Source organism: Erinaceus europaeus, chromosome 7 (genome assembly GCF_950295315.1).
Source record: "Erinaceus europaeus chromosome 7, mEriEur2.1, whole genome shotgun sequence".
Lineage (NCBI taxonomy): Eukaryota > Metazoa > Chordata > Mammalia > Eulipotyphla > Erinaceidae > Erinaceus > Erinaceus europaeus.
This window is the reverse complement of record NC_080168.1, coordinates 96,428,969-96,501,057: the sequence shown is the minus strand read 5'-3', so window position 1 is coordinate 96,501,057 and position 72,089 is coordinate 96,428,969.

The window sequence follows — 72,089 nt, the reverse complement described above, 5'->3', positions numbered from 1 at the left end:
AAAAAATTCCTTCAGTATACTTTAATAGTTTTTCTTTTTTGATATTTATTTATTTATTCCCTTTTGTTGCCCTTGTTGTTTTATTGTTGTAGTTATTACTGTTGTCATCGTTGTTGGATAGGACAGAGAGAAATGGAGAGAGGAGGGGAAGACAGAAAGGAAGAGAGGAAGATAGACACCTGCAGACTGGCTTCACGGTTTATGGAGCGACTCCCCTGCAGGTGGGGAGCCAGGGGCTCAAACTGGGATCCTTAAGCCAGTCCTTGTGCTTCACACCACGTGCGCTTAACCCGCTGTGCTATTGCCTGATTCTCTAATAGTTTTCTTTATAAAGGTCCTATATAATATATTTACTTGTTTGCTTCATGGTTGCTATGGCTGTTGTGGATTAAAATTCTTTCTTTGAAAATTATATTATTATTTTTTTGCCTCCAGGGTTATTGCTGGGGGCTTGGTGCTTGTACTGTGAATCCACTGCTCCTAGAGGCCATTTTTCCCATTTTATTGCCCTTGTTGTAGTTGTTATTGTTATCATAGCTGTTGTTGCTGATAGAACAGAGAGAAATCGAGAGAGGAGGGGAAGACAGAGAGGAGGAGAGAAAGATATAGACACCTGCAGACCTGCTTCACCACTTGTGAAGGACACCCTGCAGGTGGGTAGGTGGGGGTCGAACCAAGATCCTTAAGTTGGCCATTGTGCTTTGTGCCATAGGCGCTTAACCTGCTGTGCTACTGCCCAACCCCTGCCTTTTTTTTTAATTGGGAGGTTAATGGTTTACAGTAGAGCTGTTGGCACATGGGTATACTTTCCCATATAGCCATGATAGGTATTGACAGAACACTCTCCCCCTCAGCCTAGGTCCTTTCTTTCTTTCCTTTTTAAAAATTATCTTTATTTACTTGTTGAATAGACACAGCCAGAAATTGATAGGGGACAGAATGACAGAGAGAAGGAGAGGGACAGAGAAACACCTGCAGCACTGCTTCACCACTTGCAAAGTTTCACCCCTGCAGGTGGAGATGGAGGACTTGAACCCAGGTCTTTATGCATTGTAATATGTGAACTCCACCAGGTGCACCAGCACCCAGCTACAGTCCTTTTCCATTATAAAATACCAGGACTTCAAACTCCCCTTCCTCACACCCTTCTCTTGTCCTGCTTCTGCATAGACCTTTGCCTACAATTTTTACTACTGTGAATATAGGAATACATGGATCTATTTGGGTGGGTATATTTGATTCTTTAGGATATATCCCCAGGAAAGAATTGCAGTGTCATAGGGTATGTCCAATTAACTTCTGAGAGTTCTCCAGAGTGCTCTCCACAGGGATTAGACCAAGTTACATTTCTACCAGCAGTGTAAAGTGTTATTTTTTTCATTGATTAATCTTTGCTCTTTATACAAATCAATGACCTTTGAAAAAGAGAAAAAATACATCATCACTTTTCTCACAACTCAATAAATCATACTTTAAATACACAAGTAGATACATACATACAAAGATAAGAAAAATAGCCTAGGCTGGGTGGAGGCACACCTGGTGGAGTGCACATGTTACAGTGTGCCAGGACAGGGTTTTGAGCCCTAGTTCCCACCAGCAGAGGGAAAATTTTGTGAGAGGTGAAACAGTAATGCAGGTATCTTTCTCTCTATCTCTCTCTACCCTCTCAATTTCTGGCTGTCTCTATCCAATTAAGATAATTAAAATAATAATTTAAAAATCAGGAACCCGGGAGAATGGCTGTAGCATAGCAGGTTAAGCTCATGTGGCACCAAGCACAAGGACTGGAGGAAGGATCCTGGTTCAAGCCCTGGCTCCCCCCCTGCAGGGCAGTCGCTTTACAAGTGGTAAAGCCCATCTGCAGATGTCTATCTTTCTCTCCCCCTCCTCTATCCATTTCTCTCTGACCTATCCAACAACAATGACATCAATAATAACTACAACAATAAAAAACAAGGGCAACAAAAGGGAATAAATAAATAAACATAAGAAAAACCACACAGGAACCCATAGGGGGTAGGGCTACGGAGCAGTAGCACCTATGTTTCTCTCCTCTTCTCTCTGGGGTCAACTAGTAATACCAGAGGAGACCATCTGGGACCACAAAAATATAGGACTAGAACAACTTCAGGAACCCAATAAAACACCAGTGAGTGCAAACATGTGTGGCTCCTGGACAAGAGGAGCCTAAAAAAAGATTGATTGGCTGGTAACAGTCTGGCAGCTTACCAATTGAGGCACCACCTCTAGTCTGTTTTACCAATAAAGTCTGCTGAGGGAGGAGAGGACTCCCCTCAGATTCACTAAAGGCAACTGTGAGTCTCCACTGCTAATGCCCTCAAAGGCTGGAGCAGCTGGGGTGGGGGAGGTCCTGTGCTAACATCTGGTAACAGAGAACTGACCAGGAAATTCAGGAGAAGAGCTACACCTCAGTGGCCTAACAGTGGGGCTTTATAGTGGGAACATTTCCACATTGTTCTCCTGATGAGAACATGGTGAATAGTTGCCTCAGACCTACAGACTATAAATGGGACTTGTTTAGAAACTCACAGAGCCCAGCAGTGCTGCCTGGCTTGGCAAAGAAGATGAATTAATCCTGGAGCTTTGGATCCTTGGGGTGTGAGAATCTCTTTGCATAACCACTGTGCTATCTCTCCTCCACCCTGTTTTATCTCTTGGTTAGGAGTGAGTGATTAAGCTAAGAATCCTACTTTTAGTTTAAAAGCCCTCAGGCTCCCATAGCCTACAGGGAAGAAAAAGAGCTAAAGAGGCTTTTTACAGTCTCTGTGCTCCAACTCAGGGACTGAAATAATATTAAAACAACTGTTAATTTCCACAATTGTGAACTCTTTAAGTACCTTACTTAGACACAAGTCAATCCAGGCAAGAGTGATCAGTAATTTGAAAAATACTGAGAGAGGGAACTCATAACATACTATATAGAATGGTTAAACCAACAAGAAGAAATATTGGAGAAATGAACCAGGACAACAGTCCAGCTAAACCCCACCACAAGGTTGAGCCACAAAATAGTGATGTCAACATCCAAACACTAGTTAAGGAAATAATCACATGAGTGAGTAAAGAGTTTGAAGGAACTATTATCAGAAATGCAGAAACAACAAATGAGACTTTGAAAGAAAACACTAATTATTTCAAGATTATTAGAGAGCTGAAAGCTAAAAACACAACTAGCTGAACAAGCTAAAACAGTATCAGAACAGGATAACAAAATAGATGAACTCCAGAAAACAGTAGAGGGGAGAGAGAATAGAATAATGAGGCTGAAGAAAGAATTAGCAAAATCAAGGACGAATTAGAGGAAACTAAAAAAGAGGTAAGAGATCTCAAAAAGAGATTAAGAGATACTGAAAACAACAACAGAGACATATGGAATAACTTGAAAAGAAATAATATACACATTATTGGCTGACCAGAGGAAGAAAGAGAGGGAGGGGAAGAAAGAATTCTTCAGGACATAATAGCTGTGAACTTCTCTAGTCTAGACAACCTCAATGATATAAAGGTTCAAGAAGCTCAGAGGGTCCCAAACAGAATTAACCCAGACTTAAAGACACCAAGACACATCCTGTTTAGAATGGAAAGGAATAAGGATAAAGAAAGGATCCTGAAGGCTGCAAGAGAAAAACAAAGAGTCACCTACAGAGGAAAACCCATAAGATTAACAGCACACTTCTCCAGACAAACACTACAGGCCAGAAGAGAATGGCAAGATATCTATTGAGTGCTCAATGAGAATGGCTTTCAATCCAGACTACTGTATCCTGCTAAACTGTCATTCAGACTAGATGGAGGCATCAAAACCTTCTCAGACAAGCAACAGTTGGAAGAATCAACTATCACCAAGAAGTTCTATGCCCTACAAGAAGTTCTGAAAGGTCTCCTATAAACAGTCAGAACACCATAAATGCGCCATATATCAGGACACACTAAGTATCTACAATAATGGCATTAAAATACCTGCAATCTGTGATATCAATAAATATCAGTGACCTGAATTCACTCATTAAAAGACACAGAATAGGAAGATGGATCAGAAAACACAACCCAGCAATATGCTGTCTACAGAAAACCCACCTAACTCAACAAGACAAACACAGACTCAAAGTGAAAGGATGGAAATTTATCATACAAGCCAATGACCCACAACAAAGGTCAGGAATAGCTATTCTCATATCTGACACAATAGACTTTAAAATAAATAAAATTTAAGAAGTTTGGGATGGGGGCCAGTTGGTGGCACACCTGGTTGAGCACACGTATTCCAATGCGCAAGGTCCCAGGTTCGAGCCTCTGGTCCCTACCTGTAGGGAGAAAGCTTTAGGAGTGGTGAATCAGGGTTGCTGGTGTCTTTCTGTCTCTTTTTCTCTTTGTCTAACCCATCCTCTCAATTTCTGACTATCTCTATCCAATAAATAAATAAAGATAATAAAAAAAGAAAGGAGAAAACATTAAAATAAATATAAAAGAAAGAGTGGGGTGGACATTACTTAATGCTCAGAGAATCAATCAAGATTATTAATATCTATGCACCCAATGAGAAGCCATTGAAATACATCAAACATCTACGAAATAGCTACAGCAATATATTAACAGCAATACAGTCATAGTAGTGGACTTCAACACCCCACTCTCTCAGCTGGACAGATCATCCAGGGAGAAAGTCAATAAAGAAATGAGGGAGCTGGAGTCGGGTGGTAGAGCAGCTGGTTAAGCACATGTGGTGCAAAGCATAGGGACAGGCATAAGGATCCTGGTTCAAGCCCCCAGTTCCCCACCTGCATGGGAGTCACTTTACAGGTGGTGAAGCAGGTCTGCAGGTGTCTATCTTTCTCTCCCCCTCTCTGTCTTCCCCTCCTCTCTCCATTTCTCTTTGTCCTATCCAATAATGATGACACCAATAACTACAAATTAAAACAACAAGGGCAACAAAAGAGAATAAATAAATATTTTTAAAAAAAGAAATGAAGGAGCTAAATGAGGAGATAGATAAACTAAAACTATTGGACATTTTCAGAGTCATTCACCCCAAGAAACTGGAATACACATTCTAGTCAAGTCCATGTGGGTCATTCTCAAGGGTTAACCATATGCTAGGCCACAAAGAAAACATCATCAAATTCAAGAGCGTTGAAATCATCCCAAGCATCTCCTCAGACCACAGTAGAATGAAACTAACACTTCACTATCAACAAAACATTAGTAATAGTCCCAAAATGTGGAAGCTCAACACTACACTACTTAACAACTACTGGGTCAAAGTGGAAATAAAGGAAGAAATCAAAATATTTTGAGATTCAATGAAAATGAGATAGAAGCTATCAAAATATTTGGGACACAGGTAAGGCAGTACTGAGAGGGAAATTCATAGCCATACAAGCACATATTAGGAAGCAAGAAAAAACACAAATAAACAACCTGATTGCACACCTTAAAGACCTAGCAGAAGAAGAACAAAGGAACTTCAAAGCAACCAGAAGGACAGAAATCACTAAAGTTAGGGAAATAAATAAATAAATAAAATTGAAATAAATAAAATTGAAAATAAGAAAACCATAGGAAAGATCAACGAAAGTAAATGTTGGTTCCTTGAAAGAGTGAAAAAAATCAACAAACCTTTAGCCAGACTCACAAAACATAAAAGGGAGAAGACCCAAATAAATCAAATTATAAATCAAAGAGGAGATATCACAACAGACATGGCAAAAATTCAACATGTTGTGAAAGGATTCTATGAACAACTATATGCTGCCAAGCTAGAGAACCTGGAAGAAATAAATGATTTCCTAGATCCCTGTGAACTTCCAAAATTAAATAAAGAGGAACTTGATAATATGAACAGGCCCGTCACAGCCAATGAAATTGAAACAGTTATCAAAAACTTCCCCAAGAATAAAAGTCCTGGACCACATGGTTTTACAGATGAATTCTACAAAACCTTCAAGAAAGAGTTAATACCTCTACTTTTAAAATGGAGAGAGGAGGGAAAAACAGAGAGGGGGAGAGAAAGAGAGACACCTGCAGAATTGCTTCACTGCCTATGAAGCAACTCCCCTACAGGTGGGGAGCCAGGGGCTGGAACCAGTCTTTTTACTCTGTCCCTTATGCTTTGCACCATGTGCACTTAACCGGCTGCTCTACCACCCAACTCCCTCATGAACATTTTCTAACTTCAGCTTGGAAGACTGACATGTCAAAGAGCAGATGGGATTCGGAAATAATTTTTAGATGATCTCACAATTTTGAACTTTACCATACACACCAGAACAATAAAGCATTTTATTATTAGTAGTAGTATTTTATTTATTTATTATTTATTTATGTTTTTTGAGAGAGATGCAGAGAGAGAAAGAAACAGAGAGAAACACTAGAGCACTGCTCAGCTCTAGCTGATGATGGTGCAGGGATTATACCTGGGACTTTGGAGCCTCAGGCATGAGAATCTCTGTGTATAACCATAATGCTATCTACCCCTACCCAATAAGGCATTTTATAAATCAACCTGAGCTGCTCCTATATATGTATTTATTCAGTTCCCAATTAGAACTTTTTAGCTTTTGAAGAATCAACTTCAAATTTGTCTTGAGGGTGTCTGAGCATCTCCAGGTTGCCAAGATGCAATGCATGTTTTGATCTTGTTTTGCTATTTTCCTTTTCCCAGTCTCCTCCTGCTTAGTCTCTCTCTCTCTCTCTTTCCCTCTCCCTCTCTCTCTCTGTGTCCATGTGTATATATGCTTGGCTAGCATATACCTGATCATTAACTTACCCTATAATTGTAGCAAATTACCTAATAGTAAATTAGAGCTCGGAGTATCTAAGTTAAACATGTAATTCCATAAAATGTTATTTCCACTATATCTTTCTGAATTTGGCAATGGACACCATGGCCACATTTTCTCTTGAAATTCTCAGTTGTTTTCAGTTGATCAAACAGACAACATGACTTTGTAAGGTGTTTTCACACTTTCCTAAGGCACAGCTAAGCCTTATCCAATCAGTCAATATTCACCATGTGCCAGATTTCACTAAATGTCCAAATAATAATCTTTTGCCATCCAATTGGCTTTACTGCAGGCTAAACAAATTTTTACTGAGATATTTTCATGAACCATGTTTCAATACCAAAAGTTGTATATTCTCTCAATTTAGAAGGGATTGGTTTGGTATTAAAATCCCAAATGACCCCAACTGGATGTCTCTTTAAATAAGAATTTCACCAGCTAACATAGGTCAAGAGAATAGATTGCTCAGTAATGAAACATTAATAGAATTTCTCCCCTATATGAATGTTGAAAAAGGTGATAATGCTGAATGAAGATTTTCCCATATTAATTACTTCCATAAATTTTCCCTCTCTATAATTGTGGATTACATCATGAGAAAGCTAGTTTCATGAGTCCTTTGAAATAGTTGTGGGCTTAGCAGGGAAATTCAATTAATTTAATAGTTAAAAGCACAATGGTAAAGAAACAATATATGAAAGTTCTTTGTGAACATTAAAATGTCATATGGTTGTAAAATATTACTATATAGTATATTTCCTTAGACTTTGAGCTTATTCAAGGAAAGATCCATGCCTTTTATAATTTTTTATATCATTGCCAGGCTAGCGTCGCCAGAGAGGGAAGAGACCAGGAACTCATGGCTGAGCAGGAATGCAATGCAGTGCCTTTATTGATCAGAGAAAACACCTTTAAATCTTTTGAAACAGAGGTGGCAGGTCAGAAAAGGAAATGGCTAGGAGAAGGGGTGGAGAAAAAAAAGTGTGAAGGTAGCAAGCTTCCATATTAGCTGTTGTGAAGGTTCTAACCAGTGGGGATTAAACCAGTACCCTGCAGGCAGGCCGGGTCTCAGGCAAAACAATGATTATGTAAATAGACCACAGCATCAAGCAATGCAAGGGACCTGGCATAATAACCAGCATACCAGCTTTAACTCCTGGCACAATATAGAAACCATAAATGTTTTTGAATGAACAAATAAATATTGCAAGTGGCAAGGTGATATCTAACACTGCACCTAAACTTTAGAAATAACAGTTTAAGCAAAGCAAGCATTTGTGTCTTAGAGTCCTGGTCTTTGAAACTGAGGTATGTTGGATGGGACTATGAGTCAGATAGAATCTGACTTAGAGCGCAGTAGGCTTTACTGTACTAGAAAAGAGAATTACACAGATTCAATTAGACCACAGGTGGAGGTTCTAAAGACAGACTGTGGAGGTTCAGTCAGGTGATTTGCGTTAGAGGGAAATTCCCCAGCTCTCAAATAAATAGGAGAGCAAAAGTAGATCCCACTCCCAAAAGAATCCCACACCTAAAAGTAAAGGTCATCCATCATATGGGTACATGCACAGAGACACAAGATAGGAAACCAGCTGTTGGAATTACAACCGTTGGGGAAGACTTAATATAAACCCGGGTAGAAGTTTATTACGAATATGCCCCTAAGTAATGGCACAAATAGTATTCCTTCACTATGGAAAAAGTCATGAGACTGTTTGGTTGGAATTCCATGAACTACCAAAGACCCAAGTAGTAAGAACAGAAGCAACTTGTTTGGTTCTAGGTTTTGCAATGTATGCATATTATCTGTATCATCAGAGTCATCTAGATAAAGGGAAATAGAGATACTGGTGCATTTCTGTCTATTGCTGTTTTGTTACAAAGTACTGTATGAAGGGTTTACAATCCTTTGTCTTTTATTTATGTACTATTAAAAATGCTTGCTTTTGGGAGTCGGTGATAGCGCAGCAGGTTAAGCGCACGGGGCACAAAGTGCAAGGACTGGAGTAAGGATACTAGTTCGAGGCCCCAGCTCCCCACCTGCAGGGGAGTTGCTTCATAGGCGGTGAAGCAGGTCTGCAGGTGTCTGTGTTTCCCCCCTCTGTCTTCCCTTCCTCTCTCCATTTCTCTCTGTCCTATCCAACAACAACGACATCAATAGTAACTACAACGATAAAACAACAAGGACAACAAAAGGGAATAAATAAATAAATAAATATAAAAAAATATGCTTGCTTTTTCTGGAATTCCACATCTCTCAGCAATCACATTCAAATGACATAGCTTTTCTTAACACCATCAGCATCTTAAAAAGTGCTGATAGTTTCATTTTTAATTGAAGCCAATACTTGGCCTCCTGCTACAACTGAACTTACTCCGGGACTATTTATAAAATGACTTTCCCATGTCATTTGATTTATGATACATCCAAAAGAAAGCAGTTCCCTGAGCCAGTTGAGGTAGGGATTACAAATGGCGTATGTAACAACTGCTCAGTGCTTTTTATTTTCTACATGCATCCAATAGATGGCGGGCAGCTACAACATTTGTCATGTGCTATCAAAAGAAAGAACTCTTTCTCTCTCCCTCCTTGTCTTCCCCTCCTCTCTCTATTTCTCTCTGTCCTGTCCAACAATGATGACATCAATAACAACAACAATAATAACTACAACAGTAAAACAAGGGCAACAAAATAAACAAATAAGTATAAAAAAACATTTTAAAAGAGCTGTCTTGAAAAGACCTCTTTGACTGATACTTAAGCTTAAACTTGAGTAATAAAAACCAAGAGCCCAACATAGAACCCAACATAGGGACATTCTAGTTAGAGCATTTTCAGTAGCAGATACAGCTTGTGCAAAATCCTTGAGGCAGGCAGAAGATGGTCACAGATGAGGAAAATGAAAGACTGTAGACCTGTAACAGGGAATTCTCATAGAAGTAGAATGATAATGCTAAAGAAGTAGAAGGGAATTCAGTCAACAAGACTTTGTAAACTAGTAAGCATTATCTATGAAGTGTCAGGAAACAACTTCACTGCACAGCAGGCTTTTATTCTGAGGTTGTGTTTTTAACACTCTTCTGACTTTGTAATTATTTCTTATTTCTGTCAATAATCCAGAGAATTGTTGTTCTTGTTGTTGCTGTTTAGGGGAAGGATGTTCATTGTAGAAAGAAAAAATTGGACTCTTCAATGCTTCCCCTTGAATTAAGATTAGAATTAATCAACCATCTTTTAACAGGTTATTCCTCTATTCAATCTAGTATCTGAATCCTCAATACAGTTGATCAGGACCATCAATACATACCTGAAGGCCAATAGTGTAAAGCTTTCCTCAAGGTCACATCAACTTGACTCAGGAAAAAGATGACCAGACCTCATGGCAGGTCAACTGAGTGAGAGCGCCAGGTCTCTACCAGTCACTATTACCAGAGTTTTTCAAATAAAAATAAGAGAGGAGAAAGGACCAAGAGAACAATAATTCTTTTATTTTATTTTATTTTATTAGTTATTTAATAATGGTCAACAAGATTGTGGTATAAGAGGGGTACAATTCCATATAATTCCCACTAAACAGAGTTCTATATCCCATCCTCTCCATTGGAAAGTTCCTAGTCTTTATCCCTCAGGGAGTATGGACCAAAGATATTTATGGGGTACAGAAGGTGGGAAGTCTGGCTTCTATAATTGCTTCTCCACTAGACATAGGTGTTTCCAGGTCAATCCATACCCCCAGCCTGCTTCTACCTGGACACAGTCTGAAGTGAAGCATGCTGAGGTGGTACTCATTGCCTTGATTAGGTTGGGATTGGCGGATGTAATATCATTTGGTATGAATTAAGAGAAGCAGGCAGGAAAGTGAGCCCATCCTAGAGGTTCCAGGACTGGGGAAATATAGGTTCTATAGAGGAAGTGGGAGGTTCCTGCTGTCTTAGGGTTAAGAAGACAATAGACAGTTATTGCTATAATCACATTATTTGGCAATTAGGTTAACTTTGAAAAATCCCTTTGTTAGAATCTGCTGTATCATACACAACATCACCATAATTTATGTCCTATAACATTATTTGTATACAGCTATGCCAACGGTTGCTTCTGTTCTCCCTGGTCTAGGCTTTTAAGAGTCAACATATCAAAGACTTGGCCTATGTATTAAAAAAAAACTCAGTCTGTGCTTTAAAAAGTGAGACATACAATCAATTTTCCCCTTTAGTATTAATTAAATAGTGATTTATATGACTACAGATTAACAGGAGTGTACATAAATACCATTCCCACCACCAAAAGACTGTGTCCTATCCACATCTCCCCTCCCCCTGCTGCCCCAGGAAGCTGAACATCCACCCTCTCACCCTCACCCTCACCTCAGGGTTTTTACTTTGGTGCCCTACTCCAGATTCAGCCAAATCCTGCTTTGAGTTTCCCTTTCTGTTCTTCTTTCTCAACTTCTGTTGATGTGTGGGATTATCTCATACTCATCTTTATCTTTCTGACTTAGCTCACTTAACATAATTCTTTCTAGCTCTGTCCAAGATGGGTCAGAGAAGGTGAGTTCACAGCTGCATAGTATGCCACTGTGTACATATACCACAGCTTTCTCAGCCACTCATCTGTTGTTGGACACCTGGGTTGCTTCCAGGTTTTAGCTATTATGAATTGTGCTGCTATGAACATAGGTGTGTGCATATCTTTTTGGTTGGATGTTATGGAGTCCTTGGGGTATATCCCCAGGAGAGGAATTACTGGGTCATATGGAAGGTCCATGTCTAGCTTTGTGAGAGTTCTCCAGACTGCTCTCCAGAGAGTCTGGACCAATTTACATTCCCACCAGCAGTGTAGAAGGGTTTCTCTGTCCCCACAGCCTCTCCAGCATTTGTTGCTGCTGCCCTTTTTGATGTATGCCATTCTCACAGGAGTGAGATGGTATCTCAATATTGTCTTTATTTGCATTTCTCTGACAATCAGCAACCTGGAGCAATTTTTCATGTGTTTGTTAGCCTTTTGGATCTCTTCTGTAGTGAATGTTCTGTTCATATCCTCTGCCCATTTTTGGATGGGGTCATTTGCTTTTTTGTTGCTAAGTTTGCTGAGCTCTTTGTATATTTTGGTTATTAGTCTCTTGTGTGATGTATGGCATGTGAAGATCTTCTCCCATTCTGTGAGGGGTCTCTTTGTTTGTGTGATAGTTTCTTCTGTGCAGACGTTTTTCAGTTTGATGTAGTCCCATTGATTTGTTTCTGCTTTAGTCTTCCTTGCAATTGGGTTTATATCATCAAAGATGTCCTTGAGGTTTAGGTGGGAAAGTGTTCCACCAATGCTTTCCTCTAAGTATTTGATAGTTTCTGGTCTGTTTCTACCTCTCTATAGGGGGGTAGGGCTCTGGGCCAGAAGGGGTTCCAGGACACACTGGTGAGGTCATCTGCCCAGGGAAGTGAAGTTGACATCATGGTAGCATCTGCAATTTGGTGGCTGAAAAGCATTAAGATATAAAGCAGAATAAACTGTTTCATAGTCAGGAACCAGAAGGTAAGAGTGTAGCAGATGAAATTTGGGGTCTTCATTGGAAGAAGCTAGGAAGTCTATTTTTAGGTATGTCTGGATAGCTGATGGGTTCATGACTTTACTCATTTTTGCCTGGCCCAACATGCAGGTGGGCTAAATGTATTGTCTGAGAAGACTGTGTCAGAACTGGGAATAGAACCAGAAAGCTGGATCAGAGCAGGTCAGAAAAGCTGGATCAGAGAGTAGCTCCCAAATATGGGAAAAGCATATAAATACTGCTAACGGTAAACCCCATCGATTTGACCTAGGGCCCCATGTCTATTCATATTTAGTACAGAAGCCTGTGTAACCTCTGCATACCTGTCAGTCTGAGCTCACTTTCCATGATCATAGCTAAGGACATACTAGACTGCACTCATTTCAATACCAGCCTTCTTTGAGTGGCAGAGTATGTTGACCCAGCCTCCCTTCAGAGAGTGGGACAGTTTCTACCATTGTTGTTCTACATTGAGGGGAACATCCTATCGATGTCTTCAAAAGGGTTTATGATGTTCCTGATGGAGATGACAAGTGATGATATGTGTACACCTATGTACACATTATGTGTACACCTATGCACATATTATTTGTCTCTATCTTACTCATTTTTAAAATGAAAGCTAAGAAAATGTGCACCTTCATCCTTGTTCCTTCTGAAATGATGTTATTTATTTATTTACTTGGATACAAACAAAGAGAAATCAAGAAGGAAGGGGAGATAGAGGAGGAGAGGAGGGCAGTGGCACACCTGGGTTAAACATATGTAGTAGTCGGAAGTGCAAGGACCTGCGCAAGGATCCCAGTTCGAGCCCCCAGCTCCCTCCCTGGTCACTTTACAAGCCAAGCGGTGAAGAAGAAAGTCTGCAGGTGTTTATCTTTCTCTCTCCCTCTTCCTCTCCCCTTTCTCTTTAAATTTCTCTTTGTCCTATCCAGTAAAAAAGAAATAAAGAGAGAAAGAAAGAAGTAGCAAAAGAAAGAAAGAGAAAAAACATGGCCACCAGGAGCAGTGGATTCGTAGTGCAGGCACCCTGGAGGCAAAAAAAAAAAAAAAAAAAAGAGGACAGAGGCACCCACAGTACTGTTTCATCATACATGATGGGAGCCAGGGCCTTGAACCTAGGTCCATGTGCACTGTAACATGTGTGCTAAACTAGGTATGCCACTGTTCAATCCCACCTATTCGTTTCTCTCAAAAATATTTATTTATTTATTTATTTGATAGGACACAGAGAAATTGAGAAGGGAGAGAGAGATAAAAATGGAGAGAGAAAGAGAGGCACATGTAGCACTGCCTTACTGCTTATGAAGTTCCCCCCACCTCCTGCAGGTGGGGAATGGAGACTTGAACCCAGGTCCTGCCACATGGAAATGTGATCACTCTACTGTGTGTTCCACCACCTAGACCTATGATCATGTTTCATATGAATTTTTGATTAGTCATAATTGAGATAGTGGCATATAACTGTGGTTCTATAATGGACTTGTGGAGGAGGCACTCAGTTGATGTGATCCAAAGGTTTTCACAGTAGCTGACCTGAAGAGGATCAGCTACACAAGTATTTTCTTTTGCATTTTTTTAAAAAAAATTTTTATTATCTTTATTTATTGAATGGAGACAGCCAGAAATCGAGAGGGTAGGGGAGATAGAGAGGAGAGAAAAAGAGAGGCACCTGCAACCCTGCTTCACCACTTGCAAAGCTTTCCCTCTGCAGGTGGGGACCGGGGGTTTGAACCCTGGTCCTTGAGCACTGTAACATGTGCGCTCAACCAGGTGCACCACCACCTGGTCCCTCTTTTGCACTTTTAAAAAATATTTATTTATTTATTCCCTTTTGTTGCTCTTGTTTTGTTGTAGCTACTGATGTCATCGTTGTTGGATAGGACAGCGAGAAATGGAGAGAGGAGGGGAAGACAGAGAGGAAGAGAGAAAGACAGACACCTGCAGACCTGCTTCACTGTTTGTGAAGCGACCCCCCCTGCAGGTGGGGAGTTGGGCCCGAACCGGGATCCTTACACTGGTCCTTGTGCTTTGTGCCAGGAGTGCTTAACCCGCTGACCTGCTGCCGCTGACAACCATGCACTTTGTAAATACAACTCATTTTTTTTTTTTTTGACTCCAGGGTTATTGCCTGCACTATGAATCCACTGCTCCTGGAGGCGATTTTTTCCCCTTTTATTGCCCTTGTTGTTTATCGTTGTTGTTATTGTTCTTCCTGTCATTGTTGGATAGGACAGAGAGAAATCAAGAGAGGAAGAGAAGACGGGTGGGGGGGGATAGACACCTGCAGACCTGCTTCACTACTTGTGAAGCAATCTCCCTGCAGGTGGGGGAGCTGCGGGCGTGGGGGGCTTGAACCAGTATCTTTACACCGGTCCTTGTGCTTTGCACCATGTGTGCTTAACCCACTGCGCTACCGCCAGGCCCCCAATATCATTCATTTTTATCAAGGCTTTAATAGTAAGTTAAGTTTGGAACTTCTGAAAAATACCCTAAGTACAGATGGTTCAGCCTATTTGAAAAGAGATCTGTAAGATTTTTAAGAGACCAAATGAGTAAGTCACATCTAAAAATACAATGTTCCACTCTACCATCTCACAGTGATCTTTCTCAACAACAGCCTTCCTTATGGATGCATTTTGTGAGACTGTAGAGAGTTGATGCCCTTAGTGACCTCTGTTAACACTGGCACACTACTCCCCACTCAGTTCCTCCCAACAAAATTCTGGTTACTTTAAGTCTCTGAGCAGTAACCCTAGCCCGTGTTCTTCAGTCAGTATCTATGTCATTGCTTTAACAATGCTGCCTGGTATCATCTTCTTTTTTCCTGTTAAAACCATGACATTACCAAGACGGGGGAAAAAAAAAAGGAGGGCTTAACAATAAAACCTATAACAGAAAATCTGTCTTGGAGGATCTTGTGAGGAAGAGAGAGAGAGAGAGAGAGATGATGTGTAATAATTTGGAAATGCTAAATCAAGCACAGGAAATGTGATATAGTCATTTTTAGAAAAAGTTACCTGACAAAGATTTATTATTATTATTTTTTTTTTACATCATTGTGACCATCATCAGAATTTTTTAAAAATTTCTTTATTGGGGAATTAACGTTTTACATTCAACAGTAAATACAATAGTTTGTACATGCATAACATTCCCCAGTTTTCCATATAACAATACAACCCTCACCAGTTCCTCTGTCATCCTTCTTGGATCTGTATTCTCCCCACCCACCCACCCCACAGTCTTTTACTTTGGTGCAGTACACCAATTCCAGTTCAGGTAGTACTTGTGTTTTCTCTTCTGATCTTGTTTTTCAACTTCTGCCTAAGAGTGAGATCATCCCATATTCATCCTTCTGTTTCTGATCATAATTTTTTTATTGTGAAAATGGCACCAAAAGGAGAGACTCACTTGGCATTGTTCTACTCTGACATTTTAAAATGCGTGGATTAATGTGCTTGAGGCTCAATTATGTGTCCACTAAGTTCTGTCTCTGTTTCCTCATTAATTCCAGCCTTCTAATTTCAAGCTCACACCTTTAGCTCAGTTTTAGCTATCACAACTTTCAAATGTACAAGCTTTGCTTTTGTAAGTAACTAGACAGAATGCAACACTCACACCTCCATCACTGCCACTAATCTTTGAGATGTTTTTCATCAGAACTTCAGCTTTAAAACTACAAGCATAACTTGCAAACAAAACAAATTCACTTCCAACCATTTGAAATGAGATTGATTTAATGTTTTAGGAGTTTTGCAGGGAACTTGACCAGACTGCTGATGGCTTCCTCCTGGAGAGCAAAGGCATCTACAGAATTCAGATGGATGTACTTGACAGCAGCCCTTACAGTCTATGGTGTTTCTGGAAACAGGTTAATTTTTCAGGTGGGATACAGGACAGACAGGCACTGACTAGCAAAAGAAGTTAGTTTCCTCTTCTTCTAGCGTTTGCTCTTCTTCCGTAGCCAGTCAACAGCGTCAGGTTGAGCCTGATGTAAAGTTTCGAGACCTCCTTTGAATCTGGAGAGGTGGCAGTCGTTGACTCTGTGGGTCATAGTCTGTCTGTAGCCGCAGGGGCAGTTTGGGTCGTCTCTGGCTCCCCAGCGATGGAACATAGCGGCGCACCGGCCATGGCTTGTTCCATAGCGATTGAGGAGGGCCCAATCATAATGTGCTAGGTCAAAGCCGGGTTGACACTTGCAGGGGTCTGTGATGAGGTGTTTGTTCTTTACCTCAGCTGACTGCCAACTCTGTTTCCAAGAGTCTGGAACAGAGAAGTTCAGTGTAGGCATAGGGGACCAGATTGGGTGACGAGACATCAAGCGTTGGACAGGGTGGGCGAAGATATCCGCGTATATTGGCAGGTCCGGTCGAGCGTAGACTTGGGAAATGAACTTAGATGATGCCGCATCCCGACGAATATCTGGCGGGGCGATGTTGCTAAGAACTGGCAGCCATGGAACCGGGGTGGAACGGATGGTTCCAGAAATTATCTTCATGGAGGAATATAATTTGGAATCGACCAAGTGGACATGGGGGCTACGGAACCATACTGGGGCACAGTATTCTGCAGTGGAATAGCATAATGCCAGAGATGATGATCGTAGTATGGAAGCGCTCGAGCCACATGAGGAGCTGGCCAGTCTTGCAATGATGTTATTCCTCGCGCCCACCTTTGCTGCAGTTTTTATGAGATGTCTGTGAAATGACAGGGTGCGATCGAGAGTAACGCCAAGATAGACTGGCTGGGCTTCATGCCAGATTCTCGTATCGCCAAGCTGCACATTAAGCTCACGCGAGGCCGAGGCATAGTGTAGATGGAAAACAGATGATACCGTTTTTGCAGTGCTAGGGATTAGTCGCCATTTTTTACAGTAATCAGATATCAGAGACATGTCTTTTGTGAGTGTTTCCTCGAGGATGTCGAACTTGGATGCCTGAGTTGCACAGCAGATGTCATCGGCATAGATGAACTTCCTTGAAGAAGTTTCTGGGAGGTCATTGATGTAAATATTAAATAGCGTGGGAGCCAGAACAGAGCCCTGGGGGAGGCCACTTGAGACAAGTCTCCATCTGCTAGACTTGTCACCCAGATGCACCCGGAAGTTAGTAATAAGCAAATAATAATAATAAAGCAAATAATAATAAAGCAAGTAATAAGAAGTTAGTAATAAGCGAAGTCACAAATACCCTTTCTTCTATTGTTCCAACGGCAGGGGCCACAGCATCAGGGCACAGATAGCTGGAGGAAGCTGGTGTGGGAGTGGGCACTGTGGTCTCAGGCTTTCAACCCCCATAAAATGACTCTCACTATTTCTGAGCCCTTCACTGCATTAATTGCTCAGGACTTTGCACTTAGCAGGCTAGAATACCATTCACCTAGTGCCTTTCCATAGCAGCTTATAAAGTTAGGTGACATGAAGTTGGATATAGTCTAATTTACAGGAGGCTAGAGTCTCTTGTTTTCTCTGTCTACCCTTCTCCTCACCCATACACATCCACAATTTGTCCTAACAGAATATATCACTTGACGATTACTAAGTGAAGATCCTTTTTTTTAATAATTTTTTATTTAAGAAAGGATTAATGAACAAAAACATAAGGTAGGAGGGGTACAACTCCACACAATTCCCACAACCCAATCTCCATAACCCACCCCCTCCCATGATAGCTTTCCCATTCTCTAGCCCTCTGGGAGCATGGACCCAGGGTCATTGAGGGTTGCAGAAGGTAGAAGGTCTGGCTTCTGTAATTGCTTCCCTGCTGAACATGGGCATTGACTGGTCGGTCCATACTCCCAGTCTGCCTCTCTCTTTCCCTAGTAAGGTGTGTCTCTAGGGAAGCAGAGCTCCAGGACACATTAGTGGGGTCTTCAATCCAGGGAAGCCTGGCCAGCATCCTGGTGGCATCTGGAACCTGGTGATTGAAAAGAGAGTTAACATACGAAGCCAAACAATTTGTTGAGCAATCATGGATCCCAAGCTTGGAATAGTGGAGAGGAAGTGTTAGGGAGGTACTCACTGCAAACTCTAATGTACTTCTGCTTTCCGGTATATATTTTGCAGTAGTTTATGGATACGTGTGCACATAAGCTCTCTCTCACAGAAACTGGTGTATATCTAGGTTATGGGACTTTGTTAGAAAGTGAACTACCTGAGATGAAATTAGAGTGTACTATAAAAGGAAAGGTCTCACCCGAGTAATGAAGCCGAAGGGTTGTCATTCCACATGTGAAGTCTCTGGATGCAGTCTGAGGTGAAGCATGTTGAGGTGGCAATCGTTGCGTTGGTTAGGTTGTGATCGGCGGATGCAATATTATTTGTTTTGGATTGGGAGACGCATATGGGAAAGTGGGCCCTGTCCAAGGGTTCCAGGACTGGGGGAAGTAGGGGCTCTATAGTGGAGATGTGAGGTTCCTGCTGTCTTAGGGTTCAAAAAGACAATCGATAGTTAATGTTATCATCACATTATTTGTTAATTGGGTTAACTTTGAAAAGTCCTTTTGTTATGGTTTGGGTACAGTACCCAGTATCTTGTATATAACTGTGCTATTGGATGCTTCTAATCTACTTGGTCTAGGCTTTTGAGAGAGTCCACATATCAAATACACAGCCTATATATTAAAAAGATTCATTTTGTGTTTTGAGAAACTTTGAGACATACAACTGATTTTCCCCCTCTCATATTAATTAACTAGTGATTTATGTCTACATTTTGCTAGGAGTGTACATAAACACTATTCCCACTACCAAAAGACTGTGACCCATCCCTCCCACCCACTCCCACCCCCCACTGGCCCAGGAAGCTGCATGTCTACCCCTCACCACTGGGTTTTTACTTTGGTGCCCTACTTAAAATTTGATCAGGTCCTGCTTTTAGTTTCTCTTTCAGATCTTCTTACTCAACTTCTGTTGATGAGTGGGATCATCCCATACTCATCTTTATCTTTCTGACTTAGCTCACTTAACATAATTCCTTCTAGCTCTGTCCAAGATGGGTCAGAGAAGGTGGGTTCATTGTTCTTGATAGCTGCATAGTATTCCATTGTGTATATATACCACAGCTTCCTCAGCCACTCATCTGTTGTTGGGCACCTGGGTTGCTTCCAGGTTTTAGCTATTATGAATTGTGCTGCTATGGACATAGGAGTACACACCTCTTTTTGGTTGGGTGTTATGGAGTCCTTGGGGTATAACCCCAGCAAAGGAATTACTGGATCATATGGAAGGTCCATGTCTAGTCTTGTGAGAGTTTTCCAGACTGCTCTCCACAGAGGCTGTACCAATTTACATTCCCACCAGCAATGTAAAAGGGTTCCTCTGTCCCCACATCCTCTCCAGCATTTGTTGCTGCTGTCCTTTTTGATGTATGCCATTCTTACAGGAGTGAGGTGGTATCTTAGTGTTGTCTTAATTTGCATTTCTCTGACAATCATTGACCTAGAGCAGTTTTTCATATGTTTGTTAGCCTTTTGGATCTCCTCTGAGGTGAATGTTTTGTTCATATCCTCTGCCCATTTTTGGATGGGTCATTTGCTTTTTTGGTGCTAAGTTTGCTGAGCTCTTTATATATTTTGGTGATTAGTTTCTTGTCTGATGTCTGGCATGTGAAGATCTTCTCCCATTCTGTGAGGGGTCTCTCTGTTTGTTTAATAGTTTCTTTGGATGTGCAGAAGCTTTTCAATTTGATGTAGTCCCATTGGTTTGTTTCTGCTTTAGTCTTCCTTGCAATTGGGTTTGATTCATCAAAGATGTCCTTGAGGTGTATGTGGGAAAGTGTTTTACCAATGTTTTCCTCTAAGTATTTGATTGTTTTTGGTCTGACATCTAGGTCTTTGATCCATTTGGAGTTGATTTTTGTTTCTGGTGAGATAAAGTGATTCAATTTAATTCTTCTGCATGTTTCAACCCAGTTTTCCCAGCACCATTTATTGAAAAGAGCCTCATTTTTCCATTTAATCCTTTGGTCCCCTTATCAAAGATTAGACGTCCATAGGTGTGGGGATTTATTTCTGGGCTTTCAATTCTGTTCCACTGGTCTGTGTGCCTATTTTTGTTCCAGTACCATGCTGTTTTGATGATGATGGCTTTATAATATAGTTTAATGTCTGGGAGTGTGATGCCTCCATTTCTGTTTCTTTTCCTCAAGATGGTTTTGGCAATTCTAGGTGTTTTCAGGTTCCAGATAAATTATTGTACTGTTTGTTCTATTCTCTTAAAGAAGCTTGGTGGAATTTTCATGGGTATTGCATTAAATTTGTATATGGCTCTGGGGAGAATATTCATTTTGATGATGTTTATTCTTCCAATCTATGAGCATGCGATATCTTTCCATTCTTGGTATCAGTTTCTATTTCCTTGAGTAGCGACTCATAGTTTTCAGCATACAAATCTTTCACTTCTTTGGTCAACTTTATTCCTAGGTATTTGATTGATTTTGCTGAAACAGTAAATGGGAGTGATTTCTGGATGTCTTCTTCTTCAGATTTAGTGTTTGCATAAAGAAATGCGACTGATTTTTGTACATTGATTTTGTAGCCTGATACCTTGCTATATTGCCTAATAACTTCCAGTAATTTTCTACTGGATTCTTTGGGTCTTTCTATGTATACTATCATATCATCTGCAAATAGTGAGAACTTGACTTCTTCCCTTCCTATCTGTATTCCTTTGATTTCTTTCTCTTGCCTGATTGCTATGGCAAGAACTTCCAATACTATGTTGAAGAGTAACGGTGACAGTGGACAGCCCTGTCTAGTCCCCGATCTGAGGGGGAATGCTTTCAGCTTCTGTCCATTGAGTATGATGTTGGCTGTAGGTTTGCTATATATCGACTCCACTATCTTGAGGAATTTCCCATCTATTCCCATTTTTTGTAGAGTTTTGAGCATGAATGGGTGTTGGATTTTGTCAAAGGCTTTCTCTGCATCTATTGAGATAATCATGTGGGTTTTGGCTTTGCTTTTATTGATGTGGTGAATGACATTGATTGACTTACGGATGTTGAACCAGCCTTGCATTCCTGGGATGAATCCCACTTGGTCATGATGAACAATCTTTTTGATGTGTTGCTGTATCCGGTTGGCCAAGATCTTGTTTAATATTTTGGCATCTATGTTCATCAGAGATATTGGTCTGTAGTTTTCCTTTTTTGTTCTGTCCCTATCAACTTTTGGTATCAGGGTGATGTTGGCTTTATAAAAGGTGGAAGGGAGTATTCCTGTTTCTTCAATCTTATGGAATAGCTTAAGAAGTATGGGTATTAACTGTTTCCTGAAAGTTTTGTAGAATTCGTTTGTGAAGCCATCTGGTCCAGGACTTTTGTTGTTGGGGAGATTCTTAATAACGGTTTCAATTTCTTTGTCTGTGATTGGTGCATTTAGATTTTGTAGTTCTTCTTGGTTCAGTTTTGGAAGTGCATAGGTTTCTAGGAATTGTTCCATTTTTCCAGATTCTCTAGCTTGGTGGCATATAGTTCTTTTTAGAAGTTTCGCTGGATTCTCTGGATTTCTGTGGTGTCAGTTGTGATATCTCCTCCATCGTTTACAATTCTATTAATTTGAGTCTTCTCTCTTTTTTGTTGGGTGAGTCTGGCTAGGGGTTTGTCAATTTTGTTTAATCTTTCAAAGAACCAACATTTGGCTTCATTGATCTTTTGTATGGTTCTCTTATTTTTGATGTTGTTTATTTCTGCTCTAACTTTAGTGATTTCTGTCCTTCTGATTGCTTTAGGGTTCCTTTGTTCCTCTTCCTCTAAGTCCTTGAGGTGTGCAGTAAGGTCGTTCATTTGAGCTTCTTCTTGGTGTTTAATATGTGATTGTATGGCTATAAGTTTCCCTCTCAGTACTGCTTTAGCTGTGTCCCATATATTTTGATAGGTTGTGTCTTCATTTTCATTAGTTTCCAGGAACATTTGAATTTCCTGCTTGAGTGAGTCTCTGACCCAGTGGTTCTTAAGGAACATGTTGTTTAGTTTCCAAATTCTGTGTCTTTTAACAATTTTCTGTTTGTTGTTAAATATTAGTTTTACTCCACTGTGGTCTGAGAAGATACTTGGGATGATTTCAATGCTCTTGAATTTATTGATGCTGTCTTTGAGGCCTAACATGTGGTCTATCCTTGAGTATGTGTTATGTGGATTTGAAAAGAAGGTGTATTCCATTTTTTTGGGGTGGAGGAGTCTGAAAATGTCCAAGAGGTCTAGTCTGTCGATTTCTTCATTCAATTCTCTTGTATCTTTATTGGTTCTCTGCTTTGTTGATCTGTCTAAGTGTGAGAGTGGGGTATTGAAGTCTCCCACTATTATTGTATTACTATTGATGTATTTTTGAAATTCTTTCAGTAGATGCTTAATGTATTTAGATGGTTCCTCGTTGGGTGCATAGATGTTAATAATTGTTAAGTCTTCTTGGCTGATTGATCCTCTAATGATTATGTAATGTCCTTGCCTATCTTTTATTACGTTATTTAATTTAAAATCTATCGTGTCTGAGATGAGAATGGCTGTTCCTGCCCTTTTTTGTGGTCTGTTAGCCTGTATGATAGTTTTCCATCCTTTCACTTTAAGTCTGTGTTTATTTTGTTGTGACAGATGGGATTCTTGCAAGCAGCATATGGTTGGGTTATGTTTTCTGATCCATCCCCCCACCCTGTGCCTTTTGATGGGTGAGTTTAAGCCATAGACATTTATTGATATTATGGATTTAATGTATTGTAGTGCCATTGTTCTAAAAAAATTGTTTGCTCTGATATATTGCAAGTATTATAGTGATGTTCTTGTTTATAAGAGGTCTTTTAGAACCTCTTTCAGGGCCGGCTTGGTGATGGTTGCCTCCTTTAACTGTTGTTTATCTAAGAAGTTTTTGATCCCTCCATCTAGTTTGAATGAAAGTCTAGCAGGATATATTGTCCTTGGTTGAAACCCTTTTTCATTCAGGGCTCGATAGATATCTTGCCACTCCCTTCTGGCTTTTAGAGTTTGAGTGGAGAAGTCTGCAGATAATCTTATGGGTTTTCCTTTGTATGTGACTTTTTGTTTCTCTCTTGCAGCCTTTAGGATCCTTTCTTTATCTTTACTTCTTCTTATTGTGACTATGATGTGTCTTGGTGTCTTCAGGTCTGGGTTGATTCTATTTGGTACTCTCTGGGCCTGTTGAATCTTGATATCCTTTCTGTTATTCAGGTCTGGGAAGTTTTCTTCTATTATTTCCTCTAGAATGTTTGCTTCCCCTTCCTCTCTTTCTTCCTCTGGCAGGCCAATTATACGAATGTTACTTCTTTTGAGATCATCCCATATGTCTCTGTTGTTGTTTTCAGTGTCTCTCAATCTCTTTTTAAGCTCTTTCACCTCTTTCTTTGTTTTCTCTAACTCATCCTCTGTCTGACTAATTCTGTTTTCTGCTTCTGTTAGTCTGCTTTCCCTTACCTCAGCTTCTTTCTTCATTACAGCTATTTCAGCTTTCAGTTCTCTGATTGCCTCAAGATAATCAGTATTTTCCTTGGGGGTCTCAACTGTCGTTTCCCTAATACTGCCATTCCTTTCCTCTAATTTTGTTTTCATTTCTGTGTTTAATAAGTTTATTATTGCTTGCATACTTTTCTTATCTATGGTTACTTCTGGCTGATTTGTAGTTTCTTCTGGGCTCTTGTCTTCATTCATTGGGGTAGCAGTTTTATTTGTTTTTGATCTACCCATTTATTTTATTTATGTGTTTCTTTTTTTTTATGCTCGGTTGTTCCTCAGTTGTTGTGTCTTGAGTACAAGTAACACTGTACTAAATACCTTTATGACAATTGCACTCACCAACCTCAGGAATTACAGTAGCAACTGAAGTAAGTATTGAAGTAGTTTAATCGTTACCAGTTAGCCAAACAATTTCTCCAGTCCATGAAATAATAGTAACCAAATCCCAGTGAAGAAAGAAATGAAAGATAGGATAGGAAGGATAGACAGTTATGCAAATCTACTATCCACTATATATTCTAGGGGTAACAGGAGGGGAAAGGGAACTAGAGCAGAGATACACACATAGAGAGTCCACTCTGAGTCAGATATCTTCCCCAAAATAATTCATAAATTCAGAAAGGCAAAGAAGAAGGAAGAAGTGTATGACAAGATTAAAAAAAAAAGAGAGAGAAGAGAGAGAAAAGGGAGAAGATAAGTAAAAGAGTTGTAATTAAAGAGCAGTGAAAGGAAATTCCCAAATGTGTATCAGTGAATTCAAAAAAGCACCCTGTTTGGTGGTGTGGGGTATCCTGCTAGGAGTTGGTCCCCAGGGACTGCTTATGGGGGGGCGGGAAGGAGGTATGCTTGAAAATTAAAAGGAAGAAAAAATAATTTTTCCCCTTTTTTCCCTACTCTAATTCTTAACCCAAATTAAGTTATAGTCACCTCCTTGGTGTCTAAGCACCCCTTATTGGCTGGCCTGCTAAAGGCAGAAAATCCTATTGTTTCCAGGAGATGTGTTCGGAGCTCAGCGGCTAGCAGCTTCTCAGTCCGCTATCTTCCGGTAAAACCCCCCCCTCCAGACTTTTTTAAAAGGATTTCTCGAAAATGAAAACTAGCTCCAAGTCCTTTGATCCAATGAGAGCTATACTCAAGAAGTCTTTGGATCCGCCCTCAGGGTCGCGGTGGTCCCTGTAGACTCCCAAGAGAAAGCCCCCGAGCTATAGTGCTCCCTCTGGGTCCTCTGTCGGCCCCCCAGCAGCCCTCTGCAACTGGCAGAGGAGCCCCCTTCCCAGGCGGAGGACAATGCCCGGCACTCCTGCCTTGCCCGCCGCCGCCTGGGAAGTCTGTAAGCAGCCGCCCGCTAGTTCATGCCACCTTTACTCTAATTCTTAACCCCAATTAAGTTATAGTCACCTCCTTGGTGTCACCAATAGGGCCCCTTATTGACTGGCCTGCTAAAGGCAGAAAATCCTACCGTTTCCAGAAGATGTGATCAGAGCTCACGCCACTAGCGACTTCTTAGTCCGCTATCTTCCGGGAACCCCCTGTCATGAAGATCCTTTTAAAATTGTTTTATTACCTTTATTTATTGGATAGAGACAATCAGAAATATAGAGGGAATGTGGATATAGAGAGGGAGAGAGACAGAGAGACACCTGGCAGCACTGCTTCACCACTTGCAAAGCTTTCCCCCTACGGGTGTGTGGGGCTATGTGTAAGTTTGGTAGAGCTTAGGGAAAACTCCCCCCATCCTTGGATGGAGGTCTGAGAAGATACCCCCTTGTTAGTCTATCTCAACTGAGATGAGCAAAGGGGAAAAACAGTGTCTCAGACTTAGTTCTTCCCTTTCAGACTCTCAAGCCCACAGAGACCTCACTGCCTCTCCCCATTAACTGCAGGCCATATGGCTGCCTGCCTTAAGGTTCATTCAAAGTTCACACAGTCACCTCACTTTTGATCACTAGAGAAAGCATACTCCATGAAACACCTCCTTGACTTCAGTCAGTTAAACTCCAAATGTTATTTCTTTATAGCCTTCTGATATCTATCAAGCTTATTTATCTTCTTTCTATCTCACCCTGCTGGTTTAACCTCTATGTTTCTCTCAAATACTTCTGGATAATTAAGTTGCTTGCATCGTGGAGAATAATTATCTTGACCTTTATGTATCTCATCAATTCCTGTCATACCAGCCCCCTACCATAGGGACAAGCTGAGCTTTAAGAAGCCTGTAATTTCTGACGTATTTGGAAAATGTTCTTTGTCTGAAACCCTATTTAAACCCAAGCCCACCCCCAAATAAATGAGAGTGCCTCAATTCTCCCCGGTGTCTCTTGTCTCTATTTCATGCCATCTCTTGAACGAGCGATGGAGAACCGGTCGTTTACCTTCCTGGCTGAGAGCCAGCCCACGTGAGCTCTGGCACAGGTGGGGACCAGAAACTTGAACCTGGGTCCTTCTGCATTGTAACATGTGGACTCAACCAGGTGTGCCACCCCCAGCCCTTAATGAAGGCCCTTGATGCAAGGACATGTTTAAGATGACAGGGAACCATTGTTGGTCATCAGAATCAGACTGTGATTAAGTTTACCAGCCTACTTATTCAATCAACTTGAGGGAGATATAACTACATTCAAGAGTATTAAGAGTGAGAGAAGATAGTTATGAAGTAAGGGACACTCCCCAGGATTGAGTTTTAGGGGATGGTCTATGGCCACACCAGGGCTTCTGAGGTCATTTGAGGACAATGAGCATCTTAAAGTGAAGGAGGACAGTGTGACTGTACAAATTCAAGCTTTCGGGGTTGGGCATTGGTACACTGGGTTAAATGCACATAGTGCAAAGCACAAGGACAAATTCAAGCATTCAACAAATACCAACAGATGAGCCATGAATTTAGTTACGCATCCCCATCATAAAGGGAAAATAAGAAGTATTAGGAGACTCTAGATAACCTAGACTTCACTTCCCTTGCACTTTCTTTATGAAAGAAATAATTAAGCACTCTGATGACTATGCATAAGTAATCAACTCATTCACTTAGGATTTAGGAAGAGAGTCTCCAAGAGGAAAAAACTGGACACACAACCTGAACCAAAGAGAGAATAGTGAAATTCAAGGCAGGATACAGATTATATTGTGTATCTTCTTTCTTTCTCCAGAAACACGACTTGATGGACTTGATGTGATAGGAGGTAGTAAGGATTGTCAAAGGTTAAAAGAAAAAAAAAAGGAAGGAAAAAGAAAGGAAGGAAGGGGAAAGAAAAAGAAGAGAGGAAGGAAGGGAGGGAAGGAGGAAGAAATGAGAAAGCAGGCCATCAAGTCAGATATGCTCTCTGAGGATTTGACTGAGGAAGATGCTTTGCTTATCTTGACTTCATGACTAATGTTCCTGAGTTTATTAGTTACCTAGACTCCAAGATCTTTTTCTACTGGTAGTTGATAATGCTTATCCTTGCTGCACTCATAACTGTTAGGTCACTACTCAGTATCTCATTCTTGCATAGTACTCCCTCTATCCACCCAGTCATAAAGGCACATGTCCTCTCTCTCTCTCTCTCTTTCTCAGACAGAGTTAGGGAGCTAACTTAGGGTTGCTGCTCTTCCTAGTCAAGTCTACCCCTAGGAGCCCAATAGGACATATAAACTAATTTGGATCCTTCTTCCTTCCCAAGGAAAAATCCAAGGGATCCCCAAATAAGGATAGGATGTGGCATCTATAATACCAAGAATTGTGAACTACTTTCAAATACATTTCAATAGACCTTCCAGAAAGCAAAACTGTTAATAATGTTGGCTTATCAAAAGCAAGAGAAAATGAAAATAATGAAGCAACAGCAGGACAAATCAGAGAAACCCCACTCACCTGCTGTCCTCCCCCACACAACCATCTTGCTTGAAGTTAGGCTCCATTACCATGGGGACTGTGCTAAGAATATATGAGAAAAAGCAAAAGAGAGCTGGCATGGGGGGAGGGGTAGATTATCTGGTGGGTTTGTGTGAAAGTGTTGCTTAGAAAAGTGCAATCAAAGTTTGTACCCAGGTAGATAATACATGGCAAAAATTTTTGAAGTTTTCACTCCTTCCATTATCTAGAAACCTGGGTACACATGTAAATTACTTTGCTCTTAAAGGGCTGTTTCAGACTGATTTCGGCTGAAAACATTTCATCAAGCCACACAATGTAAAAACTTGCAGAGGCACAGGGAAAAAGTCTTTTAAAACAAAACAAAACAAAACTATTTTTATTTATTTATTGGACAGAGACAGAGAATCAAGAGGGCCAGGGAAGTAGAGAGACACCTACTGCACTGCTTCACTACTTGTGAAGCCTTCCCCCTGTAAGTGGGGGCCAGGGCTTGATCCTGTATCCTTACACATGGTGATATGTGCCTTCAACTGAGTGTGCCACTGCCAACCCTGTAAATCTTTCTCTCCCCCCCTCTCCCTCCTTCAGAGTTATTGCTGGGGCTCAGTGCCTACACTACAAAACTACTGCTCCTGGAGGTCATTTTTCATGTTATTGAATAGGACAGAGAGAAACTGAGAGGTTGAGGGGGGCAGAGAGAAAGACAGACACCTGCAGAACTGCAGAACTACTGTGGGGCATTCCCCCCTGCAGGTGGGGTGTGGGTGCTCAAACCTGAAACCTTGAACAGGTTCTTGCATTTAGTACTATGTGTGTTTAACTGGATATGCGACTGCCTGAAGATCTTCATGCCCTCCTGTATATCCCACTACCTGGTGTCCTGTCACTCTCAGAGACTTAATGCTTGCTGCATGTGACTTAATGCTTGTTGCTTCTGTATGAGGCACTTTAGGGAAAGAAATCAGAGGTGCCTCTGTTCTCAAGTAGTTTAGAGTATAGGAAAAAGCTAGGGATACAAACTCCAAGAGAGACACAGAGATATGACTATGGGAAGTCATAGGAGGGATCACTTCTTTTTTTTATTATTTATTTTATCCATTGTCTTCTTCTAATTTTTTTATTTTATAATTTTTTAATTTTAATTTCTTTATTGGGGAATTAATGTTTTACATTCAACAGTTAATACAATAGTTTGTACATGCATAACATTCTCTAGTTTCCCACAGAACAATACAACCCCCACTAGGTCCTCTGTCATCCTACTTGGACCTGTATTCTCCCCACCCACCCACCCCAGAGTCTTTCACTCTGGTGCGATATACCAATTCCATTTCAGGTTCTACTTGTGTTTTCTTTTCTGATCTTGTTTTTCAACTTCTGCCTGAGAGTGAGATCATCCCATATTAATCCTTCTGTTTCTGACTTATTTCACTCAACATGATTTTTTCAAGGTCCATCTAAGATCGGCTGAAAACAGTGAAGTCACCATTTTTTACAGCTGAGTAGTATTCCATTGTGTATATATACCACAACTTGCTCAGCCACTCATCTGTTGTTGGACACCTGAGTTGCTTCCAGGTTTTGGCTATTACAAATTGTGCTGCCAAGAACATATGTGTACACAGATCTTTTTGGATGGATGTGTTGGGTTCCTTAGGATACATCCCCTGGAGAGAAATTGCAGGGTCATAGGGTAGGTCCATTTCTAGCCTTCTGTGAGTTCTCCAGACTGTTCTCCACAGAGGTTGGACCAATTGACATTCCCACCAGTAGTGTAGGAGGGTTCCTTTGAGCCCACACCCTCTCCAGCATTTGTTGCTGTTACTTTTTCTGATGTATGACGTTCTCACAGGAGTGAAGTGGTATCTCATTGTTGTCTGTATTTGCATTTCTCTGACAATCAGAGACTTGGAGCATTTTTTTCATGTGTTTCTTGGCCTTTTGGATCTCTTCTGTGGTGAATATTCTGTCCATGTCCTCTCCCCATTTTTGGATGGGGTTATTTCTTTTCGTGTTGTTGAGTTTGGCAAGCTCTTTATATATGTTGGTTATTAAACTCTGTCTGATGTATGGCATGTAAAGATCTTCTATTCTGTGAGGGTTCTCTTGGTTTGGGTAGTGGTTTTTCTTTTTCTGTGAAGAAGCTTTTTAATTTGATGTAGTCCCATAGGTTTATGCTTGCCTTAGTCTTCTTTGTAATTGGATTCGTTTCATTGAAGATGTCTTTAAAATTTATGAGGAAAAGAGTTCTGCCAATATTTTCCTCTAAGTTTCTGATAGTTTGTGGTCTAACATCCAAGTCCTTGATCCACTTGGAATTTACTTTTGTATTTGGTGAAATACAGTGTTTCAGTTTCATTCTTCTGCATGTTTCAACCCATTCTTTCCAACACCATATGTTGAAGAGACTCTGCTTTCCCCATTTAATAGTCTGGGCACCTTTGTCAAAGATGTCCATAGGTGTGGGGGCTCACTTCTGGGCTCTCAATTCTATTTCACTGGTCAGTGTGTCTATTCATGTTCCAGTACCAAGCAGTTTTGATGACAATGGCCCTGTAATACAGTTTGAGATCTGGGAGTGTGATGCCTCCAGTTCTGTTCTTTTTTCTCAAGACTGTTTTGGCAATTCTAGGCCTTTTCTGGTTCCAGATGAACATTTCTAGCATTTGTTCTATTCTCCTAAAAAATGTGGTTGGGATCGTGATGGGGATAGCATTAAATTTGTAGATGGCTCTGGGTAGTATATTCATTTTTATGATGTTAATTCTTCCAACCCATGAACATGGAATATCTTTCCACTTCTTTGTGTCTTTTTCAATTTCCTTGAGTAATGACTCATAATTTTCAGTATACAAATCTTTCACTATTTTGGTTAGGTTTACTCCTAGATATTTTATTGTTTTTGTTGCTATAGTAAAAGGAATGGATTTCAGGATTTCAACTTCTTCTAACTTAGTGTTTCCATAGAGGAATGCCACTGACTTTTGTATGTTAATTTTATAGCCTGACACATTACTATATTGCCTGATAATTTCCAAAAGCTTCTTGCTGGATTCCTCAGGTTTTTCTGTGTATGCTATCATGTCATCTGCAAATAGGGAGAGTTTGACTTCTCTTCCAATCTGTATCCCTTTAATTCCTTGCTCCTGCCTGATTGCTATGGCAAGAATTTCCAACAGTATGTTGACTAGTAATGGTGATAGTGGGGAGCCCTGTCTAGTACCTGATCTGAGTGGAAATGCTGCCAGTTTTTCACCATTTAGTATGATGTTGGCTATAGGTTTGCTATATAAAGACTCCACTATCTTCAGGAATTTTCCATCTATTCCCATTTTTTGTAGTGTTTTGATCATAAAGGATGTTGGATTTTGTCAAAGGTTTTTTCTGCATCTATTGATATGACCATGTGGTTTTTGGTCTTTCTTTTGTTGATGTGGTGGATCACACTGATTGATTTACATATATTAAACCAACCTTGCATGCCTGGGATAAACCCCACTTGGTCATGATGAACAATCTTTTTAATATACTGCTGTATCCAGTTGGCTAGAATTTTGTTCAATATTTTCACATCTATGTTCATCAGAGATATTGGTCTGTAGTTTTCTTTTTTTAGTTGTGTCCCTGTCTCCTTTTGGTGTCAGAGTGATGTTGGCTTCATAGAAGCTGGCAGGGAATATTCCTGTCTCTTCAATCTTTTGGAAGACTTTTAAAAGTAGAGGTATTCGTTCTTCTTTGAAGGTTTTGTAGAATTCATTTGTAAAACCATCTGGCCCAGGACTTTTATTATTGGGGAGATTTTTGATAACTGTTTCAATTTCATTAGCTGTGATGGGCCTGTTAATGTTATCTACTTCCCCTTTATTTAGTTTTGGAAGTTGGTAGGTATCTAGGAAATCGTCCATTTCTTCCTAGTTCTCTAGCTTGGTAGCATATAGTTGTTCATAGAAGCCTTGCATGATATGTTGAATTTCTGCAGTGTCTGTTGTGATATCTCCTCTTTCATTTAGTATCCGATTTATTTGGGTCTTCTCCCTTTTTTGTTTTGTGAGTCTGGCTAAAGGTTTGTTGATTTTGTTCACTCTTTCGAAGAACCAACATTTACTTTCATTGATCTTTTGTATGGTTTTCTTATTCTCAATCTTATTTATTTCTGCCCTAACTTTAGTGATTTCTGTCCTTCTGGTTGCTTTGAAGTTCCTTTGTCTTCTTCTTCTTCTAGGTCTTTAAGATGTGCAATCAGGCTGTTTATTTGTGCTTTTTCTTGTTTCCTAATGTGTGCTTGTATGGCTATGAACTTCCCTCTCACTACTGCCTTAGTTGTGTCCCAAATATTTTGATAGTTTGTATCTTCATTTTCATTGAATTCTTGAAACATTTTGATTTCTTCTTTTATTTCCTCTTTGACCCAGAAGTTGTTAAGAAGTGTACTATTGAGCTTCCACATTTTGGGACTGTTATTAATCTTTTGTTGATTGTTAAGTGTTAGTTTAATTCCACTGTGGTCTGAGAAGATGCTTGGGATGATTTCAATGCTCTTGAATTTGCTGATGCTGTCTTTGTGGCCTAACATATGGTCTATCCTTGAGAATGACCCATGTGGATTTGAGTAAAATGTGTATTCCAGTTTCTTGGGATGAATGACTCTGAAAATGCCCAATAGTTCTAGTTTATCTATCTCTTCATTTAGCTTCCTTATGTATTTATTGATTTTTCTGCCTGGATGATCTGTCAAGTTGAGAGAGTGGGGTGTTGAAGTTCTCTACTATGATTGTATTGCTGTTAATATATTGCTGTAGCTCTTTCAGTAGAGGTTTGATGTATTTAGATGGCTTTTCATTGGGTGCATAGATGTTAATAATTAAGTCCTCTTCATTGAGTGATCCTCGGAGTATTAAGTAGTGTCCATTCCTATCTTTTTTAATCTTATCTATTTTAAAGTCTATCATGTCAGATATGAGAATAGCTGTTCCTGTCTTTTTTTGTGGGCCACTGGCTTGTATGGCAGTTTTCCATCCTTTCACTTTAATTCTGTGTTTGGCTTGTGGAGTTAGGTAGGTTTCCTGTAGACAGCTTATTGTTGGGTTGTATTTTCTGATCCATCTTCCTACTTTGTGTCTTTTAATAGGTGAATTCAGGCCACTGACATTTATTGATATCAAAGATTGAAGATATTTTAACACTATTCTTGTAGAGTTTTAGAGTGCTCTGATATATGGCATATTTATGGTGGTCTGATTCTTCATAGGAGACCTTTCAGAATTTCTTTCAGGGCTGGCTTGGTTATAGTTGATTCCTTCAACTGTTGCTTGTCTGAGAAGGTTTTGATGCCTCCATCTAGTCTGAATGACAGTCTAGAAGGATATAGTCCCCACCTGCAGGGGAGTCGCTTCACAAGCGGTGAAGCAGGTCTGCAGGTGTCTATCTTTCTCTCCTCCTCTCTGTCTTCCCCTCCCCTCTCCATTTCTCTCTGTCCTATCCAACAACGACAACAACAATAATAACTACAATAATAAAACAACAAGGGCAACAAAAGGGAATAAATAAATAAAATTAAAAAAAAATAAAATAGAAGGATATAGTAGTCTTGATTGAAAGCCTTTCTCATTGAGTACTCGATAGATATCTTGCCATTCTCTTCTGTCCTGTAGTGTTTATGTGGAGAAGTCTGCTGTTAATCTTATGGGTTTTCTTCTGTAGGTGACTCTTTGTTTTTCTCTTGCAGCCTTCAGGATCCTTTATTTATCCTTATTCCTTTCCATTATAAATAGCATGTGTCTTGGTGTCTTTAAGTCTGGGTTAATTCTGTTTGGGACCCTCTGGGCTTCTTCAATCTTTATGTCTTTGATGTTGACATAAAGACTTTGATGTTGACTAGAGAAGTTTTCAATTATTATGGCCTGAAGAATGCTTTCTTCCCCTCCCTCTCTTTCTTCCTTTGGTAAGCCAATAATGAGTATATTGTTTCTTTTGAAGTCATCCTATAGGATTCTGTTGTTGTTTTCAGCATCTCTTAATCTCTTTTTGAGATCACTTACTTCTTTTTTAGTTGTCTCTAATTCATCTTCGATCTTGCTAATTCTGTCTTTAGCCTCATTGATTCTATTCTCTCTGCCCTCTACTGTTTTCTGGAGTTCATCTATTTTGTTACCCTGTTCTGATACTGTTTTAGCTTGTTCAGCTAGTTCTGTTCTTAGCTCAGCTATTTCAGCTTTCAGCTCTCTAGTAACCTTGAGATAATTAGTGTTTTCTTCCAGAGTCTCAATTGTTGTTCCTGTATTTCTGATTACAATTCTTTCAAATTCTTTACTCACTCCTGTGATTATTTCCTTAGCTAGTGTTTGGATGTTGAACTCGTTATTTTGTGCTTCAACCTTTGGGGGGCTTTTAGCTGGACTCTTGTCCTGGTTCTTTTCTCCAATATTTCTTCTTGTTGCTTTAACCATTCTATATAGTATGTTATGAATTCCCTCTCTCAGTACTTTTCAAATTACTGATCACTATTGCTTGGATTGACTTGTGTCTAAGTAAGTTAATTAAATGGTTCACAGGGGTGCAAGTTAACATTTGTTTCAATAGTATTTTAATCCCTTAGTTGGAACTCAGTGGTTTAAAAGCCTCTTTTTTTTCCTTCCCTGTAGGCTATGGGAGCCTGAAGGCTTTTAAACTATAAGTAGGCTTCTTAGCTTAATCACTGACTCCTGACCAAGAGATAAAGCAGGGTGTGGCAGAGATAGTCCAGTGGTTATGCAAAGAGACTTTCACAGCCCCACAGCTATGCCACAGAGGTATAGGTCGTCTCCTGAGTTTCCTGGTTCATTTTCTGTCCTCTGGTGCCCCTCCCTGCTGCTGCTTCAGATTCTGAGGGCAGTAGCAATGGAGACTCAGGGTTGCACTTGGTGAGTCTCTGGGGTTTCCTCTCCTCCCTTCAGCTGTCCCTTTGTTGGTGGAACAGACTGGAGGTGGTGTCTCAACTGATAAACTGCTGGACTGTTACAAGCCACTTAATCTCTCCCTAGGCTCCTCTCTGTCACCAACCACATGTGTTTGCACTCACCAGTGATTTGGTGGGTTCCTTTAGTCATTCTAGTCCTGTCATGTTTCAGTCCCAAGTGGTCTCCTTTTTCAGGAGGGATCACTTCTATTCAGAGCTCCTAGGAAAGGCTTCTTGGAGAAGAAAGAACAAGCCCTAAGAGGCATTAGGAACTTCATTTCACTCAAGGAAGAGCAGGAGCAAAGTACACCACACTATTTGAGTGATGGAAAAGAGCTTCATCTGGCTAGAGAAGAGAGGTTATAGGGATGTAGTTTTGAGGGCAGAATTGAATAACTTAAAAAACATATAAAGATGATTTTATCCATAGGGCAATGGAAACCAATGAGGATCCAGAAGCTGAAAGCAAAGGAGAAAACTTAAGTGTATAAGCTAGGGGCTGGAGAAATAGTTCACATAATAGAGAATAAGCCTTTCCATGCCTGAGGTTCCTGGTTTAATCCCCAGCACCATGCTATTCAAGAATGGTGGTCTGGTTTATTTCTCTTCTCTCTGTCTTTTGTAAAATTCTCTCTGCTATATGTAATACATTAAATTAATCTTTAAAATGGTTCATGTAACAGGGTTATGTTACACCACAGGATTTGCTTTCCTGAGGCCCCACAGACCTGAGAGCTGAGCAGAGCTCTGCCCTCCCCCTCCATAGGTAGATTATGTTAAAAGACTTTTAAGATAGCCAAGACAGTGGCATGGAAAAGGAGAGAGTGCTTTGAGGCTTTTGTAGACCACAGGCAGGAGTAGTGAAGGCCTAGTTCCAGAGAAATTTAGCTAAAGGGAAAGAGCTCAAGATGAGAGAAGCAAACACTGACTGAAACATTCCTCTGCCCTGGATTTCCAAGATGCTGAAGCAGCCTGCCCTGGGGGCATTCCTCTCACACCTGCTTCCTCTCTAGAGCTCTGAGACCAGCAGCTGTGACCCGCAGCTATGAAGAGGGGAAACAAGGTTATTGGTAGCACCTGGAAATTTCCACTCTGTTCCAAACAACCTACTTGATGGTACCAAGTATTGGAAAGAGTTGAAGAGGAGCAAAAGGATTGTTCTACTCTTATAACCAGAAGGATTAAGATTGATAGATAGGAAATAGAGTTTAAGTTATTTTGAAGAAACAGATTTCAATGGCCAGGAGTTGAAAAGAATCCAACCCAGACCAGAGAACTGAGCTGGTTTAACCTTATAACCCTTATGCAGATGTTCCCTTTAAGCATCATTTGGATGTCTCTGAATATCAGAAGATACATTTGATGGGGGCTGGGTGGGGGGAGGTGGCAGGGGAGCAGTCTGTAAACTAAATGCAGGCTCTGGGTTTCTCTTTGGTAGTGAGAATGACTGACAGGAAAGGAACTCACCTCTTGTCAGCGAGATGTACAGAGCAAATGTCTTTTTGTTTTGCTCTCTGGGGAAGTTAAGTTTAGCACATTAAATCCAAACCAAACAACCTTGAGAAAAAGATCCATGAGGTGTCAAATAAGATGTTTGATTTCCACAAAAAGGACAAAGGGGGAAATTCTGAGATCCTGTTTCAAGCTATAATTCACACTCTTTGGGTTTATATTCTCCCATAGGCTTGCGGTCACATGGAGCAAATATGGAATTTAATGAGCTCTATGCATGATGGGAGACAGGAGTGGCTTCCCAAGGTGTCAGCTTTTCAATAATGTTGTCCATTTAGGGAGTAAGTTGATGCCAGCCTGTGACACCTTCCACATTACGAAGTTTGTGCATATTAAAGATGTCAGTGTAGTGTGACTGAATCTGGTTCTTAATGCTATTTATCTATTTTCCATTCTAATTGTTGAATGTCTGCTACATGCTAAAGTGTTACATACCTAATCATATTTAATCCTCATGGTAATCTCATGGGGAAGTAGTTATATCCCTGCCGGGAGCCAAGGCCTTAGCTAAGACTCTCATATAGCTGGCGAGAGGACATTCAGATCATTGGAACTGAGATTACCATCTAGCTGTTTGGAAAGTCGCTCCCCCACCTCCCTCCCCCACTACCTTAGCAGAACTTCCTCCTTGTTTATGCATAAATTGTGGCTGTAAAATAAAATTTTCAGAGCTTGATCAGACCTCCTGTCTTGCTCTCGTTCTTCGTGTCTCTTGTCCCCTCCATTCTCTTGCCCCCTACCCTCAGTTTTCGTCGATAACCCCGCAGGCCGGGGCATATCCCTGTCTTGCAAATGAGAAAAGTGAGGTGTTGGAGGTGAAGTGCAGAAGGCAGAGCTGGGATTTGGGGCCTCCCATCACTTACTTCCTTCTTCCTGCTTTTCTCGGCCATGAAATTCTCCTCCAGTTTTTCTGACTGACCCTCTTCCTTTAGCTTATCCTTTAAATGCAGGCTTTATGGATTGAACTGCACTTCCTACTGCAAAAAAAACAAACAAACAAAAAAAACAACCCTTTTTGTTGTAAATTCCCAACCCCCAGAACTTGAGAATGTAACCATCTCTGGAGCTGGGGTATTTACAGAGATTGATCATGCTACAGTAAATTAGCTTTGTACAGTGCATTGTGTACAGTTATCATACTTACCTACTTGAAAAAGGGAAATTTGGAGACACAGACACACACCAGTAGAATGTGACAGGAACATGAAGTCAGAGATCCATCGGGATGAGGCTTCCAGAAACCAAAAAAACAGCAAAAGGTTGCGACCCACCAGAAATGAGGAGAGGAAACAGTTTCCCCTCACAGCCTCCAGAAGGAACCAACATCTTGGCTTCCCAGCTTTTAGAGCTATGAGATGACACATCTCTGTTGAGTAAGCCACCCAGTTTCTTTCTGGTGCTTTTCTAGAGCAGCCCAAACAAACTAAATCATGGATGTCATTCATTAGAAGGGCCCTCCCAGTCAAGGGGCTTGCTTTACTCCTCCCTCTCACACATCCCTTACACCAAATGATTTATCTGTTAATGCTTTGGGGACATGTCAAGCTATCTTATGTATGGTTTCTATGCTATGATAATTCACCTACTGGAATACCTCCATTAGTGTTCCAGTTCAATAATCAACTCCTGTAGGAAGCCTTCTCTCATGCTCGTCTGTTTTAAAAATATATATATTGGAGGGTGGGCAGTAGCACAGCAGGTTAAGTGCACATGGTGTTGAGTGCAAGGACAGGCATTAAGGATCCTGGTTCGAGCCTCTGGCTCCCCACCTGCAGGTGGGGTCGCTTCAAGAGCATTGAAGCAGGTCTGCAGGTGTCTATCTTTCCCTCACCCTCTCTGTCTTCTCCTCCTCTCTCCATTTCTCACTGTCCTATCCAACAACAACAATAAAAACAACAATAATAACCACAGCAATGATAAAAAAACAACAAAGTCAACAAAAGGGGAAAAATAGCCTCCAGGAGCAGTGGATTTGTGGTGCAGGCACCGAGCCCCAGCAATAACCCTGGAGGCAAATGTGTGTGTGTGTGTGTGTGTGTGTGTGTGTGTGTATTATTTGTTTATTTGTTATGACAAAGAGAAATTGAGTGGGGAAGAGAGGTAGAGAGGGAGAGAGACTCCTGTAGCAGCTCTTCACTGCTCATAAAGCTTTCCCGCACATGTGGGGACTGGGGTTTTTGTGCATGGTAATTGTGTGCTCAACTAGGTATGCTACTACTTGCAGATCCCCTCCCTACCCCTGCCCAGTGTTCATCTACCAAGAAGTTGACCGTGTCTTCCTCCATAGTACCTGCTCCATGCACCAACTCTAGGACTGTGCTGATAATTGCACCATAATGCTGCTATTAGGCTTAGCTGTTTGTGTCTCCTCCTGGGCTCTCAGTCCCAGGTGGTAAAGTAGCCACCTTGATCCTTTCTGTAGCCCAATACTAAAATAGTATCAAATGTTGGTTCTCCCTGGAAGCTTTATAAATGTTGTTCTAACTACTCCTCCCCAACTATAATCCAGGGGACTGTAGAAATAAAGACAAAATGAGAGGAGATAGAATGGAACCCTGCCTATATGCATGATCACAGCTAGTAAGAGAAATATTTCTCTCCTTTGGGGATGAAGGTGAAAAGGAAGCATCTATGGAAGCATGAAAAGGAGTCAGTAGGAGTGCAGGACCTCCCCAAGAATTGTTTGATAGGGAAAATTAGTTGTTAGGATTCTTTTCTGTCACACTAGGGAACTGTTTTCAAGTAATGAGTGCTTCAGAGTCTGTTAGCCTTTGTGCTATGAAACCTGGGTTTCACTTACTTGCCTGTGGTTTTCAAAAAAAATGTTCTCATTCCTTTCTGGACCACCACAAAAAACAAAACACATACACACACACACACACACACACACACACACACACACACACACACACACACAAAACAAACAAAAAAACAATAAGAATATTCATTGAATGAATGCTGTGTTTTCAGTTCTTGGGCAAGCAGAAGAAGTGAGTTTGGACTGCATTTGGCTTCCAAGCAATCAGAAGACGGGGAGAGAAGCCTCTGGACATGCCCACGTGATCTGTGAGAAAAATGGACTTTGTGGGAAGGAATAAACTGGAGTTCTGGTAGTTATGCTGGCTTATCCTGGGTTTTGGTTAGTGTGATCTACTAAGTCAAATCTATCTTGATTTATATTTCTTTTTTTAATATTCATTTATTTACTCCATTTTGTTGCTTTATTGTTGTAGTTATTGATATTGTCATTGTTGGATAGGACAGAGAGAAATGGAGAGAGGAGGGGAAGACAGAGAGGGGGAAAGAAAGATAGATACCTGCAGACCTGCTTTACCACTTGTGAAGTGACTTCCCTGCAGGTGGGGAGCTGGGGGCTCGAACTGGGATTCTTATGCTGGTCTTTGCGCTTTGTGCCATGTGCACTTAACCCTGATTTATATTTCTTATGTAAATACTAACACTAACTCCTGAGGTGAAAACACCCTTGTATATTTAACAGTACAAGTGTATTTCACAGTCAGTGGCATATTAGGGTAGGTGAGGACTGATAGTAACTGTTTTGACTCCTCAGGATATCTTTCTCACTCTGATGCCATTTCTAGAATGAAATTTTGTTTTTATGTAAAATGTAACAGGGATCTGAGGTGTGTATATAGAATGAGACTGGAATCAGCCACATTGAAAAGACTGTAGGCTGGGTTTTTTAGCTAGACTTTTGTCACTGGGTGCTACCTCATGTGATAGAGATGGGAAAATGTGCTCAGTGGGTAAGGAGAATGCAGCAATCCACTTTCTCTAGTTCTGCCACAGTCCACTAGGGCTTGCTGCTTCTCTTCAGGCTAACACATCTCCTAAGCCTTCTAGCATTTTCCCCACACTCTATTCTCTCTGAGAGAGAGAGCGAGAGAGAGAGAGAGAGAGAGAGAGAATAGCACCACTATCTTCTTTACCAGTTCTGTGGTGCTCCCATGTAGTACCAGGGCTCAGATCCAGTCTTTATACTTGGTAAGCCCTGTGCTCTGCTGGGTAAGCTATCTCTCATATCTTCCAGTCCCTCAACGTTTTCCTTTCTCCTATTATTCTTTTCTTTTATCTACTATTTCCTACTGTTTTTCCTCTGGGGGCATTGGTTTAACTTTTCAGGGTTCCCTATGGTGTAGAATAAACTGACTTCTGAGTACTGTGATGTGCACAAGAGCTAAAAACAATTTCTAAAGCGGTTTTAAATGGAGTGTCCATGTTTTTGAATGTTGATTGAGAGACTGAAGAAGTTGATTCAAGTTACAGATCATGAACTGCACCTCCATCTTTATAGCTTCAGTGTTGTAACGTACTCTAGTATGATAGAGGTCCTTGAGTCCAGGATCCAAATAACCTGGAGAGGAAGGAGCAAAAAGGGACTGGATACTACCATGATTACACCCTGACTTCTCTGGGCACATGACCTCACCAATATGTCTTGGAACCTCACCTTCCCAGAGCCCTACCCCACTAGGGCAAAATAGAAACAGGCTGGGGTTATGGATCAACCTGTCAATGTCCATTCCAGACATGGAATCTTCCCCCTCCCTCTCCAGCATTCAAAAAGCCTGTTGCTTGAGAACTCACCTTCAAGTCTATATATTGCAAGAACATACATAGGATATTCATAAGATCTTAGCTCACAATGTTTATTATTCTGCACCCCTTTTCCCCAAAGTGATTTACTACTATAGTTAATAATGAAGACATTACAAAGCTAAAAAGATTTGCTGCCACTTCTTACTTCAGAGCTGAGCAGCATCAAATGAAATGCTTCTGAAACTGACAGCTGGGGCGGGGGGGGGATCTTGTCACTACTTCACAGTGTCAAGTATGGTGTGACATCTCTCTCTGTGTTTCCTTTGCACCTAAGACTCTTTTACCAATAGGACCAAAATTATAAAAGAAAACTGGCTTATGCCAGCACAGGGGATTAGCTGTACCATTCAGAAAACTGTAGTGATATTTGGCATAGGGCTGCAATTTAAAAAAAAAAAAAAGCTTCCCCCAAAGGATTCACAGGATTCTGCACAAAATATTTTTTGATGAAGGGTTTAAACAGAGTTGCTTTTCCTCACATTGGTCATGGAGAGAATTAGGATGTTAATAGTTATCCAATTTATGTTGTCATTCGATCCCATAAGTCCAATACAGGACTTGGTTACTCATGGAAAATAGCTCCTGCCAGATCAAACACACTGTGTGCCAAAGTCACAAGATTCTGAATTTACAAGTTCTGTTCTGCCTGCATTCATTTTGCTCTTAAAGTGTTCAGACTTCCTGAGCAAGGAGGCTGTCAACCGTGCAACCTCGCTGCCTTTGCTTTGAGAATTGATACTCACACACACCATTTAGGTTCTTGCAAGTACTCTCCTCAGATAGATCTTCCCAAGTGAAATCACGTTAGGGCCTTGTACCCCTTTCCACATTTGGGACATCATTCATGCCTTGAAACAGAACTGAAAGCTTAACTATGTGTGGAGGTAAACTGACAGCAAGCAGTTTTTGATTTGTCTGCAACTTTTGGCTAGAACCTTTAGGTTAGAACTCTAGAGGGTGTGTGAAGTGCTTCTACTTGAGAAACACCCTGCTTTGTGAACTGTTTATATTTGGATGTTATCTCAGATCAGTGTTTTCTGCAGGGCTGGATTGATCTCTTCTTCTAACAGGTACTGAATTCCTATTTCCATGGATACTGGAAGTTTCCATCTTCAAATAAGTTTGAAGAACACTTTGTATTTCATTCTCTCTTTCAAGAAGTATAAAATTATTAAGTGCCTATCATACCAGCCATAAAGAATCATGGTTATTTGACTATGGAACTATAAGATGTTATAGGTTTTCTCTCATCTCCTCTCCTGAGTAAACGAGGAATACCAAAGGAGACCACCTGGGACCACAACAAGGCAAGACTAGAACAACTTCAGGAACCCACCAAAACAGCAGTGAGTGCAAAGATGTGTAGCTCGTGGACAGGGAGGAGCCTAAGGAGAGAATGAGCAGCTGGTAACAGTCCGGTAGTTTACCAGTTGAGGCATCAACTCCAATCTGTTTTACCAACTAAAAGATGGCTGAAGGGAGGAGAAGCCCCTCTTAAGACTCACGAAATGCAACTGTGATTCTCCATTGCTACTCCCCTCAGAGGCTGGAGCAGCTCTGACATTTGGGAACAGAGAACTACCAGGAAATTCAGGAGAAGAGCTACACCTCAGTGGCCTAGCAGAGGAGCTTCATAATGGGAGCCTTTCCACATTGTTCTCCTGATAAGTACATAGTGAATAATTACCTCAGAACCTACAGACTATAAGCAGAACTTGTTTAGAAACTCATAGGGCCCAGCAGTGCTGCCCAGCTTGGGAGAGAAGATAAATTGAGCCTGGAGCTTTGGATCCTTGGGGTGTGAGAGTCTCTTTGCATAACCACTATCTCTCCCCCACCCTGTTTTATCTCTTGGTCAGGAGTGAGTGATTAATCTAAGAAGTCTACTTATAGTTTAAAAGCCCTCAGGCTCCCATACCCTACAGGGAAGAAAAAGAACAAAATAGGCTTTATTTTTTCCTCCAGGGTTATTGCTGGGCTCAGTGCCTGCACCATGAATCCACCGCTCCTGGAGGTCATTTTTCCTCCTTTTTGTTGCCCTAGTTGTTGCAGCCTCGTTGCAGTTATTATTGCCATTGTTGACGTTGCTTTGTTGTTGGATAGGACAGAGAGAAATGGAGAGAGGAGGGGAAGACAGAGAGAGAGGGGAGAGAAAGATAGCCACCTGCAGACCTGCTTCACCACCTGTGAAGCGACTCCCCTGCAGGTGGGGAGCCGGGGGCTCAAACCGGGATCCTTACGCCGGTCCCTGCGCTTTGTGCCACGTGCGCTTAACCCACTGCGCCACTGCCCGACTCCCACAAAATAGGCTTTTAATAGCTACTGTGCTCCAACTCACAGATTGAAATAATATTGAAACAACTGTTAATTTCCACAACTGTGAAATCTTTAAGTACCTTACTTAGACAATGAGTGATCAGTAATTTGAAAAGTACTGAGAAAGGGACCTCATAACATACTCTATAGAATGATTAAACCAACAAGAAGAAATATTAGAGAAATGAATGAGGACAAGAGTCCAGCTAAAAGCCCCCCAAAGGTTGAACCACAAAATAGTGAGGTCAGCATACAAATGCTTGTTAAGGAAATAGTCACAGTACTGAGTAATGAGTTTGGAAGAATTATCATCAGAAACGCAGAAACAACAAATGAGACTCTGGAAGAAAACACTAATTATCTCAAGGTTATCAGAGAGCTGGAAGCTGAAATAGCTGAGCTAAGAACACAACTAGCTGAACAAGCTAAAACAGTATCAGAACAGGGTAACAAAATAGATGAACTCCAGAAAACAGTAGAGGGCAGAGAGAATAGAATCAATGAGGCTGAAGATAGAATTAGCAAGACCGAGGATGAATTAGAGACAACTAAAAAAGAAGTGATCTCAAAAAGAGATTAAGAGATGCTGAAAACAACAACAGAGTCCTATGGGATGACTTCAGAAGAAAGAATATACTCATTATTGGCTTACCAGAGGAAGAAAGAGAGGGAGAGGAAGAAAGCATCCTTCAGGCCATAATAACTGAAAACTTCTCTAGTCTAGACAACATCAAAGACATAAAGATTCAAGAAGCCCAGAGGGTCCCAAACAGAATTAACCCAGACTTAAAGACATCAAGACACATCCTATTTAGAATGGAAAGGAATAAGGATAAAGAAAGGATCCTGAAGATTGCAAGAGAAAAACAAAGAGTCACCTACAGAAGAAAACCCATAAGATTAACAGCAGACTTCTCCACATAAACACTACAGGACAGAAGAGAATGGCAAGATATCTATCGAGTACTCAATGAGAAAGGCTTTCAACCAAGACTACTGTATCCTTCTAGACTGTCATTCAGACTAGATGGGGGAATCAAAACCTTCTCAGACAAGCAACAGTTGGAAGAATCAACTGTCACCAAGCCTGCCCTGCAAGAAGTTCTGAAAGGTCTCCTATAAACAGTCAGAACACCATAAATAGGCCATCTATCAGAACACACTAAGTATCTACAATAATGGCATTAAAATACCTTCAATCTCTGATGTCAATAAATGTCAGTGGCCTGAATTCACTGATTAAAAGACACAGAATAGGAAGATGGATCAGAAAACACAACCCAACAATATGCTGTCTACAGGAAACCCACCTAACTCAACAAGACAAACACAGACTCAAAGTTAAAGGATGGGAAACTATCATACAAGACAGTGGCCCACAAAAAAGGGCAGGAACAGCTATTCTCATATCTGACACAATAGACTTTAAAATAAATAAAATTTTAAAATATTGGGATGGACATTACTTAATGCTCAGAGAATCAGGCAATCAAGAGGACTTAATTATTAACATCTATGCACCCAATGAGAATCCATCTCAATACATCATACATCTACTGAAAGAGCTACAGTAATATATTAACAGCAACACAGTCATAGTAGGGGACTTCAACACCTAACTCTCTCAACTTTACAGATCTTCCAGGCAGAAAATCAATTAAGAAATGAGTGAGCTACATGAGGAGATATATAAACTAGAACTATTGGACATTTTCAGAGTCATTCACCCCACGAAACTGGAATACACATGCTACTCAAGTCCACATGGGTTATTCCCAAGGGTAGACTATATATTAGACCACAAAGACAGGATTATCAAAATCAGGATCATTGAAATCATCCCAAGAAACTTCTTAGACTACAGTGGATTAAACAAACAGTTAACAATCAGCAAAAGATTAGTAATAGTCCCCAAATGTGGAAGCTCAGCACTACACTACTTAACAACTTCTGGGTCAAAGAGGAAATAAAGGAAGAAAGCAAAATGTTTCAAGATTTCAATGAAAATGAAGATACAAGCTATCAAAATATTTGGGACACAGCTAAGGCAGTACTGAGAGGGAAGTTCATAGCTATATAAGCACACATTAGGAAGCAAGAAAAAACATGCAAACAACCTGATTTCACGCCTTAAAGACTTAGAAGAAGAAGAACAAAGGAACTCTAAAGCAATCAGAAGGACAGAACTAACTAAAGTTAAGGCAGAAATAAATAAAATTGAAAATAAGAAAACCATACAAAACATTAACGAAAGTAAATGTTGGTTCTTCGAAAGAGTGAACAAAATAGAAAAACCTTTAGCCAGATTTGTAGGACTATGTAAAAGCTTGGTAGAGCTTAGGGAAGCTCTCCCATCCTTGGATGGAGGTCTGGAAAGACACCCCACTTGTTAGCCTCTCTCCTTATAGAGATGAGCCAAGAAGGAAAAGTCTCCTAGACTCAGTTTCTCCTTGTTAGTCTCTCAAGCTCACAGAAAGCCTACAAACCCCTCACACTTAGTTCTCCCTGCTAGCACCAGGCCAAATGGTTGCCTGCTTTAGGGTTCACTCAAAGTTCACACATCCACTTCACCTTTTGATCACAAAGGAAAACACACTCTATCATACACCTCCCCAACACCAGACAGTGAAAAGCTCCCAAATTCTAATGCCTTGTGCCCTTTGATATCTACGATTTATATCAAGTTTTGTTTTTCTTTTCTCTACCTCACCTTACTGGTTTAACCCCATATGCTTCTCTCAAATGCCTTTGGCTAATTAACCTGCCTGCATCATGGAGAATAATCATTTTGACCTTTATGTATTGCATCAATTCTTGTCATACCAGCCCCCTGCCATAGGGGCATGCTGACCTTTAAGAAACCTATAATTTCTGACACATGTGAAAAGTGTTCTTTGTTTAACTCTCTATATAAACCTGTACCCATCTCCAAATAAATGAGTGTTTGTACCAAAATACTCCCTGAGTCCTCCTGTCTGAATCACTGGGCCCTGAGAGCCAGTGAGGGAGGATCCCCTCCATGGGAGTGCCAGCATAGACTCACAAAACAAAAAAGGGTGAAGAACCAAATAAATCAGATAATAAATGAAAGAGGAGATATCACAACAGACACTGCAGAAATTCAACATATCATGTGAGGCTTCTATGAACAACTATAGGCCACTAAGCTAAAGAATCTGAAAGAAATGGACAATTTCCTACATACCTACAAACTTCCAAAATTAAATAAAGAGGAACTAGATAATTTGAATAGGCCCATCACAGCTAATGAATTTCAAACAGTTATCAAAAAACCTTCCCAAGAATAAAAGTCCTGACCAGATAGTTTTACAAATAAATTCTACAAAACCTTCAAGGAAGAGTTAATATCTCTACTTTTAAAAGTCTTCCAGAAGACTGAAGACACAGGAATACTCCCTCCTAGCTCTGACTAAGCCAATATCACTCTGCTACCAAAAGTAGGGACACAACCAAAAAAAAGAAAACTACAGACCATTATCTCTGATGAACATAGATGCTAAAATATTGAACAAGATTCTAACCAACCAGATACAGCAGTATATTAAAAAGATTGTTCATCATGACCAAGTGGGGTTTATCCCAGGCATGCAAGGTTGGTTTAATATACGTAAGTCAATCAACATGCTCCACCGCACCCATAAAGACAAGACCAAAAACCACATGGTCATATCAATAGATGAAGAGAAAGCCTTTGACAAAATACAACATCCCTTTATGATCAAAATGCTAAAAAAAAAAATGGGAGTATATGGAAAATTCCTTAAGATAATGGAGTCTCTGTATAGCAAACATACAGACAACGTCATATTCAGTGGTGAAAAACTAGAAGCATTTCTCTTCAGATCAGGAACTAGACAAGGCTACCCAATATTACCATTACTAGTAAACATAGTGTTGGAAGTTCTTGCCATAGCAATCAGGCAGGAGCAAGGAATTAAAGGGATACAGATTGGAAGAGAAGAATTCAAACTCTCCCTATTTGCAGATGACATGATAGTATACATAGAAAAACCGAAGGAATCCAGCAAGAAGCTTTTGGAAATCAGTGAGGTATTAGGCTAGAAAATTAATATTCAAAAGTCAGTGGCATTTCTCTATGCAAACACTAAGTTAGAAGTGGGTGAAATCCAGAAATCAATTCCTTTTACTATAGAAACAAAAAACAATAAAATATCCAGGAATAAACCTAACCAAAGAAGTGAAAGACTTTTATGCTGAAAATTATGAGTTACTACTCAAGGAAATAGAAAAAGACACAAAGAAGTGGAAAGATATTCCATGTTCATGGGTTGGAAGAATTAACATCATTAAAATGAATATACTACCCATAGCCATCTACAAATTTAATGCTATCCCCATCAAGATCACAACCACATTTCTTAGGAGAATAGAACAAATGCTACAAATGTTTATCTGGAGCCAGAAATGCCTAGAATTGCCAAAATAATCTTGAGAAGATAAAACAGAACTGGTGGCATCACACTCCTATATCTCAAGTTATATTATAGGGCCACTGTCGTCAAAACTGTTTAGTACTGGAACATTAATAGACACACTGACCAGTGGAATAGTGTTGAGAGCCTGAAAATAAGCCCCCACACCTATGGACAACTAATCTTTGACAAAGTTGCCCAAACTTTTAAATGGGGGAAGGGGTATCTCTTCAACAAATGGTGTTGGAAAGAATGGGTTGAAACATGCAGAAGAATGAAACTAAGCCACTATATTTCACCAAACACAAAAGTAAAATCTAAGTAGGTTCAGAAACTACCAGATACTTACAGGAAAATACTGGCAGAAGTCTTTTCCGCATAAATTTTAAAGTCATCTCCAATGAAATGAATCCAGTTACAAAGAAGACTAAGGCAAGTATAAACATATGGGTCTACATCAACTTAAAAAGCTTCTGCACAGCAAAAGAATACAATACCCAAACAAAGAGACCCTTCACAGAATGAAAGAAAACCTTTACATGCCATACATCAGACAAGAGTTTAATAACCAACATATATAAAGAGCTTGCCAAACTCAACAACAAGCCAACAAATAACCCCATCCAAAAATGGGGAGAGGACATGAACAGAATATTCACCACAGAAGATATCTAAAAGGCAGAGAAACACATGAAAATATGCTCCCAGTCTTTGATTGTCAGAGAAATGCAAATAAAACAACAATGAGATACCACTTCACTCCTGTGAGAATATCATACATCAGAAAAGGTAGCAGCAACAAATGCCAGAGAGATTATGGGGTCAAGGGAACCCTCCTGCACTGCTGGTGGGAAGGTAAGTTGGTCCAACCCCTGTGGAAAGCATTCTAGAGAACTCTCAGAAGGCTTGAAATGGACCTACCCTGTGATCCTGCAATTCCTCCCTTCAGGACATATCCTAAGGAACCCAACATACCCATTCAAAAATATTTGTGTATACCTATGTTCTTGGCAGCACAATTTGTAATAGCCAAAACCTGGAAGCATCCCATGTGTCCAACAACAGATGAGTGGCTGAGCAAGTTGTGGTATACTACTCAGGATACAATGGAATACTACTCAGCTATTAAAAATGGTGACTTCACCATTTTCAGCCCGTCTCAGGTGGAGCTTGAAGACATTATGTTAAATGAAATAATTCAGAAACAGAAGGATGAATATGGGATGATCTCACTCTCAGGCAGAAGTTGAAAAACAAGATCAGAAGAGAAAACACAAGTGAAACCTGAGCTGGAGTTGGTGTATTGCACCAAAATAAAAAAGACTCAGGTGTTGGTGGGGGGAAGAGTTCAAAAAGGATGACAGAGGACCTAGTAGGGGTTGTCTTTTTATGTGGGAAATTGAGAAATGTTATGTACAAGCTATTGTATTTACTGTTGAATGTAAAACATTAATTCCCCAATAAAGAAATTTTTTAAAAAGATGTTATAGACCAGATAAGGGTTGCCAGCATCCAAAATCTTTGGGAGAAAAAGTTCTACAAATTTGGGTAGCTAGATATTCTTACCCTTTTAATACATTGTCTCCATTTTCTTTTCTTACTATCAAGTTCTTTCTTTTATCTCTTTCTCTCTCTCTCTCTCTCTCTCTCTCTCTCTTTTACTATTTATTTACTTTCCCTTTTGTTGCCCTTGTTGTTTTTTATTGTTGTTGTTGTTTTTAGACTATTATTATAATTATTATTATTATTGTTGTCATTTTTAGATAGGACAGAGAAATGGAGAGAGGAGGGGAAGACAGAGAGGGGGAGAGAAAGATAGACACCTACAGACCTGCTTTTAGATAGGACAGAGAGAAATGGAGAGAGGAGGGGAAGGCAGAGGGGGGAGAGAAAGATAGACACCTACAGACCTGCTTCACCACCTGTGAAGCGACTCCCCTACACGTGGGGAGCTGGGGGCTCCAACCGGGATTGTGTTTTGCGCCATGTGCGCTTAACCCACAGCACTTCTGCCTGACTCCCACAAGATATTTCTAAAACATCATTTATCATCTGTCTCCTTCTCTAGTTAGGTTTATTGTTGCAATAAAAATATCATATAGCAGAAAAAAAAGAAACTTTTTTTCTCACTCATACCTATCTATAAATCATTAGTTGAGAATTTGAATATTTTCTCCAAAAGACAGAGATCCAGGTTTATTCTATCTTATTGTTCTACCATATGTAAGCTGTCTAACCATCCACATGGTCCAAGATGCCTCAACACTTTGTACCCATTCCTAGAAATGAGAATACAAGGGAAAGAGAGGTAATTATTTTTCCTTTCATAAGTACCATATGAACGCCACACCTATCACTTCTGCTCTCACCCCATTGACTAGAATTTTATTGCTTGACCAAACCTAACTGGAATATGCAGTTTTTTTCCTTAATCAGGTGACCACTGCTAAACTATAAAGTTTCTATGTAATAGGAGAAAGAGTGGGTATTGGGAGAACAATGCAAATCACTGCCATTCACAGGATGTCTTGCTTGATCTTTAAAATAAAAATTTTGAGGTGACATTTTTTTTTTTAATCCTAAATTTACAAATGAGAAAATCCCGACTGTGAAATCTTAGACAGTTTGCCACTATATCATGAACTACTAAGAGTCTGGAATTTTGCCTATTTTAAGGCTAACAAGGCTGCCTGCGAGTGCTGCATGGATTCTCGTAGAAGAGACATGACTCCTGAGTCAGATGAAGGATGCAGTTAGTTGCAGCAGGCAATGTCTGTTTACCATCCACATCCTAATGGGTTATATACAGAGTGGTTCACATAGATGCTGCCCACAAGGTAGTATTGCATGGTTGTTGGAAACTCAGAAAACTCCGATCTTAGAAAAAGAAAAAAGCTGCTAGGAGTGGGGGTGAGTGGTGGTTCACCTGGTTAAATGCACACATTACCATATGCAAGGACCTGGGTTCAAGCCTCGGCCTCCACCTATAGAGGGAAAGTTTTTTGAGCCGTGAAACAGTGCTACAGGAGTCTTCACCTTTTCCTATCTCCTCCTCCCCTCCCAATTTGCCATGGATTCTTCATGCAGACACCAGGACCCAATGATAACCCTGTGGCAATTAAAAATAAAACAAAAAAACCTCAACTCAATCTTGTTTTGGAGGGAAATATTGACTCTACTATCCCAGTAAAGAAACAACTAGTTTCTCTGCCCTGGAGGGTGAAATTACTTCTAACCTACAAGTTGATCCCTACAAACATCCTTGAAAGATGTTTGCAAACTATGCAAACATCCTTGAAAGATAGTTTGAACTAGTTTAACAAGAGACTGCTAGGCTCTCTGTTGTCAAAGAAGCAAACATGTGAGAAACCTATAGAAGACTTTCACCCAACACACAGATGGTCTTGCTCTTTTCATTACAATAGAGGCACTCTGACATGTCTCCCAGAGTATGCTAACCATGCCTCCATCCTTGCATTTTTCATTTAAAAAGATAATGGACAGAACATGGGTGTATAATATTATGCAGGTTTCAGCCATGCGATTATAATTCAACGTCGGTATATACTACATAAGGATCATCACTAGCCGTCTAGAGTTCATCCATTACCATACAGTTGATCCCCTTAACCCAATTTACCCACTTCTAACTCCTTCTCCTCCTAGAAGCCATCATTTTGCTCTTGATTTTGTTTCTTTACAGCCCACATGAGAGAACTCCTAAGATAACTGCCTTTCTCAATCTGACTTATTTCATATAGTATAAGTGCTCTATAGGTCCACCTATGAGGTTGCCAGATCAAGATTTCATTTTTAACAACTGAATAGTATCCTATTGTGCATACATCCCATGCCTTGTTTTCTTAGCTTAGCTAAGAAAATGACATTGCAATGGCCTAAAGGATATATGCTTTTGAATCAGTGCTTTTTAAAATTCTCCAGGTAAATGCCCACATTATACTGTTCTCCATAGTGGTTTTATCAGTTTACATTCCTACCAAAAGTGTTTAAGGATTATGTATGCAGATAAATGGAACAGATCTGAGAGCACAGAAATAAATTCACATATAGGTAAGGCAGTTTGTGACAAAGGAGTCAATAGCATAGAATGGAAAAAAGAAGGTCTTTTTAGTTAATCATGTTGAGAAATGGACAACCACATGCAAAAAGAAATAAAAGGAATATACATCAGTATCTTATGTCACACACAAAAACTAATCTACAATGCTAGGAATAAAACATTTTACAATATCCTAGAGACACAGAGGAATATTATACTAGGTGACTGAAATAATTCCTTATCAAGACTGAGTTGAGTGACAGCATCACTTTTTATTGGGACAATAAACTTCCAATCCTGGGGTCCGGGCAGTAGGTTAAGCACACATAGTACGAAGCTCAAGGACCTGCACAAGGATACTGGTTCAAGTCCCCAGATCCCCACCTGCAGGGGGGTCGCTTCACAAGTGGTGAAGCAGGTCTGCAGGAGTCAATGCTTCTCTTCCCCTCCTCTCTCATTTTCTCTCTGTCTTATCCAATAAAAATTGGAAAAAATGTCTCTCAGAAGGAATAGATTCATGGTGCCAATACCAAGCCCCAGTGATAACCCTGAAGGCAAATAACAACAACAGCAACAACAACAGCAAACCTTCCAATTCTCACTACACACATTCCAGTGCCAGCCAGGACTGAACCACATACAGCCCTCCCCTGACCTTGTGGGCAATGGTGAGCTGTGTTCTCCTAAAGTTTTCTTCTGATCCCTTGCGCAGTCATTCTTTACCTTGGACATGTCCATTTCTACTCAAGTAGGCTCATGATATTTCTTGATCACTTCTATGAATCCCACACCTCCAAAGATACTGTGTTTGTCCCAGGAAGTTAAGTCCTTTATTTATAACTCGTCTGTTGGACCCTTTCTCACCTTCTGTCTGTCCTTCTTGTGCCTTTCTATGTTCTCCTACAGCCATATTGCTCATATGGTCTTTTCTAGAGTTCCTTTGAGAAATTCTTGTGTCCTAGCACAGCTCTCTGAAGTAAAATAGTCAATTTGTCTTGGAATGATCTATCAATATTCATTTTGTTCACTGCTCACCCACTTCCAAAATGATGATATGAAGCAGAAGAAATATCAATAGCGAGCAACAGAAATAGAAAATTTCTCTTTGAAGGACAGGTTTTCATATTTTGTTTAAACACTAACAATTATTGACATCAGTGTTAAATGCAGAGATGGGTCATGAGATGAATGGCCAGGGGAGAATTACTAGTATAGTTCATTTTTCAAATCATCATTGATTCCAGATGAATTTGGATGATGGTGTTTCATATAGAAGATCAGACTCAGGGCCAGGTAGTGGTACACCTGATTAAGTGCACACATTATAGTACACAAAAAAATAGGGCTCGAGCCTCTGGTCCCTACCTGCAGGGGGAAAGCTTCATGAGTGGTGAAGCAGGGTTGCAGGTGTTTCTCTGTCTCCCTCTGCCTCCCCCCTCTTAATTTCTCTCTGCCTATACCCAATAATAAATAATATAACATGTATCAAAAAGTTAGAAAGTTAGGCTCAAGGCCTAATCATACATATCAAATATTTCTCCACTTTCATAGCTGAAGAAACTGTTTCAGAGAAGTCAAGTAACCACAAGATAAACAAATGATAGAAGTTGGATTCAACGCAGGGTTTTTGTTTCATCTCCACTGAAACAGCCAGCCTTAGGAATTACTGATGTGTCCATAAAAATGGAAACTGGGAGAGTTGGAAAGGGAGAGTCTAAAGCACTGTCCAGCAGAGAAACACAAGAACTCAAAGAATGCTGATCCTGGCCAGTGGAGTGTCTTCTGTATATTTTCACAAGAAATAAAATATATTCAAGGTTGGATACACTCCCAGATGTATCAGTCATTAATAAATCTTTCTGGTAGAATTGTTAAGTCAAAAACTATTCATGTCTTTCATTTTAAAACCATGCCAGTTACATATAAGAAGCACCTAAAAAGCACTCACATGCAGTTCAGCAATTGTGTCAGGGAAAGAACATGAGAAAAAATACCCTGTAAAAATCCTTGCAACTCAGAAACACATCGCCCCTGAATGTCACCATGAACTAGAGTTAAAAGGGAACATTTTTAAAAGGAATAGAACATACCTGAGTAAAGCCCTAATGTTTAATGACATGTAAACAAAAGTCAACAGATTAATTCATTTTGCTCTCATGCTTGCTCATGCAATGAATAAAGGTTATTTTTATTATGTGTTCATTTAGATGAATTATCAATGGGAAGAGGACCGACTTCTAGTTTTGCATGTAGGAAGGATCAAATGATGGAATGGAAAAGCGGACCTTACTTGTCTAACTATGTAAAGTGTACGCTCAAGGCCCATGCAAAGTGAGAACATCCACAGTTTCTTTCTTCCCCCAACCTCCCCTTTTTTCCTTAAGAACATTAAAAAAAATGGCATCTGAGGCCTGGAGCTTTTCATTCTGATATTTTAAATTTAAGAAACACATGACTCAAAGCTCAATATCATAAGAAAGACACCAGTTCAATCTAAATAGAATCTTAAAAATACTCGTCTACTTTCATTTCTTAGGGAATACTAATATTTACATTCTCTTTTCCCATTTAATGATAATCTCTGGCATCAAAAAAAAAAATCAGAGTCTACTGTAGCCTGTGCTAGTGAGTCTGATAGTTCATGTTTACAAACCAACAGTATAGAATGTGTAGTGTGTGAACATTTTGTTTCAGTGTGAACCATCCTTCATCTAGAGTGAGCTGAGATGGCAATGCTTGATTCTGGTTTTATTTATTTATTTTTAAAGATAAAAATAGAGAGGTAGAGAGAGCAAAGAGACCACAGCATCAAAGCTTCCTTTAGAGGCTAGGCTTAAATCCAGGTCACACACATAGCAAAGAAGCACATTAGCCAGGCAAGCTATTTCAACAGTTGAAATTCTTGTAAGAAAAATTATGACTGGTGGTCCAGGAGGTGGCACAGTAGATAAAGCATTGGATTCTCAGGCATGAGTTTCTGAGTTCAATCCCCAGCAGCACATGTACCAGAGTAATGTCTGGTTCTTTCTCTCTCTCCTCCTATCTTTCTCATAAATAAATAAATTAATTAAATATTTAAAAAAAGAAAAATTATCATGATTGTTGTACAATCTCTATGTACAGGGTTAACCTTTATTATCCCTATTTGCCAAATAATAAAATTGCCTCACACTTAAATTGACTCAATGAATAGGAAGGAACATGCTTAGAATCACGAAGAAAAATATTGCAAATTTATCTTCTGTCACAAAATATCTGAGAAGGAGAACTGACTCCGGAGACATGGATGACCTAATAGACTAATTAAAAATATAATTAAATCAAATCAAGTCATCCCAGTTCTACTTAGCTCTCTAATTCCCTCCAGGATGACTGTGACAAAGAAGGGCAGCTGGAGTCAAGAAAAGACTTTTCAGCATCTACAACTGTGAAAGAGCCCTTCAGACTTTCAAAACCTGTGAAGAAATGAGTGCCATTTATCCCACCAAATTGTGGGAGAGAATAAAGCAGATCCTTAGGCAAAGACAACCTTACAGAGGGCCAGTAAGCACATGAGAAAGCTCATTCTCACTGACGATTAGGGAATGTAAAGCAAAGTGACAATGAGATAGTAACTCCTACTAGTGAGAATAACCTGTATCAAAATGGCCACAAACAGTAAGAACTGGGGATGTGACTTTGTAGGGAAAAGAGATGGAAGTACTTCAAATAATTACAATTTTAAAGAGGGAAGGGGAGACATCACAGCAGTGGTGTACCAGTCTTTCATCCTTGATGTCCCATAAGCCCCAGGTTCAATCCCCAGCACCACTATATGCCAGTTATTAGAAGTTCTCTCTCCCCCCTCTCTCCTTCATTAAAATAAATAAAAATCTATAAAAAGAGAGAAATATTTATGTATAACCAAAGTTTTGTGTTTGTTTAAAAATAAATGAAAAAATAGAGCTACCATAAGACTCAATGACTCCACTCCTGTATTCAAAGAAAACAAAAAGATGAATCAAAAAAGATATGTGCGTTCCTATGTTCATTGTAGTGCTCTCTATAATCACTAAGATATGGTGCTAATAACCATGTGCTCAGTGACAGACAGTAGAATAAGAAGCTATGGCATATATACCCAGTGGGATACTATTCAGTTATGAAAGTGTGGTCTTTGCAACAACTTGGATTACACTGGAGCAGGTCCTGATTAACAGCAGATATCAGAAGAAGAACAAATAGTTGATGAGCTCACCTATACGTAAGATACACAGAAACAGCACCAGAGAACAGATACAATTAAATCAAAGTAAACCCTAGGTCTCTGACTACAGAGCTAAAGCAACCAATGGAATGTGGGAGGGACACTTTGCAAGTAAAGGAGAATCCAGTAGACTTCGGTGGAGGAACACTAGTATTTTGGTGGTAGCTGCGGTGTCACTGGATGTAGTGTGACAGCCCACACCATGAAGAGGTGTGAAATTGTACCCCTAAATCATGCAGAACAGTATATATTTGTTGTGGTTGTTTTTTTTTTTTTTTTTTTTTTTTTTTGCGCGGGGGTAACCACTGTTACTTGAAAAAAAAATTTTTTTTAGAGTGAAGAAATAAAAAACGAGAGCAGATAAGGTTAACATTACATCCCTCCCCAAACAGCCCTACTTAAGTGACCTCGTATGTTTTATCTTCAATTGCCTCATCTTGGTGACCGGGTGGTAGCACAGCGGATTAAGCGCACAGGGCGCAAAATTTAAGGACCTACGTAGGGATCCTGGTTTGAGCTCAGGCTCCCCACCTGCAGGGGGTCGCTGCGCAAGTGGTGAAGGAGGTCTGCAGATGACTATCTTTCTCTCCCCCTCTCTGTCTTCCCCTCCTCTCTTGATTTCTCTCTGTCCTCTCCAACAACGACGACAGCAATGGCAACAACAACAATAATAACAACAACAGTAAACAAACAATAAGGGCAACAGAAGGGAAAAAAATGGCCTCCAGGAGAAGTGGATTTGTAGTGCTGGCACAGAGCCCCAGCAGTAACCCTGGAGACAAAAAAGAATAAAAAAATATAAAATAAAATTTGCCTCATCTCCAAAATGTCTGATACAAGAGCAACATGTATCAAAGAGTAATTATAAGAGTAAACAATGCCGAGTATGATGAGTACCATGGGGATTTTGGTTCTTAGTACCACTATTAATTGAGTAGAGCACCAAGTGGTGCAGTAAACACTATCTTAGAAGAGCTGAAGGTGATCACAAGAAAGGCACTGAGTTGAGCTTTTCATGACAGCAGAGTTTCTCTGTAATGTTGGAAGTGAAAAATGGAAAAGTTTCCATGCACAATGCAAATCTGCTTTCTGAGAAAGGAAAGCGAACAAGAGCCTGCCCTGAAGCAGCTTTTTCTCTCTCCTAGGTACTACAGATTCCAGAAAGCTTGTGATAGAAGAATGAACAGGGCAAGGAAGTGAGAGGGAAGGAAATCCCCGTCCCATATGGCATAATAGAAGTAGTAAAGGCCAACCCTGTACATGGATCCCAACAATCATAGTTTGTCTTACAAGACACAATCCCAATTGTGGAAATAGCTTCAAGATAGAAATAGGTTGGGGGGGTATGGATAGACCTGCTAAAGTCCATGTCCAGTACAGAAACATCTACAGAAGCCAAAACTCTTTCCTTCCGAACTCCCAAAAGAATTTTGGTCCATTTTTCAAAGGAGGGAAATACAAGAGGAAGATGACCAGAAATAAAAGTCTGCTTACAAACACACACACACACACACACACACACACACACACACACACACACACACACACAGCAGGGTAGGGAAACAATAAGGCAGAGGGGAGAGGGGAGAGGGGAGGGGAGAGGGGAGAGGAGACAGAAATGTGGATTCATTTCTCATGGGCAAGTGCAAAGAAAAGAACATGATTAGGTGAGACAATGCTTCCCTTAATAGTTGTGTCTTCCAGGCAAATATCAGGGTGTGCATATGTCTGTATGTATGAATACATCCTTTCCCTACTGAGCTTCCACTATAAAAGTTAACCTCCTAGTTCTGTTCTTATACAAAATATTCCTAAAGAAGAGCTGGAGTCTGCAACTCCACTGGGCCCTCTCACTAAGTCAACTCCCAGAATTAGTACTTCTGGGGTGAACAGCACACCCCCATCTGAGACATTTGTGTAGAGGCTGAACTTTTTTAGGGAACAGAGGAATCGAGGCAGACCAGACAGGACAGGCTGTGCAGAACACTGCCCAGAAAGATTCCCACCACCTCTGCCAGCTCCCAGACTGCATGTGTAGGGGGATTTCTCTGTTACCCATCAGCTGGTTTATCTTACCAGCAGGGTATGTTGACAGGAGGCTGTTCAGGGGCCAAACTAAACCAGCCTCTCTGCAGACTGAAATAACAGCTTTCCTAAAAACAAAGTTGACAAGCATGTTAATGCTTGGGCTATTGGCTATTCTTTTCAGGAAAATGATGAGCCATTCCTGTAAACAGGAATAATAAGATTTCTGGGAAGAAATAAAGCAGAGAATATGCCATGGTACACTTTGGAAGAGGACGCAATGACATTCTCTCATGGACTTTACCCCAGAATTAAAGGAAGATTACTTTTTTTTTTCTAGAATAGTTCTTTTTTTTTAATTTTTTATTAGTGATTTAATATTGAGTTACAAAGTTATAATAGGGATACAATTCCATATCACTCCCACCACCAGAGTTCTGTGTCCCTATTCCCTTCATTGGAAACTGCTATAGTTCTTTCACAGATAGCGATAACTTTATATCTATCTATCTATCTAGATCTACATATAAATACACTATAAATATGTGTCCTGTGTTCTTTTCTTTTTCTTTTTGCCCATCTTTATGGCCTTCACTTCCTTTCTAAATTCACACCTACATTTACTACTTCTGAGTGTCCTGAAGGAAGATTACTTTGTAGCTCAATTAATGAAGACAGGCTAAATTGTCATTATTTGAAAAGGAGATGTGTACATACACACATACGCACCTGATGCATTTTAAACCAACCAAAAAAAATTGGTGATAGTTTTTTAAAATTATACAAACATATAAATCTAATCATCAGGTTCTATATGTTAAAATTGTATTTATTACACCAATTAAAAAATAACTACTAGTTTTGGTGCTTTTAGAGTATCAACTTTTGAACTCGGTTGTCTTTGGCTTAATAACATTAACAATGAAGACCCTGCTTTCATGTACTTTAGCCTCCTCAGAGATGACAGTTGACAACATAAATAAAAAGAAAACAAGGCATGCAATGGCATCCATCTCTGATAGCAAAGACAGCATGCTAATCTATTTGGAAAATATTTTGTAAATGTATGGCAAGTGTTTTCTTGTCACTAGAAGTCCAATGTGCCATCCATTGTGCCACAGAGCCACCCTAGCAAGTGTTTTCTTAATAACATTTGACAACTAGTAGCTATCCCATGGGGCACTCTAACATGGGAGAAAAATTCTCCACCCTGCTGAGTCAACTAGTAAAAACCACAAGTCAGGAGCACCTTCAATGTCTGGTGGCTAAAGGATCAGAGATTTTGTTCCTTTAGTTTCTGAGATCATCTGAGATTGATTTAGGCTGAGCCATCTCAAGCCCTGGTACTCTAGCTCTCCAGACTCTGGGTCAGCGAGTTAGTGTTCCCATGCTTTATCCTGCTGTGTACACTCAAGTTTGCCTTCAGGCTTAATGAGCCAAAGTTAAAGGATCAGGTGTGTCGGAAGTTTTATCCTTCGCACTTGACTAAATTCTAATTGCCTATTTGTAAAAGGAATTGTTTTTGGCTTGGTGAGTAGGAAAGCTTATATTGTCCCATAACTAATTTAGATTTGCCCAGTTTTTCTGTCTGGCTCAGTAGGGATGGGTCCTGAAAGCTGGGTGGAAGGGAAAGAGATTTTCAGTAAAAGAAGTGTTTTCTCTCTCTCTCTCTCTCTCTCTCTCTCTCTCTCTCCTGGAAATTGAGTTGTCATAAGAGTGACAATCATCATTGTTTTATTTTTAATGGAAATGACTTAGTTATCTTGCAGGAAATGTATTAAACATTGATGTCTCTGGGATGAAGATAAATAAGATCAATATGCAAAAAGTGAGGGTCAGCTTTTTTTCTTTTTCTACTGATTTCACCAGTTATAAGATCAAGTTTCTTAACCTCTCCAAACCTCTGGTTCTCTTATCTCTAAAATGGGAAACTTGGTTGTACTGCAACTTTTAAGTAAATTATATGCAACCCTAGAACAGAGAGCAGAAAGCCTAATAAATGTTAAACTCCCTTAGGTCTCCTTATGAGGGACATTTATTAGTGGATATAAAAAATGTTAATAATGTAGCATGCCCTGCAAGCTTTATCTCTGACTTACTAAATTGCTCATGTAATGGCTCCTACACCTGACTCACATGGAAATCTTAGCAAATGTGTTTTACCTCTCCAGACCAGAAAGTTGAATGTTAGTGAGTTGAGGGAAAGAGTCCATATTTTCACCACCCTGCTTATGATTTCAAAGTGTGCTGAAGCTAGAAACCCACCAAGAGTTCAGGGCCATTGCCACGCCCCATTCAACCCCAGAATGATGGGTCTGACAGGGTCAGCACCCAGGAAAACTCTCTTCAAGGAGGAAGAATTCTGGGAGTGGGTCTTGGCATTCTGAGCAGATCTAAACTGGAAACTCTGATTATTGTTTTTATTATGTACATGGTAATGATGCTGTGTAATCGGGGACAAACAGCCCCTGTTCCCAGATTAGATACAGATGAACAAGAAATTAGGTGGACTAAGTTATGGGTCATCAAATACATAAAGTTTTAGGAAAAATTCTTAATAATACTTACCTCCTATTATGAAATATGTTAAAACTCTATGTAAAATACTATCTGCTAAGCCTATTACTCAAACATACATCACCCCATGAAGTACGACATTTCTGTAAAACCGCAAGGCCATTACTTTCTGTATTCAGATATTGTTTATGCAAGGCTGAAGGATATAAATTCTCACTTGTTAAATAAAACTTGAGTTCAGATTCACCCTCCAACAGAGTGTGTTGTATTCTGTTCTCCTCATGACCCACCAGGTGGTCACCTTCAGAGTTCCCTGATCCTTCCTGCTGCTCCTCTGCCTGAGCGGTCCGGCACAGGCCATGGCAGCACAGTAACAGAGGATAGGCATCCACTCTAATAGGTTTATCATTCAAGTTGATCAAAAGATATATCCAATCAGTTAACAGAATTTTGTCAATCTAGGATTTTTAAAAAATGATGTTTTTAAATTCCACACAATTCCCACCCCCAGAACTCTGTATCCCATCCCTTCCCTTGAAAGCTTTCCTATTCATTATCCCTCTGGGAGTATGGACCTAGGATCATTATAGGGTACAGAAGGCAGAAGGTCTGGCTTCTGTAATTGCTTCCCCACTGAATATAGGCATTGGGTTGATCCATACTCCCATCCTGTCTCTCTCTTTCCCTAGTGGGGTGGGGCTCTGGGGAGGTGAGGTTCCAGGACACACTGGTAGGGTCATTTGCCCAGGAAAGTCAGTTTGGCATCATGGTAGCAGCTGGAAACTGGTGGCTAGAATTGTATGGAATTATACCCCTCTTATCCTATGGTCTTGTCAGTGTTTCCATTTTATAAATAAAAATAAAATAAAAAAACTTGATGTAAATATTGTTTGGATCCTGTAGTGCATCGATTTAACTAAGCTGTGGAATGACAACTGTGATGCTTTCCACTTTGACCAATGGTAAGATTCTAGTTCAAATGCCATTCCTCCCTGTGAAACTTCCTGAAAATCTTATCCTCTATCCTGGGGTTAATCAGATCTTTGGGTTCCTGGCTCTTAACATTTAGATTGATTGTTCACTGCTCTGTCTCCCACCCCTACCCATCTGTGAGATACCTGAAAGGGGTATACTTGGTCTTGCTGAGAGTTCCATCCCCTTCAGTTTAGTATCCAGCACATAGTAGGTGTTAAATAACTGTGTACCGAATTTCACTCTTAATATTTTGTTTTTCCTGTCACAGGGGCTTTACCACTCTGGGCCAACTTTTTCAAATAGAAACACATAGACAGAGAGAGAAAGAAAGGGAAAGATATCACAGCACTGAAGCATCTTTATGGGCATCGCAAGACAGGTGCACCGTCCAATCGAACTATCCTGCTGGCCTGACACCTTTCAACGTTCTTTATGTTTATGTCATAAAATTAAGGATATATAAAAATTAGACACCGATCATTAGCACTTTGAAGTCCATATCTGGATTTGCAACTACATTACCCTCTTTAGAAAAGATATTTTCCTACTCTCAAATTATTTCACTTAGAAAAGAGCAATCATTTGCCTAAAAAGAGACACTCCCTTAAGTTAAAGGAGACTTAACACCTTTCATGCACACAGTCCCCTCTCCTCTGCTGTGTAACTGCTTGTAAGTGGATTGGCACTGGATAAACAATTAGCAAGTCCTTTTACAAATATTTGAAGATGTAATCCTCCCAAGCAAAACCAAAACCTCTCTCCACATCAGTGTAGTGAATGAACCCTTATTCCTGAGCATGTGGTACTGTATAATAGAGAACACACACAACCAGCTTATCTCTTGAGAAAATAACATGAGAGAGGGAGTTGGGCGGTAGAGCAATGGGTTAAGCACAGGAGGCACAAAGCGCAAGGACCGGCATAAGGATCCCGGTTCGAGCCCCGGCTCCCCACCTGCAGGGGAATCGCTTCAGAGGTGGTGAAGCAGGTCTGCAGTTGTCTATGTTTCTCTCCCCCTCTCTGTCTTCCCCTCCTCTCTCCATTTCTCTCTGTCCTATCCAACAATGATGACATCAGTAACAACAACAATAATAACTACAATTTAAAAAAATAACATGAGAGAAAGTTCTACTGAAGTGCTCACACCTATGGAAATCTTCCACTGGCTTGTGTAGACTACATTCCTAGAATAACAAGAAGCCAAGTGACAGCAGCATCATACACTGACTGTTATAAACTAGCCACTGTCCTGGCCTGAACTTAGTCTGTGAAACAGAAAGATACACCAACAGTTCATTTCCAGGAAAGGTAAAAAGTAGGGAGATAGCATTGCAGTTATGCAAAAGACTTCCTTGCCTGAAGCACCAAAGGTCCCAGGTTCAATTCTCAACACCACTATAAATCAGAGTTGAGTAGTGTTCTGGAGAAGGAGAGGATTGGGGTGGGGGGAGAGGAGTGGAGGGAGAGGAGGGAGATTTATTCCTAAGGCAGGTATATGTTTATTGAGCTTGCATTTTTGGTCAGTTCACTCAAAATCAGGCTCTGGGAAAATATAACCAAAAAACCACATCTGGTGACAGACAGGGGAGTGGAGTTGCCTCAGCAGCTAGCAGTCCAGCAGAGTGTTTAGACCACACCCATCAGCCATTTCCATACACATGCAGGTAGCAGGATGTCCAGTTTAAAAGAAGAGGGGGAAAGGGATATATGTGTTGTGTTTCCCCATTCCTGTGCTTTAGTTATTAATTCATGAACTTTGCAATGTGTGTTTCAGGGACTTGTTCTACTGTTTTGAAAGAACTGTTATGGATGATATGGAGGATTTTCTTTAGGCTGCATGACTGTAATTTTTTTTTTTTTTTTTTATCTCTGCTTCACTAAGATCCTTGTCTACTCATTTGTCCTACTCATAAAGTGGGTAGTTAATTAGATTACTTAGCGACACCTAGTGACAGAGATTGGAATCAAAGGCTATCTTTTTTTTTTTTTTATCTTATATATATATTTTTGTCATTGGGGGTTTACAGTAAATATAGTTCTTGATGCATGAGTACAGTTTTTCAGTTTTCTGCAAATCATTCTCACCCACAGCCTAGGTCCTTCTTTACCATCGTACTATCTTTTTTGTTTGTTTGTTTGCCACCAGGACTATTGCCTATGCAAAAATTCTACCATTCCTGGTGACCTTTTTTTTTCTCTTCTTTTCTCTTCTTCTCTTTTCTTTTCTTTTCTTTTCTAATCTTTCTTTTTCTGAAAGAGAGAAATAGGGACACACACACACACACAAATGGACACCTGAAACACTGCTCTATCACTTGTGAAACTTCCCCCCTTCAGTGGGGCACAGGGCTTAGACCCAGGTCTTTCATGGTAATGTATGGGTTCTACCAGGTGTATCAACCACCTGTCCTCACAAAAAGCTATTTTATTTTTGTTTGTTTGTTTTTTGCTGGAAAGGATTTCTTTTTTATTTCTTTTTTTATTTATTCCCTTTTGTTGCCCTTGTTGTTTTTATTGTTGTAGTTATTATTGTTGTCATTGTCATTGGATAGGACAGAGAGAAATGGAGAGAGGAGGGGGAAGACAAAGAGGGGGAGAGAAAAATAGACACCTGCAGACCTGCTTCACCGCTTGTGAAGCGACTCCCCTGCAGGTGGGGAGCGGGGCTAGATCCTGAATCCTTATGCCGGTCCTTGCGCTTTGCTCCACCTGCGCTTAACCTGCTGTACTACAGCCCGACTCCCAAAAGGCTATTTTAAAAGAGAAGTTTGTGCTTCTTAGTTCTCATACATAATTTGAACACTAAAGTATAGTTTTAGGAACACAAAGCAGGAACCACTCCAACCAGGACACTGCTTTAGATCTCAGAATTGGGTAGTGGTCTTCCACTCCCTTTCATGGTGCAGCTCCCCTTCCAGCAATGAGCTTTGCCACCTACATACTGAATATCTTTAAGGCCTCTATAGGGACTGTATCTGAAGTATAAAACTTTTTAACCCAGATGGGGGTATAGCATAATGGTTATGTAAAGAGACTTTCATGCCTGAGGCTCTCAAGTCCCAGGTTCAGTCCCCCACACTGCCATCAGCCAGAGCTGAGCAGCTCTGGTTAAAAACAAACAAAAAACAAAACTTTTTATCCCTTGGAGGTGGAATCAAGGCACAGTATTGTACAGAGTACTCCTGGTTCTGATACCCAGCTGTTTGGGGGAGGTCATTGCTCCTGGGTTTTAGACCTGACACATCTGTTCTTTGCATGTCTCCTTTATACTCTTGGAAGTATCTGCTTAATACACAGATTTTTCACCTTTCAGATGCAAAGAAACAACCACCTTCTTTGGGAAGCCTTCCCCAGTGTCTACACCACCCAATTATTTATTCTATTTATTGTCCCTGTAATACTTCAGTCTTGTCTGCCTTTTTCTTTTTTCTTTTTTCCTTCCTAGCTGGGCCCTCGTACATGCATGGTTTTACAACTCCAGGAAGCTTTCTTATTCAGGTAGAGAGTGAGAGAAGCCACAGCATCAAAAAGTCCTCCAATGCATACCACTTCCCAAGTAGTGTTGGGAGCTTGAAGTGGTTGGTATATATGACATTCAACCCAGTGAGCTTTCTCTCTGGCCCTTCTCTTGAATTTTCTGTTAGACTATGGGCAGAGTCATGCAATATAATCTTCACCTGCCAGTTCAACCTATTATGTTATTAATGATTTAGTTAGTATCTAGTATGCACTAAAATGAACCTAAAGGACACAAAGATAAATAAGATATATGCCCTGCTTTCAAAGTGCTTATAATCTGACAAGAAAGACAAACAAGAAAACAGATGATTTTGGCATATCCTAGTAAATACCAAGACTGGGAAAAGCACTAGGTTCTTGGGAACAAAGAGCAGGGTCACTTAATCTGTGAAAAGAGTCTGGGAAGGTTTCCCAGAGGAGGGAAGACTATGGCAGGAGTATATAAAAGCATACAACTCAGCGTGTGAAATCTCAGATAAGTTCCAGTGATCTCCCTGTATCTGAACCCTAGGAATCTACTCTCCAGATCATCACCCCCCCCCAGCTCCTACTAGCATGCAACTGAAATCAAAATCAAAGATGGTTGGTTTCAAGAGGCATTTCCTTATCTTGCAAATGAAAAAAGTCAACCAAGGGTATATATTGCAAAAAGAAAATAAGACTTTTTAATTGAGATGATTCAAAATAACTCGTCAATACATGCATATATATGTCTACATTTGTATGCATGAACACATTTAATAGAAGATGATGAGAATGAGAAGAGGTCAGGGAATCAGAGAAAGGAACCTTGAGTGACTGCAACAATTTTAAACAAGTCTGAACAACTGAGGCTAGAAAAGCAATGTAAATAGATAAGTGAGTGAACTTCTGCCCCAAATGTGTTGAAGCAAAATACAGGAAGGATTGTTTGGTGACTAGTGGGGTGAATTAAGCATTGATCTTCACAGTCTCTGTTTCTACAAGAAAGGACTATTGGGGCCACGGGGCTCCATCATGGCTTTGTTCTTCTTGGCTGGGAATCAGAGTCACTGGTGAAGCTCTGATGAGACACTGAAACCGCTTCAGTCCATCTAGGGTGAGACTTGGGCTGCTGCACTGTCTTTAATGCCAGAGATGAGTCCCATGCACAGCTAGGCTTGAGCTCTATTTCCATGCCCCTGAAGATGTAGACAGCACATTATTTCTTAGTCATGAGCTCAGTGGACCTATAAATTTCACTTTAAATTATTAGTCCCTGCTGTGCTCTCCTCCCATTTTGTGCACTTCTATTGTATGAGTTGAAAGGATATTATTTTCTCTAAGGCTCTAATAATTCATCGTTTCACACTTGAAGAAAATACATTTGCAAGGCCTGGTTGTGTGTGTGTGTGTGTGTGTGTGTGTGTATGTGTGTTTCATAATGGCATAAAGAAGGAAGTTGGGGTTCACTCAATCACTCTAAAAACTCTTGAAACCCTGGATTATTTTTTTTTTTATTTCATTTGTCTTGTCATGGCCAGGGTTTCAGTTCTCTGAGTCAACTTTTTCAGACAGAGAGAAACAAAGATAGAGACAAGAGAGCCCAGAGCAGCAAAACCTCCCTCAGTGTTATGCAGTGTATCAGATACTAGAGCTTGGGTCACACACCTGGGAATGCAGGAACCCTCTCAGATGAGCTATCTCACAGCTCCCACACTGGACTTCTGACAATAGAATGCATTAAGGTTAGGGAAGACTACTTGGGGGACCTATGAGGGTGGTCTGGGAGGTGGTGCCGAGGATAAAGCACAGTATTCTAAAGCATAAGGTCCTGAGTTCAATCCCTGGCAACACATGTACCAGAGTGATATATATATATATATATATATATATATATCCTCCTATCTTTCACACAAGTCAATTAAAATTTTTTTAAAAAAAGAAAGATAAGAGGCCTTTACACCTTCATTTGCAAATTGAAAATGGCATCTCTCAAGGCTGTTATGAGCATGAAAATAAATGATTGATGTGAAACGCCAGAGCCTGGCACCGTGTTGGGAGACTCAGCATGCACCAGTGGTGACTATCAGCTTAGAACCATGACTTGGAAGCTGATCTGCCTAGATTTAAAGTGAAACTGTCACTTCTGAGCAGTGCAACCTGGAACTACTTCCTTTCTTCCCTTCCTTCCTTCCTTCCTTCCTTCCTTCCTTCCTTCCTTCCTTCCTTTCTTTCTCTCTTTTTTCCTTTCTTTTGTCACTTCATTGGGTAAATGATATTTACTGGACAGCTGAAATGGGCCCAAGTTGGGGGGTGAGAATGGTTTTGCAGATATCTATCTTGAGGAACAACAACAAAAAAATTGTACCCATATGCCAACAACTGCACCTTAATACATTAGCACTCTCATAAAGTGATTTTAAAAAGACAGTTGTTCCAGGTGTACAATTTCTTATCTCCCCATAAGTGCCAGCACAACATACCCTCTATCAATTTTTCCTCTTCCTTCACCATAGGTCACTGGTCCTTGACACCCTCTCAACCTCTGGACTCCTCAGTTCCTCAGTGTGTTATCTGTAAAATGGATATAAAGTGTATCTCTGTTGTAAGAATGGTTAGAATTAGTTAGAATACATATATGCAGTGCTTTGAACAATACCTGACACCTAGTAATAATTATAAATTCAATGCATTATTATCAATCCATCTTGCAGATAAAATACTTTCAATATGAAGGCATCTTTTGACTTTGAAAAAAACTGACTTACAAACTGTCTCCTTCCATTGATCCTTGCCACTATTACTTTGCATCCTGAAGTAAAGCTATTTTGCCCCTACCACTTACTATGAATGCTCAGAACTTATTTCATTTTGCTTTTTTAATTTAAGTTTTTTTAAAATTATTAGATAGAGACAGAGAGAAATTGAGTGGGAAGGGGGAGACAGAAAGACAACTGAAGCCCTGTTTCACCACTTGTGAAGCTTTTCCTCTGCACTTGGGAACCAGGGGCTTGAACCTGGGTTCTTGAGCACCAAGAACCAAATGTGTGCATTTAATCAGGTGTGCCACTGCCTGGTCCCTCATTTTGCTTTCTTACTGTCATTATGGTCTTAATCCCCTTCTAGGAAAGTATGTAAGTATATTTTTCAAAGCTTGGTGAAGCTAATAAACTTACACATCTAATAAACTAATAAACATACCAATGCTTAATTTGTCAAGCAATGCCAGTTTTTTAAATTGTTAGATCACACTGAACAAACTGTATAACTATTTCTAGTGAATAAACAAGTCTAAATTGTAACCAGTTTACTGAGAGATTTTAATTTTATAAAACACAAGAAACTATTTTAAAAAGCTTTTCTTTCAAGTTCACTCTCACCCCTGCATGAAATCTTAGTCACTGTTAGATAGTAAATCATAAGTCTCATTTGGAACATAATAATAATAAAAAAAAAACAGCCACAATACTCTCATCCAACTTAAAATTTTTCCTTTCCCTGGTCTGGATCTGCTTTGTGCTTGGAAGCCTGCCAGAGGGGGAAACACGGGCCACAGAGAGGATGTTTGTTAAGACTCTGTAAGAGGTAAACCCTGAAATGCCAGTGATTTACTGCAATGGAAATTTAGTTTGGGCTTATAAAAGAATGGGACCAGCTAGAGTGGTTCTGGGGGGCAATATGGGAAAAAGGCCCTGGGCTCCAGCCAGTTCTTCAAGTATCTGAGAAGACTGAGGCTTAGCTGTCATCAATCATGTAGGTTAAAGTGTGAGGGAATGGGCCCAACACATGAAGCACAGAGCTTGCCCTACTGAGACCTAGGCTAGTTTCCTGCCACCGAGTATGCCAGAGTGATGCTCTGATTTCTCTCTCTACTCATAAAATAAACTTTTTTAAAACTTTATTTATAAAATAAAAATATCGACAAGACCACAGGATAAGAGGGATACAATTCCACACAATTTCCACTACCAGAGTTCCATATCCAATCCCCTCCCTTGAAAAGTTTTCCTATTTTTTATCCCACTGGAAACATGGATTTAGGATTATTATGGCAGACGGTATATGGTCTACAAAGCTGCCTGGGTCTTATTGTGTGTTTATTCAGAAGCAGGGTCTGAAATAGGGATTTGAAGAAAAGCAGTTATTATTTCAGAGCCAGTCCCTAAAACGTTGGTAAACAGGGTTAAAAACATAAGACAGGGAGTTGGGTGGTAGCGCAAAGGTTAAAACACAGGTGGCGCAAAGCACTAAGCCCGGTGTAAGGATCCCGGTTGGAGCCCCTGCTCCCCACCTGCAGGGGAGTCGCTTCACAAGGAAGCTTGAAGCAGGTCTGCAGGTGTCTGTCTTTCTCTCCCCCTCTCTGTCTTCCCCTCCTTTCTCCATTTCTCTCTGTCCTATCCAACAACAACAATATCAATAACAACAACAATAATAACTACAACAACAATGAAAAACAAGGGCAACAAAAGGGAAATAAATAAATATAAATTAAAAAAAAAACAACATAAGACAATAAGAGACCAGGTAGTGGCACACCTGGTTAAGTGCTCACAGTATAGTCTACAAGGACCCAGGTTCAAGCCCCTGGTCCCCACCTGCAGGGGGAAGGCTTTATGGGTGATAAAGTAGTGCTGTGGGTGTCTCTCTCCCTCTCTGTCTACCCCCCTCAATTTCCATCTGTCTCTTTCCAATAATAAATAAATGAAAACATTTTTTTAAGTAAGACAATAGGGGCCGGGTGGTGGCACACCTGGCTGAGTGCATATGTTGTAATATGCAAGGACCCAGGCTTGAGCCCGGTCCCCACCAGCAAAGGGAAAGCTTTGTGAGTGGTGAAGCAGGGCTGCAGGTATCTTTCTGTCTCTCTCCCTCTCTGTCTCCCCCTTCCTCTCAATTTCTGACTGTCTCTATCCAATAAATAAAGACAGATAATAAAAAAATTAACGAAAATAAAAAAGTAAGACAATAATAGTTACACACATTATTATAATTTTTAAAAAACATTTTATGGTGGGCACTGATCAGCTCTGATTTATGGTGGTGTGGGGGACTGACGTAGTACAAAGTGCAAAGACTCACACAAGGATCTGGGTTTAAGCCCTCGTCTCCCCAACTTCAGGGGGGTCACTTCATAGGTGGTGAAGCAGGTCTGCAGGAGTCTCTCTTTCTCTCCCCCTCACTATCTTCCCCTCCCCTCTCAATTTCCTAGGACTATGGAGCTTCAGGCATTAAAAACTCTGCTTAATATTAATAACCATTATGCTATCTACTTGGGGTTACACACATTATAATTGAAGACAACTGGAGCCTAATCTTGCAGAGAAACAGTATGGAAGTCTGTGCTTCATGGTTATTTATTTCACTCAAGGAGTTGTGGAGTAGTTATTCACTATCTCAAAGCAATATTGGCTTAGAATTTTCCCTTTATTGGGGGGGGGGGAGAATGCTAATCCACTTAAAATATTTATATGGACAGACAAGGCCTCCTCTAGTGGCTAGAGTAAGTCTTTGAAGAGAGAGGCTCACTTGCCAGCAGGCAGACTACAGACTTATGACACTTAAATATCAAGGGCACACAGGGAAGGCATTTATAGTATCTGCTACATCTGGATATCGCCTTCCAGCCGACAGAATGGTGGGAAGAGGGAGCACAGGCAGTTTTACAGGAGGTTATATAGACTGCAGTTCTGAAGAACTTCGACTGCTGAAGCAACATCCCTGATTATTAAATTCGTATACCCTAGGCATCCCAAATGTCTATCAGCAAAATATAGGCTGTGAAAGCTGCCTTTGTGCCCTGCATGCTTCCTATGGTCAACCTCCCACTGGCCATGGGGAATATCAGAAAATAAGGTACTCGAGAGAATGGAGCTAGAAAGGAAACAGTTCATAGAAAACAGTTGAGAAGAAGAGCAAACACAAGTAGAACCTGAAATGGAACTGGTGTATTGCACCGAAGTAAAAGACTCTGGGGTGGGAGTGGGGGCCAAGAAGGATGACAGAGGACCTAGTGGGGGTTGTATTGTTATATGGAAAACTGAGAAATGTTATGCATGTACAAACTATTGTATTTACTGTTGAATATAAAACATTAATTCCCCAATAAAGAAATTAAAAAGAAAAGAAAAGTAAAGAAAACAGTTGAGAGCTTCTCCCAGAGAACAGACTAAGAATTTAACTTAGGAATTTCCCTCCCCACGGAGGTTCAGGATCATTTTAACCTCTCCATTTTTCAAAATTGTGTTATGTTCTTTCTGAAGTATCTTGTGATTTTTCCTGCTACAGTCCTAGAATGAGATATTATTCAAAGAATCCCATCTTCCTCTTAATGATCAAATGGCATTAAGTCCCTGACATTTGTTTGGTATGCTTTTTGCTATTGAGATTAATTTTTCAGGTCTTTTTTTCTTTTTCTTTTTAATTTTTTATTTCTATTTTGTCTATTTTCCCAGGCATTCTATTTGAGAAATATTCTGCAAGTTCTGCTTATCACCCTTACACATTTCTTTTTCTTTTTTTTCTTTTTAGATTTTTTATGAGTGATTTCATAATGATTGATAAGACTGTGGTTTAAGAGGGGTACAATTCCATATAATTCCCACCACCATAGTTCTGTATCCCATCCTTTCCATTGGAAGCTTCCCTACACTTTATCCCTCTGAGACTATGGACCAGTAAGATAGATCTCTGTGGGGTGCAGAAGGTGGAAGGTCTGGCTTCTGTAATCATTTCTTCTCTGGACTTGGGCACTGGAAGGTCAACCCACACTCCCAGCCTATCTTCATCTTTCCCTAGTTGAGTAGGGCTCTAGAGAGGTGGGGTTCCAGGGTACATTGGTGAGGTCATCTGTCTAGGGAAGTCAGGTTGGTGTGATGGTAGCATCTACAATTTGGTGGCTAAAAAGCATTAAGATATAAAGCAGAACAAATTGTTTCATCATCAGGAACCTACAGGTAAGAGTATAGCAGAAGAAATTTGGGTATTCATGTTTTGAAGAAGCTTGTAGGTCTATTTTAGTTATATTCCAAGGGGCCTATGACTTTACTAATTTTTTCCTGAGCCTGCAGATGGGCTAAAGGTATTTTCTGGGAAGACGGTGTCAGAGTTGGGGATAGGACTAGAAAGCTGGATAAGGGCAGAATAGCTCCCAAGTATAAGAAAATACTATTAACTATAAAGATATACACTTATACATACTTATACCTATCACCTGACAGTCATTTATCTGAAAATCCATGTTTATGCCTGTACTGCCAACTACAGTCCAATTCCAGATGGCCCAGTAA